A 62,820-nucleotide genomic window follows, 5' to 3' on the forward strand; every position below is an offset into this window, starting at 1 on the left:
ATATAGGAACTCGTCAGGACAGCTTTTTGCTGGTAAACGCCAAACTGGTAAATAACCAATTACCTAGGAAGCATTCTACGTCTAGGTTAATCAGTCATAGTGGTTGACATTATGGACGACAGATATTACCCTCCAACTTATGTCCTCAAAATCAAATTGGAGACAATAGCGGTGACTGAAATGGTGACGATGGTATGATTGCGATGATGAACATGATGACGATGATGACTATTTTAATGGCGCTGCAGACGTTGATGATGATAAATTAGAAGAAGATGAGACATGCAGAAGTAGAGGAGAAGAAGAAAGAAGGGGAAGAAGAAGAATTAAGAAGAAGAAGAAGGAGAAGGAGTAGAAGAAGAAGAAGAAGAAGAAAAAGAAGGAGGAGTAGAAGATGAAGAATAAGAAGGATGAGGAGTAGAAGAAGAAGAAGAAGAAAAAGAAGGAGTAGAAGAAGAAGAATAAGAAGGATGAGGAGTAGAAGAAGAAGAAGTAGATGAAGGAGGAGGTGAAGAAGATGAAGAAGAAGAAGAAGAAGAAGAAAATAAGGACGATGAGAAGGAGGGGAAATATGCCCTGAAACTAAATCTATAGCAATATTCATGTAAAATGCATAAATGAATTAAATGATTTATGATGAATGAAAGAAAGAATGATTGAATGAATGAATGAATGAATGAACGAACGAATAGATGGATATGAAGATCTCTCAATATTCAGTATTTTTTCCCCATTCAAACATGTTTGAATTCTGCTTATTCTGGATCATTAACTTTTCATTTACCCGCTTAAAACATAAACGGGAATGATTTAAAATTAATATAATCCACCTTCATTATTAAGAAATAAACTACACAGCCATGTACATTATGTCCCGAACAACATACTGCACGTTGATTAAACAATCTATTTACCTAGCTTGAATGTTTATCGATTTTGAAATCAGTACAACGCTTTCGATTAAATAAAACTATTACGTAATCCTTAAAATTCATTAGAGTATACAATCACATAATTAATGACTGAACATAATTATGCGCTTACGCAATTTGATTACTTTATAACAATTTCTCTTCCCACGCCCTTGAGCATCACCCCTCCCCTTCTATCTCTCCCCTCCCTCTCCCTCTCACTTATAATACCTCTCCCTCCCTCCCCCTCCCTATTGCTGTCACACCCTCACCCACTTGCGCCCACCCACTCACTTAATAAACTCACCACCCGTCATGCACATTAAATCATGCACTTAACAAACACAGCATTTTAAACTCTTCCACATAATACCCTGCTTCTCTGTCTAATTATAGTCTGTCTAGCTTGGTCTAGTGGTTGGGTCCCTCTTGGATAAGAGGGTTGTGGGTTCGAATCTCAAGCAAATTTGTTAATTACCTCAGTAGTAAAGTCATCTAATTTGTGAAATTGCGGCAATTCAACCCATGCAGGTAGGATGAACTTCTTGATCTGTTGATAGCGCCATGCATGCACATAATACTGTTGTATAGGCATATTAATTAAGAGCAGGGGTTAACTTCTTCTTTCCCTTTTCACCTCCTTCTCATGAACAGGGGTATTTTCACGGAGTGGGGGGACAAAGAAGACCAAAGGTGATATCATGCTTTCTGAATATTGAATAACAGCGATAACAAAGAATTACAAAGCCAAAACCTCTCACTTTATCTTCTTTGTTAATCCTCCTTTAGATTCCCCTCTCCCCCACTACTTGAAAAGTCAGGGGTGGCCGCCTCTATATATTTTCATTAGGGCCTATCATTTTTATCATTATATAATATTTTCTAATGTTCTGATATTACGCAATTTAAGGCAATGTAACCATTGAAGAGGAAAGCCATGCTACATACCCACACTTTCCAACCGTATCCCTTTCATTCTCCCCTTTCTTGACACATTAGTTCCCAAGTCTCTCGAAAGTACGTCTGATTTTGTCGACCTAATATCTACAGTAGATCGTTACATACCGATTGCCGAATATTTTAGCCGAAAGTTAACAGTGCACGATAAATTCTTATCGCGTCCCAGCTGATTGCATGAAAAATAACGACCATTTCAATTTAAAATGAGGATAAATAACGCTTCACAAGTTCGGTTAAAAGGTTAAACTTTACATTCATGTTTAGTGCACAAAATAATGTATTTTCCCTATAGTGAATGTTTTATTACGTTGTCAAGGAGATATCATGTCTGTTGTTGAATATGCGTAGGTTGACATTATTTTAATTCTAAACCTTCCTTCATGTTTTCGAACGCGATTTGCTTTCAAACAACTGCTTTCTGTTTATTCTAAATATGATATATTTTAATCTTCGAAGTATAATATCACGCTGAAACTCTTTTCTTTTCAAAATGTTGTTGTGCCATGTATGCGTTAATGAAATCATTCTCCTCGTAATTTTCCTTTTCGTACTTAACTGAAAAGTAGGTTCACTATAAACTTTAATCGAACATACATATTTCTTTGTAATTGTACTTAATAAAAGTAAATCCATATACATGTTTACATCCTTTTTATACATTGAACAATATAATATAGGGCCGAGGAACAGCGTGGGGGGGGGAGGGAGATTCAGTCCGCGGCACTTTCGGCTCAGCCCCCACTTTCAAAACCTTTTCGAGACCTCTTCTTCAGTATCGTCCCAAAGCGGTAATTTTTTGTCATGCACCCTTTTGAAAATGCAGCTTGTTTGGCAAGTACTGACTGTTATGCCTAATTTCCCAAATCATGTGTAACGCAAGTAGAATGATCGATTGATTAATTTTTAATAGTTGACTGGGATAACATTCATTACTTCAATTATTTTAATGAAATTGGTCTAATTTTATGTGATGCGAATGATGGAATGATTAAAATTTGATGAATATCTCGTCATTTCTGGTAAACAGGGATCAGCTCATTACTTGACATGATTAATTTAACGGCTGAAAGGAGAGAGACGAATATTATTATCGATCAATAATTCATTTGTAATTTGACTGTCGTATTGCAGGTATCTACGATCTCGATAATACGTCACAAAACTAGGTTCTCAGTATATGATGTGAATCTCCATTCAATATATAAAACATGTTAAGTTCGCAGATTATTATACACTGTTATAGCTGAGGTCTCCCTCACCCCCCCTCCGATTGTTTAACACAAACTTTGTGCAAACCTTTAGCACTGCACAGCAAAAACTGTGGTGTTAACCGGTGTACATAGAGGACCACACCAGTTATTTTACACCGATGTTAAATTGGTAGTGTTAGTTTTACACCTATTGGTGTTATTACAACACCTTTTGTTACATTTACACTCTTTGGTGTTATGTTTAATCTCTAGGGTATAGTTTTAACACCTCCGGGTGTGGTCCTCTATTAACAGCAATTGGTGTCAGTTTTAACACAGTTTTTACAGTGTGTGTAAAACATTATCACGTTATTTAAAAGCCTGTCACTCTAACAACTATTGGTTGAAGCATATAACAAATTGTTCAAACTTTTAAACAGTTTGTTTAACAAAGTTTTAACATTTTTTTTAATGAAGCAATCGTTTAAAAGTTTAAGCAAATGTTAGAGTGGCGGGCTTAGAGAACGTGCTTAAATTTTCAAACAACAATTTTACGTGAATTGTGCGACCTTGTTAAATAACTAAATATGATTTTTTTTCACCAGGTTTTGGTTTGCTCAAAATTCTATTCATGTACGACGTCAAATAAAGAAATAGATTTAACCAATCTCTTACAGGGATAAGAGTGCCCATGGCATTGGCTGGAGGAAAGTGATTTTCAAAGAACAAATTACATCAAATTAACGCACTGATTTGAATTTAGATTGCTCATTATGCAAGATGAGATGGCAAAGGAAATGAGTGCTTTGAAGGACAGGGGGGGGGGGGGGGACACCAGAGTTTATTTTTTCAGGTGAAGGTTTGAAGGTGTCACAAATTTCATGCAGTCTGATTAATTTGTTTTACTGAAATTCACGGGTATCATAGTTGATAGAAATGTCTCCTTTCATAAACTTTTTATAGTTTCTTCTTCCTTTTGTCACTATCTTTTGCCCCATTTCTCCTTTTCATTACTTAAAAAATAAACAGGGCGACTTGCCTCCTTGCATGGCGTATTGGGCCATAAATTGACACATCTTTTGGTGTATTGCTCACAATGAATGCATTACAAATATAATTTCCCCTCATTTTTCTTGTCAGTATAAAGAAGAAGCGAATAAAAGAATAGTTAAACAAAACCCAGGATAATGAAAACTTTAAATTATTTGCCGGACGTTACACACCCGACTTTATTTAATACATAATTGCTTTTTGGTTAAAAAAAAGAACAACAACACATCGATCTTCCAATCTGTCAAAGTTCGCCAGTAGAGCTTCCATCTATTTCGTTCTATTAATTGGATAAAGGGAGTCATGGTAAATTTAAATTCTTATTCGATGACTGAAGGGCCTGTTTGACATCAAGATGCAATTCGCTTCTTTACTTGAGCCCATCAGCTTATTATCTGTGTTCCGTATTAAAGCCCTCAGCCACACTGGCGAAACCTCTCCAGACCGATCAAAGCTATCAATGACATACCATCGGTCGGTTTGTAGTCGGTTTCGGTTACAGTCACACCAACGAAACCGAAACCAGAAGGATCGAAGCTACTACGTTATTATCAATGACATCCCATCCGTTGGTTTGGAATCGGTTTCGGTTACAGTCACACCAACGAAACCGACTCCAGACCGATCAAAGCTATTACGTTATTACCAATGACATACCATCGATCAGTTTGGAGTCGGTTTCGGTTACAGTCACACAACCGGAACCGATACCAGACCGATCAAAGCTATTATGTTATTAACAATGACGTACCATCGGTCGGTTTGGAGTCGGTTTTGTTGGTGTGACCACGGTGTGGCTATAGCGTGAGCACTGTCGAAAATTTCTCAATTGATTTGAGGGTCCTATATCGTATAGTTGTGCGTTTGAGAATGTGTAGATTCTGGGCCGACGCCACAGTTTTTAAGGGGGTGGGGTGAGGGGCGAGGGCGACCGCCCTATCACTTCATTATTTTTTGTTGAAAATGGAGGAAGAAAGACGGAGGTGGAGTGAATTAGAAGACTGAAAATGGATCCACTTGGTATTATGATAACTTTATGATACACATATTTGTTTTCTTTGTGAATAAGATAATTGAGTCAGATCTATACCTTAATTTATATCTGAATACGCGGCGGTGTCTTCCACGGCTTTCTATGAGACAATTAATAAAATCAGGGAAAAATATGATGTCTAGTTGTCTACACACTTTTGAAGTTCTTGAAAATGATAACTGTATTTTCAACATTTACTAGTGTGTAAAACAAAGAGTAGGCCTATATACATGTATATACTTAAGTGGAAGGTCGGCTGGGGCAATTTGTCAGTAAATATGTATACAAAAACATGAAAGGCACAAAGACAATTTGCAGTGTAATCAAGTACGCCGACGATACCGTGATAACTGGGTACTTGTTCGGTGATGCTCATGAATATATCTTCCAGATTAACGATTTTGTCAGTTGGTGTGACGACCATTACCTTATATTGAATACCAGTAAAACCAAAGAAATTATCATTGATTTTAGAAGGGTGATACATTTCAACATGAACCACTCCGCACTCACCATGCTCACTGAGATATCATTGAGCAGGTACATGAATACAAATATACTATCATTGATCATGTTCACAGCAAAAAGTGTGGTGTAAACCGGTGTACATAGAGGACCACACCAGTTATTTTACACCGGTGTTAAATGGGTGGTGTTAGTTTTACACCTATAGGTGTTATTACAACACCTAAGGTTGTTACATTTACACTCTTTGGTGTTATGTTCAATCTCTAGGGTGTTATTTTAATACTTCATGGGTGTGGTCCTCTATTAACACCAATTGGTGTCAGTTTCAACACCACAGTTTTTACAGTGTAAGCTCTCTCGGAAGGAGAGCTGTCTGTCAATTCAAAAGAAAACAAATCAGCTGATGTTTTTTCTTTCAAAAATTATATTAAAACTATACCATTTCTTCTACATTTATGGTGTTTGGAATTTAATGACGATTATATTCCTCATAAAATGTAGGATGGAGGGGGTTGTTATAGCAGCAAACAGGCCTTTTATCATCATCCACGTGCATTATGAATTTTTAGGGGTATTAAAGTGATTACATAAAGTTAATAACCTACTTTGTTTTTCAATGTAAAATTTTCAATATTGGTATGATATTTTGTTCTTTTCATCTTTGTGTATATCTATTAACGCCAATGGAAACCAGATTTCTTTGTATGCGTACATTAACCAATAAAAGAATCTTGAATATTTTCATCAAATTCGATACAAGAATGTGATTTCCACAAAACATTGGACATAATTAGAAATCGACCGGTTTGTATAATTACCCTTCAAAAGAAATGAAGTCATTGTCACATTCATGAAATGACCATGTCATTAATCAATAAGTAACATCTAATAGTAATGATTTGAATGTGGTTAAGTTAAAGTGCAATCACCCCCTCCCTGGCTCCCCATCAAAATTATCCGTTCATTCATTCATGATGAAGCCGCCAGGCCTGGCGCCGAAGCATGCTCCAACGGGCGCCGGAGGAATGGGGCAATCTTAGACTTGAAAACCAAATTGACTGCGAATATTAGGGATTATGTAGGGCGTCTCATTTTCAGATTAGTGCTCTGATAAAACTGTCTATAAATTTACGGAGTGCAATGTATGAAATGCAATAAGGGAAGAATGATGTTGGCGTAGAGTTGGGTGGTGATTTTACAAATTTATTGCCTGCCTATTTCAGCATTGATAGCACATGCTTACAATGTATTTGCCACTGAAAGGTATCTCTCTCCCCCTCTTCCCACCTCTCTCTCTCTAAAATCATTGTCACATATATATATATATCTATCTATCTATATATATATATATATTATATATATATATATATATATATATATATATATATATATATAAATGTGTGTGAAGCAATACATGTACAACAGCTTTGGCAACTCTTTTATTTTAAATATTGTGTAAAGAAATGGATGAAGAGAACAATGGTAGGCGTAGCTTAAATCAAGGTTCCCCAGAGCTATCTACCCTTTGGAAAAATTGGTGATGCCGAAAAAATGTCTCTGCCGGGAATCGAACCCGGGCCCCCAGCTTTGAACGCCGGTGCCTTTACCACTAGACCACAGAGACGGGTTAGTGGCTGGCCGACCCTGATCCAATTGACCGTCAGATAGACAGATTTTCGACACCATACCATACCATACCAAAGGGTAGATAGCTCTGGGGAACCTTGATTTAAGCTACGCCTACCATTGTTCTCTTCATCCATTTCTTTACACAATATTAAAAATAAAAGAGTTGCCAAAGCTGTTGTACATGTATAGCTTCACACACATTTGTATACTTACTCCCATACGTGTACTGTATCAAAGCACTAGCTTTGATCCAGCTGAGGCATGGCGGCTTGTCATTGTTCAAAACCCAACTTCACCCGACAAAGGAGATTATAATTGGTATGGTGTCGAAAATCTGTCTATCTGACGGTCAATTGGATCAGGGTCGGCCAGCCACTAACCCGTCTCTGTGGTCTAGTGGTTAAGGCACCGGCGTTCAAAGCTGGGGGCCCGAGTTCGATTCCCGGCAGAGACATTTTTTCGGCATCACCAATTTTTCCAAAGGGTAGATAGCTCTGGGGAACCTTGATTTAAGCTACGCCTACCATTGTTCTCTTCATCCATTTCTTTACACAATATATATATATATATATATATACGTAGAAATGGAGATATAGATGCAAGAGGTAGCTTTCAGATAGTATTAATTTGGCGACCTTTCGGCCGTTCGTCATCAGGCTTTTATCAGGCCTTTATGCATTGAAGCAACAAAACAGAACAAAAACCGTGCAAATAAAGTCATAATGACAAAAAAAAGTAACTGAAAGGTAACAAAAAGTACTGAACAGAAGGGTAACAACAAGAAACAAAAGAAGGGGTAAAGTTGGAAACCATTTGGTAACTTAAACGAAAGAGGGAGACAAGATGTTTACCGGCTATACATTATACAGTGCGTCCCAGAATAAACGAAACCGAGATTTAGTGATCATTTATCATAACTTAATCATAAAAAGAATAAACAAATGACCTACCAATTTAAAGCTTAGAATCTCCTCTTTCATCTGATATTACTTAGGTTATTTCTTATTCACGCATGAGTGAGCAAAAACAATTTGAAGAAAGGATACCAAAAACTCATTTGGCGGGGGGTATCTGGGTTTCAAAAAGAAAACCACATTTCTGAAAAGTTTAATATCTGATCTTTAATTTGGTACCAAAATTACAGAAAATGGTCAAGAAATAAAAAAGTTCTGGTCATTTGAAATAAGGCTTGTATTTCCATAATTTCATGAGATAAACGTGTTTATACCGGTTTCCCACAGAAGCTTTCGCATGGTGAACAAAAGATTTAATGCATGGCTGATCGTCAACAAAACAGAGTGTCGAGAGAGTTTGAAAGCCAGCCTGGAGAACCTCTTCATTTTATGAAATTATTGAAATTCAAGCCTTATTTCAAATGACCAGAACTTTGTTATTTCGTGACCATTTGCTGTAATTTAGGTATCAAATTAAAGAGGAGATATCGAACTTTTCAGAAATGTGGTTTTCTTTTTGAAACCCAGATACCCCCGCCAAATGAGTTTTTGATATCCTTTCTTCAAATTGCATTTGCTCACTCATGCGTGAATGAGAAATAATCTAAGTAATATCAGATGAAAGAGGAGATTCTAAGCTTTAAATTGGTAGGTCATTTGTCTATTTTATTTATGATTAAGTAATGATAATTGATCACTAAATCTCGGTTTCGTTTTTTCTGGGACGCACTGTATAGTTGGCTATTGTCAAAGGTCCGTGTTATATTCCAAAATGATTGAATGAAATTCTGAAGAGATCGGATATAGATGAGATGATAATGTCCCCCACTCAGACTGTTTATGCAAAAGAGGGCCTATGCTTGCTACTACCACTTCTATGCATGCTACTACTACTTATACTAATATTAATAATACTGCGACTACTGCTACTTCTACTACTATTACTACTACTCCTGCTACTACCCACTACCTATGAAAATAATGATGATGATGATAATAATAATACTATTAATGATAATAATAATAGTAATAATAACAATAATGTTGTGTTCCTTTAAATAAATATCGAAATTACGACTATAAACGTGTTCCAAAACTACCATGGGTTTCAAAAATGATATTAAGGTCTATCAATCGGAAAAATTATCTGTATGTTTTTATATATCAAATCCAAATGATGTTTCACGGAATAGATACACGTCTTATAAAAATACCTTAACAACTACTCTCCGAATAGCAAAAAAGAGGTTTTATTCAGAAAAATTACAATCATGTAAAACGACCTTAAAAATACATGGAAAACAATAAATGGGGCTCTAAACAAAATTAACAAATCTAGTGCTGTTAATAAATTATGTGTAGATGGAAATATGGTTGAAGATACTCATTCTATAGCAAATGAATTTAATTCATATTTCTCTCAAATCGGACCAAAGTTAGCTGGAAATATTATCCCTGTAGAAAATTCGTTTAAGGACTTTTTGGACAAACAAAATGATAATTCAATATTTCTTACTCCAGTTCATAGAGAAGAATTACTTGAGATTGTATTTAATTTGAAAGCAGGAAAGACACCCGGATATGATGGCATTACAAATAAAGTATTGAAAAACATTATACATTCTCTTGCTGATCCCTGCTTCATATATTTAATTTATCATTGCAGCTTGGCCAGGTCCCAAAGAAGATGAAAATAGCTAAAGTTATACCCATTTTCAAGAAGGGGGACCAAGTAATTACTAGTAATTATCGCCCAATATCTTTGTTAACTTCGTTCTCAAAAATTCTTGAAAGGATCATTTATAAAAGGACAGTTGCTTTCCTTAAGAAATATAGTATTATATGTGATAATCAATTTGGTTGTAGAGAAAAACATAATACAACTCATGCTATATTGACATTAATAAATAAAATATCTACTTCTTTTGATAATTCTGATCATACTGTAGGATTATTCCTTGACTTCTCAAAAGCGTTTGACACAATAGATCATGAAATACTGTTATGTAAGCTATCAAATTACGGTATCAGAGGGACAGCTTTACAATGGTTTAGGAGTTATCTTACTGATAGAATTCAGTTTGTTACAGTAAATGAATCAGAATCTCCAACAAGGCCAGTTTCCTGTGGAATTCCACAAGGTAGTATTCTTGGCCCCTTGTTATTTATACTTTATGTTAATGATATGAAAAATTCATCTCATGTTCTTTCATTTATTCTCTTTGCTGATGATTCCAATATTTTCTATACACACCATGATCCACATGTACTTGTGAGCACTATGAATACAGAATTTAAAAAAGTAACAAACTGGATTAAAGCCAACAAATTGTCACTGAATCTGCAAAAAACTAATTATATGCTTTTTAGTCATTCATTGAAACATCTACCGTATCAAATACTTTTAGATAATACTGAAATCAAAGAAGTGCAAACAACAAAATTTTTAGGTCTTACTATTGATAACAAGCTTACGTGGAATGCTCATATCAACAATACTTGCAAAACTGTGTCAAGAAATATTGGAGTCATCAATAAGCTTAAATACGTTCTACCAGCACAGGCGCTATCCATGTTGTATTGTGCATTAATTCTACCATATCTTAATTATGGAATTCTGGCATGGGGTAATGCCTCTCAAACGAGACTAAATAAAGTCTTGCTACTTCAGAAAAAAGTACTGAGAATAATATGCAATATGTCCTTTAGAGCTCATACGGATGAATTGTTTCGTCAGAAACGTATCCTTAAAATCAATGACCTGTACCGCTTGCAACTATTCCAATTCATGTATCAGCTAGATAGAAATAGTGTACCTAATGTCCTACAAAAGAAATTTATGAGAAACAATACTTTACATTCATATAATACGAGACAATCAAATGACTATCACTTACCTAAAAGTAAAACAGTATTTTCTAGCAAAACTGTATTTTTCACAGGACCAAAACTCTGGAATTCTCTGGACAGAGAAATGAAAGAGGCAGCTAGTCTTATACGATTTAAATTACTCATCAAAAAATTTCTCCTGAATTCTTATTGATTCAATCTAATATTTGTGAACGTCATACTTATCCACGGTAGTATTGATTATTTTTTAAAGTCAATATAGAATTTTGTATATTTTTTTTTTTTTTTTTTTTTGCAGGAGTTTCTGCATTTATTGTAAAGTCAAAATGAATTTTACAATACATAAAACATAATCGTAATATGACATGAAAGTACATTGTAATGTGACAGATTTATAATAGTATAAACAAAATTTTAGACATGAATACAATAAGGATAAGACAAAGTAATGAAAAAAAAAAGCAAATGCAGTGGCACACTATATAAGCAAAAAAATGCTTGAGCAATAGCAGCCAAAGGGGGAAGAGCGCTACATGGAAACCTAATATTTTATACTGGTCCGGGTCTGGAAGAAAATGTTACGTCACAAATTATTAGAAAAAGAGAAAGAAAGAAGAAAAAAGAAGAAATGAAGAGTGCGTGTGTGTGCAAGTGGGGTGAACGTGCAGGTGTGATACTAAGAATACTTCGATAAAAGATATTTTTTCAATGAAGCTTTAAAAGAAACGATAGATGCAGTGAGTTTTATGTCATTGAGCAAATCATTCCAGATGTCTGGGCCGTGATGTCTGATCGTTTTATGTGCGAATATTGTTATCGGGTTTGTGAGGTGGATGTTGGATGAGTGGCGTGTAGGATATGAATGAATGTTGCTGTTGTAAACAAAAATATCTTGAAAGGGTGTAGGTATAGATTTAGTTGAAAACTTGTACATAAAAATGGCAGTTTGGAAAGTATGAATGTCATGAATTTTTAATGTTTTCAGGTTCCGAAAAATTGGATCAGTATGTGCTAAAAATTGCGAGTGAGAGCAAATGCGGAGTGCTTTCTTTTGGAGGCGTAGAATTGAGTCTATTTTGGTTTTGTTGCAATTGCCCCACAATATGTTGCAATATGATATATGTGACAAAATAAAAGAATTGTAAAGCATAAATAGCGATCTTTGGGAAAGACAATATTTCAGTTTGAATAGTATGCCAATACCTCTGGCAACAAGTGTGCTAATATAACGAATGTGACTATTCCAAGTTAAATTAGAGTCAATGAATACACCTAAGAATTTCGTTTCTTGTTTTTCAGCAAGATGGATGTTATCAATGTTAATGGAGCCACGAAATATATGCTTAGAGTTGATGTGTTTAAAGTACATGAAATTTGTTTTGTTAATGTTTAAGGAGAGTTTATTTGATTTAAACCACTTGGACAATTTATTCAATTCATTATTGAGTACTGTTACAAGCGTTTCTAAGTTACTGTGTGAAAAAAATACATTGGTATCATCTGCGAAAAGAACATAAGTAAGTAGGGGTGAAGCATTGATTATATCATTCATATAAATTAAAAATAACAAAGGGCCTAAGATAGAACCCTGTGGTACTCCACACTTAACATTGCAAACTTCAGAAGATTTAGAGTTAAAATAAACATATTGATATCGATTGTACAGATAATCTTGAAACCATGATAAAATAATCCCTCTGATTCCATATTTTTGTAATTTATTCAACAGTATATGATGATCGATAGTATCGAATGCTTTCGATAGATCCATGAAAACTCCGACAGTATGCTCTTTTTTGAAATGGAATCTGTTATTTTGTTGTATAATTGTAAAATTGCATAGTCAGTTGAATGTTTTGACCTGAATCCGTATTGATTAGGAATTAATAAGTTATTTGTGTCCAAAAAAGAATATAGTCGTTTGTAAATTATTTTTTCAAGTATTTGGAAATGCTTGGTAATAATGAAATAGGGCGGTAGTTGGCGATTTGGCAAGGGTCTTCTTTTTTGTATATGGGAATTATTTTTGCATTTTAAGTTGATCGGGGAAAATTCCATTTGTGAGAGATAAATTGAATATATGTGATAGTGGAGAAGCCACAAAATGAATTATTTGTTTAAGTAAATGTACACTGATACCGTCATGACCACTAGATTTAGTAAGTTTAAATGATCGAACTATTTCTAAAATTTCATAAATATTAGTGGGATTGAAAAATAAGGAATTTTCAGTATGGTTGTCTAAATATTTTGTAAAGTCGTTTGCATTAGTTACTATTTTAGATGAAAGGTTAGGGCCAACATTGGTGACAAAGAATTGAATGCATTAGCAATTTCGGAAGGATCTTGCGTTTTATGCCCGTTTAGAAGGAAATCAACATTATTAAGATCATGCGTTTTTTTACCTAACATTTCATTTACTGTGTTCCACAATGTTTTGTTATTATCTTTGTTGTTTTCTATTTTGTTAGAAAAATACGATTTACGAGCTAGACGGATTATTGATGTTAATCTATTTCGATATTTTTTGTATTTGTGTATATGTTCTAGAGTGGGAGATTTAAGCGATATCTTATATAATCGATTACGAGTGAATATTGATTTAATTATACCTTGGGTGATCCATGGTTGTTTATTCTTCTTTTTACTTGGGTTGATTCTCGTCAGAGGTATATTTTTGTCATAGTATTGAAGAAGTTTATTTAGAAATATATCATACGATCTATTAACATTATCTTCTCCAAAACGTCTTCCCATCCCTCTGCACTCAAATCAGTTTTAAGAGCATCTATGTTATGTCTAGTTTCTTTTCGCCGGGTGACTTTTCCTTTAATGTGTGGCTTATGTAAATGTTTATAATCTCGGCATATCGTAAAGATTGGTAGATGGTCAGAAATGTCGTAGTAAATTATTCCGTTGTTGTTATTATTATTATCTAATAAATTTGCATTGCAAAATATATTATCTATTATTGTGTGTGATGTACTTGTTATCCGCGTTGATTTATTTATCAGAGGTTTTAAAGAAAATGATGAAAACAAATTAATTAACTGTTGGCCAAGAGGAGAGTAAGGCATTGATATGTCTATGTTGAAATCTCCCATGAGATAAATATCCTTGTTTTCGTGTGATATTGTTTCAAGACAGGATTCCAATTTATCGAAAAAAATGTTAGCGATGTTATTTGGTGGTCTATAGACTACACCGACTAATTTGTTTTTATTGTTATCATCAATAATTTCAATGAATAAAGATTCTATACCTTCAAGTTGAATGTCATGTCTTATCTTGAAATGTAAATCATTATGAATGTAAAGAGCGACACCCCCTCCCATTCCACGTTTACGATCACTATGTTTAAATGTATAATTGTCAATATTAAAAATGTTTGGTGAAGTTGAGTGTAACCAGGTTTCTGATATGGCGATTAAGGAAAAGGGAAATGTATTCAATATGGATAAAAACTCACTGAAAGTATCAAAATTTTTTTGCAAGCTTCTAATATTTATGTGCATAATGCTAAAGTCGGTTGGTTTGTCGATTTTGGCTGTGTTGAAAGCTGAATTAAATTCGTTTGCAGTGTAGTGTAGTATTTACACTGGGGTGTAAAGACTTCATTATTCATGAATACGTCGTTTATGTTCATAAAAGGTTTAATAAACTTCGGTTTGAAATAAGGAGTAGTGAATTTGAGGTGAAAGGTGCGTGCAGGTGAGAGTGAAAGTGAAGTATGTACATAATAATAATAATAAGGGTGTGTCGGATGTTTTGAGCGTACATGATTGTGTGACGAACAGACTCCGGGCTGCACAGTATAACAAACAAGAGAGGAAAAAAGAAGGGGGATCCTCCGGAATTTTGTTAACCTGTACAAATGCATGTCTTTGGTTGAAATAAATCTCGAGGTTTCATTAGTCTCAGAATAATAAAAAAGGTGAAATCTAGGTTGGCATAATACAATGAATACTAACAATGTTCTATTTAACTTCATGGATAGGATGTCACCGAAAAAAAATCAATTTACCTATCATTCAAGCGTATTATGGAATGTAAGAGCGAGGAAATCAAATTGTTTACAAAAGTGAAGTATGTTGACAATGAGGATATCCATTTACATATAAGAATCGTATCCAGGTCATTAATCTACAGTTTTAGGTCTATATTGTCGATTATGTAAAGATGCATGCAGCTTACATTTGAAAATCGGAGTGAAAGTGAGATACTATTAAAATGGAACAAGGTGATTGAAATAACATGAATAGACAAACGTTTGCATGGAACATAGAAAGTATGCAAATGATTAATACAAGCAGGGAGATAATACAGCAAAGGCATAGATACTATAGAAATTACTTTCGACAAGGGATCTCATTTACATAATGATTGTGAGAAAATTCCCGTAAGGGTAATATGCACATGCATGTACCACACTATACTATTCAAAGTGGATTAGAGCTTCATTGAATCTTGCATAAAAAGGAAAATGGGTTGCAGAATTACACGCTGTGTGTAGCGAGTTCAAGCGAAGCCAAAAGATTATCAGATATTTTTAGCATAGTAAAAATAAAAAATAGATCCCTAATGTGGAAAAAGAACAGTATAAAAAAATCAGACAATGCAACAGGTAACAAAGTGACCATTTTAGAAAATTGCAATAAAAGAATCATTTAGTGATGAATAAATTCAGGATACCAGGGGTTACATATCGTGACAACAGAAAATTCTTATATGGAGAATGAGAAAAAAAATTGTTCCTGTACTGAGAATATGAAGTGTCATCAACTTTAGATTGTCAGTTATGTTCAAAGACATATTTTTAATGAGTATAATACACAAGGAAGGCTCGCTCCAATTCAATGAATTCCTAATTTTCATTCGGAATTCGTCATTACAGAAAAAAAAACTAGAATTTTTTCCCATTATTTGGTTATGGATTTAGTGTAAATACGTTTGTGTTACAGTGTTTATATCTATATAATTTTATAAAATTTTGCTGATTATTTTACTCTATTTGTATCATATTACCCTTGTATAAAGTTTTGATAGGGGGTCTACATTTTACAAGCTCTGCTTTTTAGTAGGCCCCTCCACTTTTTTAATTTCATTGCTACGTTTCAATCCTGCATATGTTATGCATTTTTTTTCATTGTAAACATGATTACGAAATGTACTTTGATGATTGTGGAATATGAATATATCAATAAATAAATAAATAAATAAATAACAATAGTAAATAATAATAATAATAACGATAACAGTAATAATAATAGTAGTGATAATAATAATGATAATGATAATAATAATAATAATGATAATAATAAGCAACATTCCACTTAAGCGCTGCTACTATTACCTCGTCTTTATTATATGGTCATAAAGTGTGAAGTGTGTGTTGGTCAAGTGTCCAAGCCAGTGTAGCATTTTTTTAAAGTTCGTATAGACATGTTAGATGATACCTTATTGCGCTTTCAATTTTTTTACTGGTACCCAGCATTTATAATTATGGACAGTACTTGGGGCTGGTTACATGAATAGTTGCGATTAAACACAGCCAATTAAATAAAGCGCAAGTCTATAGTACAAACACGTTTTTATTGCTTGAAATTCAAGCTGCCTTTGATTGAAAGTTTTTGTGCAACTGGCCCCAGGTCTTACAAACTAGCAATTGATCCATCAGTCAAAACTACATGTAAAAAAGCGACATCTAAAACGGTTCATTTAAAACAAAATGGGAGCACATGCACTCTGATCAATGTAAAGTATCAATGAATGTTTATAAAAATCTATGTAGAAACATATTGAATAAAAAGCTGCGAGCAAGAGAAGCGAGAGTCAGAGCAATTCATTTTCCCCTTTTTATCCAAAATTCTATCTTTGATGGGTTTTGAAATAATATTCGGAAAAAGTATCTTTTCACAAGTTTTCCTTTCACTTTCTTTCTTTTTTTCTCTCTTTTTAGTCCATGACCCCAACCCCCATCTTTAGATTTAAACTCCAAAGCTTCGTTTCAAACTTTTTTTTTTAATATATAAAACAAATTACAGTGAAGACGTGAAATGTAGTGAATCATATTGCTGACATTTTTTATCGCATTTTTAGAAAGAACACATACACCCAGAGTGAACATGCTAAATATACTTTAAATTAAGCCAGCTTTTTTATGCTGTTACAGCGAAATTTCTATACTTTTTCCAATGATGGTTAATAAATCACTCAATTCGTGTAAGAGATCATGAAGCATATTTGTATATAGTTACAAATGAAAAAGCGAAATTTGAGAGTAGATATACAACTATATATTCATTCTTTCTCACATTATACAGTGTATTATGTTTTCGCCCCACCGCCCTTCAACGTTTTTATTTTTTATTTTTTTGTTTATTACATCAATGATTTGGCGGTTATTATAATTATATGACGTTGGCATTTACGATTGGCCTTGAACGATGTTTGGATCACAGTTTTTTTTTTGTTTATTGATAATATTACCATGAAATTGTAAACAAGTTGAACACCTTTGGCAGTCTCGCCTGCACGCGATTCGATATATAGCAGCAGTGCTGACTTTGAAAAACAGCTATTGAATAATTATTCACAAAAGAAAACACTCATATGACATGACCTTTGACCATGATCATGTGGTTCATTGACCTTAAATGACATTTGATCTTGGACATGTGACCTCAAACGCACACAGAATATCCAGGGATACATGGTTACTCTTATATATCCAAGTTTCATAAACTACATCCATAAACTTTTTTATGACAGTTCCACAAATACCCCAACATTTTCAAAGTTCGTTGACCCTAAATGACAGTTTGACCTTCATAATGTGACCTGAAACTTGAACAGGATGTTCAGGGATACTTAATTGCTCGTGTCTAAGTTTTATGAACTAGATCTATACATTTTCAAAGTTATGACAATTCCCTAAATACCCCAAAGATTGTCAAAGTTCGTTGACACCCAGTGACCTTTGACCTTAATCACGTGACATAAAACTAGGGCAGGATATTTAGTGATACACTATTACCTTTATGTATAAGTTTCATGAACTGGGTCCATATACTTTCGAAGTTATGACAACATTTCAAAAGTTAACCTTGGATTTTGATATTGATTCCCCCCCAACATGGTCTTAGTTTACTAGTATTGACCTTGGTCATGCGACTTGAAGCTCGGGTAGAATGTTCAGTAACACTTGATTATCTTTATGTTCAAGTTTCGTGAACTAAGTTCATATACTTTCTAAGTTATGATGACATTTCAAAAACTTAATCTTGGTTAATATAAGATTTCAATGTTGACGACGCCGACGTCGGAAAATCGGCGCCTATAATTATAGTCTCGCTCTGCTATGCAGGTGAGACAAAAAAGAACTTCAGATACACCATGATACCACCATACAAAATGTATGATAAACTCAATTCCATTTTTGTTTTATTTTAATCCGGATTATTTTTTTAAATTGATGATAAATGTTTTAAGTGCACACGTAAAAGTCTCTGCAGATCTCACAAAAGGAATTCAATTTGAGTTGAGTTATTTCATTTACTACAATCGATTATCTCATTTACTTTCACATTAAAGCAAGTGTTGGTAGATTTCACAAAAGCAAATTAGTAGGCTAAAAACATATCATTTGAATTCTGTGTTGATTTATTTATCATATTTTACAAAATTATTTCCAAAAGTAAGAATATGAACGAATAATTTCAATACCTCTCGGGTGTGAACAATAATGTAAAAACGAATAACCAAACAGAGCAAATTTCAAAGAAAAACACACACTAACATTAGTCATGTTAGTTAGTCTAATTAACGACTTCAATTAAACAAGGGGCTGATTTGACCACATTTTTTTAATTCGATGAAATTGTAGGGAGGATCCGTTTGTCTTTTAATAATTTGTTTGCATGTATTTTTATGTAAAATGACTTCCCCGCCCATTATCCTTGAATATCATATTTTCAATGAAAATGACGGTTATAAAGATGAATAGCATAATTAGAAAGATAAACAATAACGGACCAAAGACTACCATCGCCTGTAAAAGCGTTAAAAGGCATAAATTCAACCTGTAAATGGTAGGCACCTTAAAACCACAGCGGACCTATCGTGGAACGGCTACTTATCACGTGACGCATCGTTACCCATTGTTATATAAACGACTACTACCTGTTTCTTTCAATTAAACCACAGTTTATTAATCTCTTCTAGGAACGTCAAGAATACGAATGCTCCTCCGTTTGTGTCATTAAAGTTTAGTACAACTTAACTTTATGCAAGTTTCATTGTGTAACTTGCATTGATCTTCATAGCTGTTATAATCTGGTTCTTAATTGTTGGTAAGTAATTTTCGATTACTTTTACAGTCTTTATTGCATTGCTTCCTAATACACATTCCCCAGAAGAAGGACACTATTTGTAAGAAACTGAAATACTTTTTGAGTTAAAACGGAAGACCTGAATCAACGATGTATATCCAATTGGTGTATGCCTTTCGTCACATTACCGACTCGTCTACTATCATTTGGTCTATCATCAATTCGTCTACCATCCATATTGCTATTTCGTCCACTCACCATTTCGTGTAATATTCAGTTGGGCCAATATAGTCATTTACTCCATGTACCGGTTGGTCTAATTTGATGAAGTGTTAATTGTGTGAAATGATCGAAAAACATGGGTATTAGACCAACTGGTTGTGAGAAGGAATGGTCACAGATGAACTGGGGATTGGACGAAGTGGTGATTGGACCGAATGGCTGTTAGACGAAATGTTGAGATGGACGGAATGGCATTAGACTAAATGAAAGTAGACCATGTGAGGGATGCCATGGACGAGTTGGCAACAGAGGAATTTACTGCATCAACCAGTTGCACTGAAAGAAACGAGTTTAATCGCAGGTGAAAATCAACTACAAGTCTTAAACATGCTAAACGCGCCTGGATTTCTTAGAATTCAACATGCGAGTGATTTGTCATGTTTGTGAAGTTGTGTTTGATTCCAACTGTTTCCGAAGCGAGCGTCATGTCTAGTTGAATTCCTCTTGATTACAAGAATACAGGAACGTGCACTGTAAAAACTCCGGTGTTGATTTAACACCAACCCGGAATCTATTATGTCCACCCCAGAGAAGTATTGAAACAACATTTCGGAATCATACCGATGCCGTTTTATACTAATTGGTGTTGTATAAACATCTTTTTGGTGTTAGACCAAAACGAAACTGGTGCTAAATAAACACCGAAGTTTTTTTGGAGTGTACTTAGCAATGAATATAGGCCTAAATTCGATTCAAGTCCAGTTCAAGTGAACTTCCGTAAACGTGAATGTTGTACCGAAGATTGATAATTTCGCTTAAAAAAAAAAAAAAAAAGTTGGAGTAGCAATTAGAAACGCTTAAATGACATTGAAACTGGTTTTGGCATCCGGTCATGCCGGTATTTGCTCCAAGGTTTTGATGTGTATACCACGAATGTACGTCACAATGAGATATTTTTTTTGTCCTCAGAGGTATTTATTACATTAAAATCAATAATCAAACACATACAATATATACAATTACTTTCATATTTCACGACCTTTTGATTTCATTATACTGTTTTTTCTGATATTTTTATCTTGTTACTCTTTTACATTGAAATCAATAAACAAAACACAAACAATATATACAATTAGTTTCACATTTCACAGGCTTTTGATTTCTTTGTACTGTTTTTCTGTTAGTTTTATCTTATTACTCTTTTCAAGAAATCTTAAATTAATGACTAATTCTCTCTTGAAATCTGACAACATAGAAAAATAACTGAATTTCTTTTAAGTGAACTGAGCCAACATATAGACTCTATAAATCGTATATTGTGCGAAAACCAAAATTACATTAAGAAAAGCCATGTTTTCATTTTCAACATCGTGGCCAATCAATAATGTTTTCTCATTAATCTGAATATTCACATTCAGTAAACTGGATCTTAATAAAATACCGGTGTATACCACGAATGTACGTCACAATGAGATATATTATTGCAATGATGATTATTGTTCCTCTCTTATTACAAAAGCGATTTCTTTCTATGTCATTGTACTCACACCGTGGTGTAATACAACCATTGTTACATTATCAGCATGAGCAGTAGTCCGAGAAGGCGGTTGAAAAGAAAACGAAATATTTCAGATACCTCTTAAGTTCTGAACCGATCCATTCCAGTAATCTATACTCGTAATAACAAATTAGTGGGAGTTTCGTAAATACTGTAATAGTTCTGAAACATAATCGTGTCAGGTGCTTTAACTTTAGTATTTTTTCAGCGAATGAAAAAAAAACGAAAGCAAATTAGTATATTTCCCACTTAAGTAAAACAAAACTAAGTCTCTTCAGGATGAGAATGATTTTATATCGGACAAAATTCTTTATGATAATGTTTATGTTGCAGAAATTAGTCCGTCACTGAACTCTTTCAAGTCGAACCTTGACAAATTTTGTTCTCAGGACTTGAAGGGCAAGTTTAACCCTGTCATGGTATTGAATTGTCCATGCATTTCCACAACAACACAACGCTTATTCTCAGTGAATATTGCTAATCTGTAAAACCGAAAATAAGTTTGGTTAAACTTTACTCCCACTTACAATGTCTGATGGCAAATGAATGAACATTTCACGGTATACTAGTAAGCCAGTTCATAGTTTCATTCTGCGCATGATCAGAGGAAGGTCATTGGTACTAAAGTGACATGGTGGTTTAAAATCTAATGAGATAAGCACCAACTTTGATGTCTTGATTATTCATATATTCTTTTGAATTGTGTTTTTAATTTACATCCACAAAGAACAAAAATGTGTCCACGACCGACTGGCATTTTACAGTTTGCCAAGTACATTGTACAGCATGCTATAAATGCAACAAATACCTTCATGGAATGTTCATTGGTGTGCTATTCTAGTCACCTGGTCTATCCAGTTTCTTCACACTGCTACATAAGGCATGCATACGTAATATCTTGCTTTGAAATATGTCTTTCATAATGAAAAAAAATGAAAGGTCATTTGACCAAAATTGTCCATGATGTAACTACGAACTGGTCTATTGGGAGTCTGGAGATCATTTCGACTTCAATCATCATGCATGAAACAACCTTCCGAGTCTGTAGAACTAGAAGACCGTTGAAGACTAGAACATCGAAGGATTTTATGTTTTGAAAAAGGTGACCATTGTTTGCGCCTGAACATTTTGTATCATTACGTCAAGTCGTCTTTAGGACTCATCACCCATCAGCCCTTAATGCTATTCAAAATAATAGGATCCTAGGTCGTTTAGGCTAAGGATTTTCAATTCATACTTTGTGTAAAACTTTCTAAAAGAGTGATTTTGATCTGAAGTATTCTGAGTGAATTGGCTTAATGACTTAAAGGGGAAGTTCGCCGTGATAATAAATTTATTGTAAAAAACAGCAGAAAAAATAATAAAAATATTTCCGGTGGCTTGAGACAAATCCATCCTGCAAATTATTTATCCGTTCATTCTTTATTTCATTATTCTTGAAAGAAGCAAATTATTGTGAAAGTTTTTGGACTTGGTGGGAAAGTTTAGAGTCTAAGGACCCCATGGAAGAACAGTGGTATCTTATTGATACCGCTGAAATGGGCCATCCTCCATCTGTATGTTATGTTAAATAGATCATGTATATATTTTATCTTTTTATATGGAAATAAATACAAACAAACAAACAGAGACATGCATGCCCACCCAATTAACGTTCGGCCAGCGGTTTGAATGTGGAGGGGGGGGGGAAGGTGGGGGCAAAACAATCAATTTGAGTTATTAACAGCCTTGTTTCAGTCTATAGAAATCACATGTAAAGAAAATGTCTTTATGAGTAGGAGGTAAGGGAGACTTTCGATTTTCAATTTTATAAAGCACGTTTTTAAACTACAATTTTTCATTATTTAAATGTGGAGCAGAAAAAGAGAGAGAACAAAATAGGAATATGTTTCTGATCGTTCTCTCTGGTGAGTTAAACATCAAATTGTATGTCCACTTCTGATAATCCTTTAAGCTTGTGAAAAACAGGTCACTTTTGATACGAACATAAACTTTTAGATACATATTTTTTTCAAAGTCAAAGAGTACAAGGTCTAGGTCTGCCCGTGGCGTTGTGCATAATAACTGTGCATTCAAAATCCACACGGGAGCACAAATACAACAGAAGTAGTCTGGATACCATTGTATGATGCCCAAATACCTAAATACAATGGTTCTTCATCGACTTTTTTTTGTTAACAATAAGGTGACTCCGCAAAGGGCCTAAAAGGTACTTCAGGTATGTACAGTGCGTATACTTAACTTAGTTTTTATAGGTCCACGGTTTTGATCTATTCATAAGTACTTTCCAACCTCAAAGCTCGCACCAACCGGCATTCTTTTCAGCCGATATTTCATCTTCGTGACGTATGGAGATGACGTATACGACATTCAAGGTCTTAATTTCATTATCATAGATCTGTAACGTGTTACGGCTCGCATTATGTTTTAATTTTCATTCGGCATATGCCTACTTTGGACATTTTCCTCTCCCGTGAGATTGTTTATTCCCAACTTTTCGTCATCGCCATTTGAATGAGTTCAGCCAAGAATAAGTGAGTAACATTTATCAATTTTGTTTATGCTGTAAACACTCCTATTGTATTATGGTATTTGGGTGTACATAAAAGGAAAGTTCTGAAAAAGCCTTCGAACAGGAAAAAATAAGAGACTATTTATAGACTGTAATTAGATTTATCTCTTAATAAAAAATATCATAAAAGAACTTATAAACACCTTCGATCAGAATATGAAAATTACTTTGTGTCGATCAATAAGGATAAAGCATTTTGTTGGACATATATTGGATGGAATAGTGACGCAAAGAATGAAAATCCCACCCATTCTTTGGCAGTGGATAACGACGAGAATCTTTTATTATTTGAACGTACCGCATTTGGAGATCTTGCACAATAGTTTTAACGGAGGAACAATTTCAGAATTGAAATAAAACAATATAATTGCCATTGCATTCTATTAATTGCTATTTGATCCTTATTCATCCTACATGTACTTAAGAAATTTACATAATTATTGGCCGATAAATTTGGTATTTTGTGACGGTATGCCCTTAGAGGTTGATAAAAAAGTGTTTTTTTATCCATCTATATAGAGTAACCTCAATTAGCATATAGGTTTTTTTTTTGTCTTTGTCATTGCCATGCCCATTGCACATGTGTATGCTGAAACAGGCGCGATAATTTAGCTTTGAAAACCAAAACCAAAAAGAAACATTTGAACACTTTTGACTGTCATTAAATCAATATTGCCCCTGTAAACAATTTGCCACGGCAAGTTCCATTGTAAAGGTGGGCTAAATATTAAATTGTCAAACAGTTATATTTGGACAAGAAGTTACAATGATCAATATTATTATCTGAACACATAATATACGTGATGATATTGAGTAAATAGTACGACAATACTCTATACATGCCAGAAGAGGGATGCATGATAATGATAGAAAATTACTTCTAAATGTACAATTTGCTTCTTGATATACAGGGAAATGAAAGGAAGAACTTTCCAATAGAGTTGCAAAGTAATCCGTATAATAGCACAGATTAGGCCTATACTTTCGTCACACCATAACTAACTTCATTTAATAATCACACCAATTCAATATAGACATTCTTAAATTGCGTATTAATAAACAAAGACATCCACTATAACAAATTTCTAATGTTGCATACATGCATTATCATTTTTATAGCCAATTTAAGTTTTTTAATAAAAAATGAAGGTCCTCGTTTCATTGGCACTCGTTGGATTTGTATCAAGTTTCTGTAGTCTATTTTTGTAATATATAATGACAGGATGAGAATTAATGCGAGGCAAATAATTAAAAATGATATTTGGGCAAAATAAGCGGCGGCTTGATGATAAGAAGTGAGATGAACTTTTTTCTTAGAATGAGGGGAGTCTCTTAATTTAATAGGGACACAAAAGCCCGTATAATTATAATTATGCAATATTTGATGGATCCACAAAAGAAGGATAAACACGAGTTTGTGAATTTGCAGGTACTTAAACTGTATCAATTCAGAGGCCGCGGAACCGGGGGGGGGGGGCTCCAGTGTCCCACTTTTTTTACAAAACCGTGTACAAAACGTATTTTTTTGCATGGTCAGCCCCACTTTTCATTCAGCCTCCCTACCTTTCATTCAGCCCCCCCCCCTTCATTTTCAGACCCGTTCTGCGTTCTCAGCAGTTTGCATTTATACGAAAATCTCCACCATACATAGGTTAGTTGGTATTTTTAAACGGATTCAACTTCAGAATATGCTATAGATTATTATCTTTCATAATTGAACTATACCCAAATATGATTAAGATTGAATGAATGAATGAATGGATGGAAAGATGGATTGATGGATGAATGGATTGAACGAATGTATAACTGAGTGAATTAATGAATGAGTGAGCGAGTGAGTGAATGAATGATGAATGGAAGGAACAATAAAACAATGAACGATAAAAATACAAATAGAGAAGTATTTATTAATATACGATATGTATTTTACGCGTGAATAAAAATAATATTTTAGGGCTTTTGATTTTTTTATTTGAGAAGCAGACAAGTGAAAGAAGAAAATATCGAAGATTTGACGAAAATATGTTTAATGATAACAATGTTTTTTTTTATTCTGTCGACAATCCAGTGTACAGTACATGTGCAAAGAACAATGTGCAAATTTTTCATTCAGGAAAATCATAATATTGATGGATTTCTCAAGAGTTGAGATTGATCGGATCAATCACAACTCGTTGTGAAATGAGACCCATGTTTCGATATTCAACAGCCATGATAGCGTCCTTGTCCCTGATGGTTACATTTCGTAATTCCGAAGGTTCTTTATTCCGAAGGTTTGTAATTACGAAACACGTAAATTGCCTATACCTCGATGTTCGTTAATCCGAAAACGAAAAAGGGTTCGTTAATCCGAACATTTGTGGCGTTATTCCGAAGGTTCGATAATCCGAAAACGGAATAAGGTTCGATGTTCCGAAGGTTCGTTAGTCCGAAACGAAATAAGGTTCGTTGTTCCGAAGGTTCGTTAGTCCGAAAACGAAATAAGGTTCGTTAATCATTACGTTTTCGGACTAACAAACCTTCGGAATTACGAACCTCATTTCGTTTTCGGACTAACGAACCTTCTGAATTACGAACCTCATTTCGTTTTCGGATTAACGAACCTTCTGAATTACGAACCTAACTTTGTTTTCGGACTAACGAACCTTCTGAATTACGAACCTCATTTCGTTTTCGGACTTACGAACCTTTGGAATTACGAACCTAACTTTGTTTTCGGACTAACGAACCTAACTTTGTTTTCGGACTAACAAACCTTCTGAATTACGAACCTCATTTCGTTTTCGGACTTACGAACCTCATTTCGTTTTCGGATTTACGAACCTTCGGAATTACGAACCTCATTTCGTTTTCGGACTAACGAAGCTTCTGAATTACGAATGTATGCGGTCCCCGATAGGCCTAAGATTCAGTGACCCCTAACTTATTATAGCGATAGTAATATAGCACTGTGCCGTAAAATTCCCTCATTTTTGCGCTTAATTATCATAATTGTTATAGGCAGCGATGCATGGACTTCAACGAGGGGGTTGATTGCCAATTAGGAAGATACAAACTCCCTTGTGTAATATGAACAGATGAAGACATGACCTGTTTATCAGTACCTGGGTCAATCCATACAGGAGTCATAAATGGGGGTAGAATACACGAAATAGGTGTATATTTCATCCTCCTCTGTGTCGCACTGAGCTAGCCAAATCAACAATTTTTATCATGGTCCTATACTTTTGAACAATCTTTCTATTAAACTTTAGACAGCAAAGACATGTAAACTTGTTAACTTTAATTACAGACGACACTTACTTTACACTGAGCAACCCCTTTCTCTTGACAAATAATCATAGCCTCTTCGTTTCTTTCCTCCTTCTTTCTTGTCCTGTCTTGTGCCATATGGATGTATTTTTTATGAAAATGTATGTATTATGTTTGATTTATTATGTATTACGTACGCTTATGTGTGCTTATGAATGTTATTTTGGGCCATCCAAACAAGCCTGATGAGCTTCCATTTGGTCCACCACTATTTCAAAATGTATTTGTATATTGCTTTGTATATATTTTAATTTTGTGGAAATGAATGAAATGAAAATGAAATGAAAATGGAATGAAAATGAAATGAAAATGAAATGAAAATGAAATGAAAATGGAATGAAAATGGAATGAAAATGAAATGAAAATGAAATGAAAATGAAATGAAAATGAAATGAAAATGAAATGAAAATGAAATGAAAATGAAATGAAAATGAAATGAAAATGAAATGAAAATGAAATGAAAATGAAATGAAAATGAAATGAAAATGAAATGAAAATGAAAATATGAAGATAAGACCTAAATATCCGGGGCCAGTCCATGGTCCCGTCTTACAAAGAGTTACGATTGATCCGATCAATCTCAAGTATGGATATCCATCAATGTCACATAGTTTGGAAATTTGCTCAATGTCCTTTGAAAACAAATAGAAGCATACTGAATTGTCAAGAAAACAGTAAATGTATGAATATGCGTCATATCTAGAAAATATTTTGAACAAACCTGTATTTCAGATGTTGACGTCACTGGCTTTCCATAGTTGCGATTGATCGGATCAATCGCAACTCTTTCAGTTCTTTGTAAGACAGGCCCCAGGAATCATAACGCATACATTCGTAATTCCGAAGCTTCGTAATTCCGAAGGTTCGGTTATTCCGAAGGTTCGTATTTCCGAAGGTTCGTAATTCCGAAGGTTCGTAATTCCGAAGGTTCGTCAATCCGAAAACGAAATAAGGTTCGTAATTCCGAAGGTTCGTTAATCCGAAAACGAAATAAGGTTCGTAATTCCGAAGGTTCGTTAATCCGAAAACAAAATAAGGTTCGTAATTCCGAAGGTTCGTTAATCCGAAAACGAAATAAGGTTCGTAATTCCGAAGGTTCGTTAATCCGAAAACAAAATAAGGTTCGTTAATCCGAAAACGAAATAAGGTTCGTTAATCCGAAAACGAAATAAGGTTCGTTAATCCGAAAACGAAATAAGGTTCGTTAATCCGAAAATTAAATAAGGTTCGTATTTCCGAAAATGAAAATAATTCATTTTGGTAACAAAAACGATGTTGTCATTACAAGATTACACGATATTATGCAATGATAGTAATAACGATCGATGATACATGCGTGTGTTGGGGCCAAAGCATGTATTTCATTAAGAATATAGGCGCCCTGATCAAGCATAGGCTAATTTCGATTTTATCTGAGCAATTGCTGCCTATAAGCAAATGGTTTAATTAAAGATGCAGGGGATCAAGTGTGTTGGAAGCGTGCGAGCAACCTCTAGATAATAGGATTTGTATTGGAGGGGATGTCATTTTTAATAACAGCTTCTGCTGGTAATAAAAATAAAAATAATACTAATAATGATCGTTGTGAGATGTTGAAAGCGCGAATCGCAAGCTCAAACTAGTAGACATTTCATGTAACAAGACGTAAAGTGAGCATTCGGAGCATTTTTGTAATCGTGAGAAAGATGTGTATCTTTCTAAAGAATTAATGCGAGGGCGAGCTGTAATTTGTTTGTATACTGACCTGCAAGGGCGCCGGAAGCGGGGGGGCAGGGGGGCACTTGCCCCCCCCAAAGAAAATTTTGGGGGGGCAAAACGAGATTTTGCCCCCCCAATTTTCCCCCTAAAAGTAGAAAAATGATATTATTTAAGGACAAAAGTAAACGATGAAGGCACTTTTCTGCCTAAGAATTGTCATTTCTTTTGTCAAAAATGAAAAAAAATTCGCCCCTGACGGGGCAATTACACATCATAGTAAGCCTTGCGTCTTTTGACGAACATGTCCCTCTGTGAAACATACCTTTGATAAGCCCCTTTTCCATCTTATTACAGCTGAAAGACCTTTGAAAGACCATGAATTTTGGTTGATCTTTCAGAGGTCTCTCAATGAACCTACAATGGTCTTTGAGGTCTTACGCGAGTCCTGACCAATCTTTCAGTGGTCTTCATGGGCTCCAAAACTTCTTGAAACGGTTCAAAACAGTCTTACAACGGTCTTACAGGAAAATTGTCTTTCAGTGGTCTTTCAGCAGTCTCTCAAGATTTTTGCGGAGATCACTGTAAGACTCATGATAGATCATTGAAAGATCATTGAAAGACCATTGAAAGACCAGGCAAAGTCCATGGAAAGAATTCTGAAAGATCACTTATTGCATAAAAAATCTCTGAAAGACCATTGAAAGATCTCGAGAGGACTAGTCTAAGACCAGTACGACAAGAAATATCTAACTAGTCTTTCAGAGTTCTTTGAGGGGTCTTTCTGAGCCATTCCACAGAGTCGACAAATTTAATTGATCTTGAAGACCGCTGTAAGACCTCACCAATCTTTCAATGGTCTCCGTTCTGTGGAATGGGGGCCTATTATAGTATTAATGAATACATTTCAGACTAAAACCGAATGGCAAATTTGCATGCTGTGTCGGCTAACAAACGCGCGGTCGCCCAGAAACGCTCAGACCGGGGTAGTGTTTCATAAATATTTTCGTCCGACAAGTTGTAAGATCTGACAACTTTCCTGTATTCTGATTGGTTGAGAAGCATTGTTACCATAGTAACTGTCGGATAAAACGTCCTACAGGTCCTTTCATGAAACGCCCCCGGACCTGGGGAGTGTTTCATCCGACAAGTTGTCAGATCTGACATCTTTCTCTGATGTTGATTGGCTGAGAGGTACTGTTACTATGGTAACTGTCGGATGAAATGGGACTTTTCGGATAAAACGTCCGACAAGTCCTTTCATGAAACGCCCCCCCCCCCCCGATATCATCAACGCGCGTGAACGCTAGTTACTCGAGCAACACATGGAATCTGAAAATAGCTGTATAACCGAAAAGTTTAAAGAGTTATAGAGGATTGAGTAGTTGCTTATTGGATAAATCAGAAGATGCTATGATTCGGCGAATGGAGTGCAGAGCAGGAGTACTCATCTATCAACTAATCAAGCCTCTTCTTCAACCTTTTCTGGTTTACTGTCTTTATCAGGACTACGCTCATTTGAACAAAACATTACTCGACTTTCACTGTCTACTTCCTCCTATCAATTTCAATTCTTCCTCTATCCACTTTTTCTCTTTTTTTTCGAAAACTCCACATGGTGTACCGTCAACCACATCCGCTGTTGGAATGTAATTGTTTTCTTCTATAATGTACATTACGAACTGCCGTAGTTTGTTAGTTCATGATTATTTACCAATGAATATTTCCAGGAATTCGATATTCATCATTTCCTAGTTATGGTCACATTTTCCCCAGAAAATATGTAAAGAAAAAAGAAGATTTTGAAGGGGTCATCCAAAAGTGCTTCCCAGCCATACAAAACATGCCAAAGGAAACACATAAATCGAGTAATGTTTTAAATTTTCAGAAAAGTTTTAAATTGTTAGACAATAATTAAGCAGGTCATATTTCTTTTTCCTCCAGTTACAAAATATGAAACGTTTTGCCTATGTATGTATAATCAGGGACTCTCTCCAATGCTGAGGTCAGAAATGATTTAAATAGAATGGGTATTTAAGCGCTTATCGTCGTCTGCCACGTCAGAACACCCGCCATTTTGAATTTAAAAAGACATTCATTGGAATGTATTTTGTTTCTGTTACGCTTCTTCTTCTTCTCGCGTCGTCCGTGTATGTAAATGTACATAAATAAATATTTCTGAAAGGATATTGCATGAAAAATGTAATTTCTGGTATTTTGAGTCAATATAAGCGTATTGCGTAATTTAATTGATCAGACACGAAAACCACATTCCGAATTAAGCGATCGTTTTGCGCGTAGATTTGATAGGTTCTCATAAACTCTGAGTAGGCCTATAGTCTTTCGTAGTGAATTCTATGTTTAATTCTCAAGAAATTTATTTTTGAATTCTCTTAGAAACGTAACTTTTAAACTCCATTTTTACACAAAGTCCTTACCGTGGGGGGGGGGGGGGTCCCACGCCCTCTACCGCTCGATCGCTTCGGTATCACACGCTGTCAAAAATATTGTGCCCCCTTCGGGATTTTGCCCCCCCAAAACTGAAAGTGTTCCGGCGCGCCTGCTGACCTGGGGCCCGTTGCATAAAACTTTTTACAAGAGTTTTGCCCTGTGCTAAAGTCAATGGCGGAAATCAGACTAACCTTAGTTTTCAGTTTTTACCAGAGTTTTCTCAGGTAAAAAAGTTTTATGCAACAGGCTTCAGAAAGTAATCTTTTAAAGACTGCATTTAGTGACTCATGAATAGAATATATATCTCACGAACTAAATAATGAGAGCGCGAACCGCAAGCTTAAAATTTGTGATATTCCAACCTGAAAACTGGACATTTCATACTTCTTTTTTGTAACCAGGAATAGAATGAGTTCCTCAATAAACAATACTTGATGCGAGCGAGAAACGTGAGCCATATTTTTCCGATTTTCCAACATGAAAACTGGACATTCTAAGCATTCTTGTTAAAAAAAAATAATAGCTGGGAGAATAGTTTTCAGAACTGAAGTGGCTTCCCTGTGTAAATAATATCTATATCAATATTATCATTCTAGGCCCACATGAAATTTCGAAAAGTTTGAGCACGTGATTCGCTCGCAACATCTCACAAGGATGCCCTTTTAATAGTAATTGACCAAAAAGGTGAATTTTACATCTTCAGATTTGACTTTTTCCCCAAACCGCTTGCTCTCTACGCTCGCAGAAATGAAACGTTAATATATAACTTTAGTGATCACTTAAAAAATTGTGCTCAATTTAGTTACTACAAAACACACAACCTCTTTACACAGATGATAATCTAATGGTGAAAATATCCGTTTCCACCAAATTGCCCCTATTGGCCCTTTTTTTTGCTTTGCCCCCCCCCCCCAAAAAAAAAGTTCCGCCGCCATTGGTTAAAACACGCATCGTCTTTATGGCTAACTGCAAAAAAGTTCTTAAAATGTCCCCTTTAGATCAAGTCAGAGCATATATATTTAAGAATTCTGTTCGCGCTTCTTGCTAGCAGTTATTATCTAAATTTAGTTACATAGGCATCTCGCTTTGAAGATCACAAACATATTGCCCATCATATTAACAAAAATATATAGCTCGCGCTCGCATTATTTAAAAAGGGTTTATCATGTTATTACATATTTACTTTATTTTATAATGATAAATCTAATTATTGACTGTTAGGACTACCCTTTCAAAGAAACAAACAAAAATCAACTTTAAACTGCCGATCAAGGAATATATGGCTAAAAAAAATTGCCCCCCCCCCCCCTCTATTTGACGAAAGTTGGATCCGCCGGGAGGGAGGCAGGGAGCATCAAAATGAAATAAAAAACAGGGGAATTAATATTTTCCAAAATGGGAAAGTTCCTTTTTCAAAAATAAATATGCCGTCTTTCATGCTTTTTTTTCGAAATATAATACTCTTTTTAAAGTATACAAGTTAAGTTTTCAGGCTGGAATATTGAAAATTTTCAGCTTGCGCTTCGCAGTCTCATTCGATTGGTGAAATATGCATCCTAAAAAGGTCACTAAATGCTTTCTTTAACAGGTTCCTTTTCTGGTCAGTATGTTTAAGCTCGCGTTTTGCGCTCGTGTTAATTCTTTAGTTAGATGCAAATCTTTTTAATGACAGCAGAAATCTGCTCGGATTTTTAAAAACTAATTTTCATTTTTTATTGAAATAACTTAAAGTTTTAGCTTGTGATTCACGCTCGCAACACCTCGCAATAATGCCATTTTAAGAATAATTGACCACAAAAAAAAAACGTTATACAACTTCACCTTTGAATTTGTTTTACCAAGCCGCTCGCTCATATACTCTCTCCCGAAAAATAAAGCCTAAATATACATTTTGCCATAATAAGAAGTCACTTCAAAAAAGTTTTTCTCTACTTAATCACTATCAAACACACAATGACTTCAAGCAGATGATAATCTTAAGGTGAAAATATCACCAAAGTGCCCATTTTGACGTATGAGTTTCAATTTGGCTTTACCCCCAACGAAAATTCGTTCGGCCGCCCTTGCCTTCCCATCCTCATAATAATTGAACGGCAAAAGTGTCCCCCGCCCCCCTCCCCTTGCCTCTGCCTCTGCTTTCCCGGTTTTCATTTTTCGGATTAACGAACCTTATTTTGTTTTCGGATTAACGAACCTTATTTTGTTTTCGGATTAACGAACCTTATTTCGTTTTCGGATTAACGAACCTTCGGAAAAACGAACCTTATTTCGTTTTCGGATTAACGAACCTTCGGAAAAACGAACCTTATTTCGTTTTCGGATCAACGAACCTTCGGAACAACGAACCTTTTTTCGTTTTCGGATTAACGAACCTTCGGAACAACGAACCTTATTTCGTTTTCGGATTAACGAACCTTCGGAACAACGAACCTTATTTCGTTTTCGGATTATCGAACCTTTGGAATAACGAATCGTCGGAATTACGCCACAAATGTTCGGATTAACGAACCCTTTTTCGTTTTCGGATTAACGAACATCGAGGTATAGGCAATTTACGTGTTTCGGAATTACGAACCTTCGGAATAAAGAACCTTCGGAATTACGAAGCTTCGGAATTACGAAGTGTAACCGAATCATAAATGGGGTACAGAAAAAAAAAATCCGTTTTTGTTTTGCAGACTTTTTCGAAAGCAACAACTTCACTTCCCCAAAAAACAATTTTTTCAAGTTGGCAAAAAATGACTCAATCGACGCAAAAAAGTTCTCATTACAAAAAGATCATGAAAATGAGGAAAATGTTATACTCTTCTTCCTCCATTTCGTCTCCCAGTATCGCCCCCCCCCTTTTTGGGGAGGGGGAATCTACTGGTATACCCAAACCACTTACTTTTGTCAGTCTCTATAATACTCTCTGGGAGTGAAAGTTTTTACTCTTTAAAATGTGAATTAACACAACGAGTGAACAATTCAGAGTGAATATAAAGTAAAATTTTTGTTGTCATTCAAAGATAGACAACAGTAAAATGAACAGTTTAGAACGACGCGACGTAGGGAGTACACAGTGACACGTGCCCTATATAAAGAACATTCTAATTTCAGTATTACTAGTATCGGCATAATCAGAGGATCATTACAGAGACTCTCCGTGGACCTATTAGAGATGGACCCTCATCGAATAGTTAATGAATTCACTAATGTGACCGTCACTGTGTTCTGAATAACATTCTTTTCATATTTTTCTACTTTGATCCTACCGTGTTCCGCCGTCAATAAATTCGGCCATGAGTTGAAAGAACCAGTTCGTGATTAGACCATAGAGCTATTAACAGATTAGACATTGATATTGCATTATTGTATGCGCAGAAGATGATAAATCATCTAGTTTACATTTGGCAATCTTAGTTCCATGTATTTTATTTGGGAAATTGTAGTATATGGGATTTAAGATAGGGTTAGGCAATATTGTGATTGATTGTCTATTATTTATAATCCTATTTTTCCAATATTCCTCCTAATATTCCGGAGATACGTTGCTCATAGTATGTCGAGAGCGTTTCTTAATGTTACTGAGGTAATCATGTGCGTGCGGAAGTGTGCGGATCAAAATAATGACATATTAAATGTCACAAAATCGTCCGCTTCATAATTTCGCTGCTTCAGATCTAAAGCATGTTGGTTGCAAAGCATTTTCTAACACAGCGCATCAGCCAGCAAAACCAAAAACCAAGAAAACTATGACTCTGTAAATAATTAGCAATGGCTTTGTATCCGCTATTGTCAAAACACTTGTATGTCCTCATTAACATGATTAAGATGCACAAAATCACTCGGCGGCGCCGGATCTCGTTCGATCAAAGAAACGATAACGTTAAATGTCCATCTCTAATAGGTCCATGGACTTTCTATCAAAATGTCATTAAAAATAAATGTATTCTATCCGGTTAAGTGCCGTCCGATCTATTGATCTATTCAAATTTGGGTAGATTTTAGAGTGCATAATTATGATTGGTATTGATGCTCGAGTACATGGAGGGGTGCACCTTTGCATTTTATTTTGTTCTGAGGCATATTTTATTCCTAAAATGATCCCGACATGAAATTAATGACAGTAATTAAGGCACCCATAAAGATGGCCTTCCTTATAAGTCAACTGGTAATGTTATTTCACTAACAATATCACAACTCTTTGTTTGGAATGCTTCAGCTTTCTAGTGAGCCTGCGTGACGCAATTTTTCTAGGTATAGTTGTGACTTGACAATTCACGCGGGAAATCGCTTGTATGATTTACGTTGTAAAATGCACCAATCCATTTTTAGAAGATATTTTTATACATATATTTGACGTGTCCATTCAATAAAGGGGAGCGTTTCATGAAGTGTTTGTCAGTGATTTTTGCACTGAAAAGGTAGCTCTCAGCAAATCACGTGTAACAATTTCATTATAGCTTTAAACAGTCGTAAGTCATGTAAGTGGACCGAAAATGGCAATTGACGTCTCTCCCAAGTGTTCTATTGATTACTTTGAATTAAATTGAATTACCAAATCTCATTGTCAAGTAGGCTTACATATACTATGTATACATGGAACGGTTTATCACATATGATAAACAGTTGGGAATTAAAGCTAATAAACATTTTGATATCATTTTCGTTGAATAAAATTTTCATGTAGACTTCCCCGTTGTTCTTCGCAGGTAACATTGTGATCACGTGACACCATACCATCTCCCCAAGCAAGGACATCGAGATATATCATGTGCACCATCTCCTATCCGATGTGATATGGCATGGGCTAGAGAAACACGGCACCTGGGATGTTTTCCAAGAGGCGGCGACTGGATAAAACCGTTTCCATGACAAACGAAGAGTCTTCCACGCACCGCATCCAAGGTTTCATTCGTCCCCTTTGAGAGTTATCGAGGCAATTGGAAAATTGAGAAGTGGAATATACGAACGCTGAATCTGGAATAAACCCTGATCAGATGACTATAGGATAATGCAGTAATGATCAGGTGCTACCGTTTTGCAAGAAAAGGACCATAAACAAGGTTTTTTTTTCAAAAGAGGAAGGAAAAAAGGTTTACATATATATTAAGAGCGTCCAAATCTACAGCGGGTTAATGGGACATTCAATGCCGCGTTGGACAAAAGTATACCAGAATCTCTTTTCAAGATATCTCTGACCACCAAGCCAACAGTTTTCTTGAAACTGGAGACACATTGTCCGTCACAAGCGTGAGGAGTGGAGTTCATGTTTTCATATAGTCTGTTTTTCATAACGTCTGTTTTTACGCCAAATATTAAGTAACCTACCAGTGTGACCAAACTGACCATTCCGAATTAGCGCATCCACCGCCCTTTTTTGTTTTCAAAAGTGAAGTTTTTCTACCCCCCCCCCCCCGAAGCGGATCGGGTAAGCAATCTATTTTCTTTCTCGATGTTGGCAATACTAGCGTGTTTATGAAGGACGTGAGCCTGTTGGCGAGGACCGCGTGAAGACTCTTCAGTGAAACAATATCCGTGTTTTGTGGCTTTGGTATAATTTTGCTGGTATTTAGCCATCTTGCAAGCTCTAAAACCAAACACTTGTTGGATAAGTCAGAAATTGATTATCGACTTCCAGTAATATATAATCTAAAATCAGTCTGTCAGAAGCGGTATTTTTTTCTCCGAGATTTAGATTGATTGCGCTCTATTTTAAAGTTACCGACAAGTATTTCAGTCAGTCAGAGATTTAAGTGCAAGAGGACATTGACCTTTAAAGGCTGGAAAGACCAATGATGGCATAGTCGTGCCCATTTTGAGTGTAAATCAATCGATTGCTACAAGGTGGATCCATAATCAACCCAGTCTGTTCCTTTACGCGAGTAAACCATAATCACAACTGATCGAGGCATAGAGCAGGATGGCAACAACAACCCAAGCGATATCGTTTTCAACCGATATTCCCGTCGTCACAACGTCGAATTCAACCCCAATGGGCGACGAAGGCTACAGTGTATTTCCCCACTCACTGACGTGGATCATCGTAGTCGGCATCGTCTACTCTCTCATCATCCTCATCACCCTGGTCGGCAACGCTTTCGTCATCGCTGCGTACAAGGTGGACGAACACATCCGTGCTCGACCATCGAGTATTCTCATCCTTAATCTCGCCATCTCCGACTTCTTCATCGGGATCACGCTCATCTTCAATTACGTTTTCCTCCTCTACGACGTATGGCCACTTGGTGAGATACCCTGTAAGCTGTGGACGGTCTTGGATTACACCTGTTCCTACATGTCTGTCGTCACCATCACCCTCATAAGCTTAGATAGATACTGGATGGTGAAGAAGAAGCTCGGCTACCGGAAGTACCAGACCAAGAAGCGTATTCTCATCACCCTTGCGATCTGCTGGAGCGTCGTTCTCGCATTCTACACCATAACCGCCTTTGGTTACGGCGCGATGACGAACACCAACCATGTCGATTTCTCCGACGATTGCGAGATGGAATATCTGTACAGCACTCCGTTTTCCGCGGTGATGATCGTTGTCGAATTCGTGATACCTTTCTTCGTCATTCTTTACCTGAACATCGTGGTGTATATGAATATTCAAATGAGGACGGGGCAGCTTGTGAGGTCAAAACCTGACAAAGGGCATGACATGTATTCGAAGACTTCGTTGGATACTGATAAGACGATAGGGACTGATTCTGCGAGTGGGTTGGCCTATTCCTCCAATCCTCTGTACGCCAAGAAACCTGTTCCTATAGTGACTATATCATATACGACAAAGGACAAAGTGGATACGCCTATTGACACTACTGAGCCAACGGACGAAAAGCCTTCAAATGCATACGAGGTTGACGAGACCTTTGAGGAGTCAAAAGCTTCTGACGAAGGTATTGTATCAGGAAGTACCGACATTGCACCAAATGTCAACGGCTTTGCGAACCCGAGTGTAGATTTAAACGACGTCGATATTAAAGCCGAGACACCAGTAGAGTCGAATAGCCACAACACGAACAACAATGCTAACCATAGCACAACTAAATCGGATGATGGTATGTTAAAAGTTGAGGAAAAGACACGCCCACTGTCAGCAGCGTCCTTGAATTCTGTTGTTAGCTCCGATGGACACACGACTCTGGCACGAGCTAACAAAGAAAAATCTAAGAAAGCTCGTGAGTTTCGACGACAACGACGAGCCGCCATCGTTCTCTTCACGCTCGTCATCACTTTCGGCATTTGTTGGCTTCCCTACCAGGTAACCACAATCCTTGTAACCATAATGGGTGATGAGTCGATTAATTTCATAATAGAAGAAATCATGACGAACCTCCTTTGGTGTAACTCGACCATAAATCCATTTCTCTATGCCTTCGTGACTGTGTCTTTCCGAAGAAACTTCATTCGGTTCCTCGGCCTTGATCGGATCACGTGGTGTCAGAAGAAACAAACTTCGAATGATGCGCAGGACCGGATTCACACGAGCGACCCAACTGAATGTGATAGCTAATACCGAATGGATATAGATTACAGATTTACTTATAGACCTCATGTGTTGACGTCATCGAGCCGTAATTCTTAATCTTAGAGGCTGAAGCCATTGCCTTGCATGAGTTCATTGCGTTGATGATCTGCATCTGTCACATCCCTGACGACTCCTTTTGCGCGTATTCCTGTATCCTCTGAGGGAGAGCGCTGTGAGAATATAACGTCATATGTATAATTGTTCATTGTCTGAAGAAAAACTCTTTAGCGGCGTAGCAAGGATATTTTGTTTGAGGAGGACCTATTTTGGGCGACAACATATTCGTTATAACTTAAATATCAAGTTTTTTTGCCCTTAATTTGCTTACATGAAAATTCAGTTTTATGTCTGCGAACCCGTGAAGCAATAGATCCCAACGACATGAGAATTTTTTTTTTCGAAATTAGTACTACTTTTAAAATAGAATCGATGTGACGAATGATCACTACTTTATAACCTTCATCTATCTACCGAACTTGACCTGTCTTTGGCGCCTGTTTTATACTTTCGCTTGATAAAATCATAAATATTATTATTATTATACATGATTATTCTGTATACAAGGGAGCGCAGCGAGCTAGGATGTATAAAATATTGGACTAATCATTATTCTTAGAAACATTTAGTGACACCCGGCTTTCTCGTTAGGGGGTTTTGTATCAGAAAGAATATATACTCGGGTAAAATAAGGCTTACTTAAAATATTGTAATTTCATTAATCTTAATCTTTAGATGCTGTATCAGCAAAAGTCAAAATATTTTATATTTATGTTGTCATGGTATTAACATGAATAATTGGTCAAGATGTGATAATAAGAAACATTTTGGTACTTTTCTTTTTTAATTTTACTTTATAATAGTTGGAAATATATTCAAAACAGAGAGATGAAGGGTAAACATGCCCAAAGGAGTTTACAAGAAACATGTAATCATTTGCAATGTCTCCAATCAACTATATAAGTCCTATGCTTAATTCACGCCAACAAAACCGCCTCCGGTGGAGCGTTTCATTTTCATCCGCAAGTTGTCAGATCTGGCATCGTTTCTTGATTGGCTAAGACACAATGTTCCCATGGAAACTGTCGGATAAAATCTGGAGTTGTCAGATAAAACGTCTGACAAGTCCTTACATGAATCGCTCCCCTGGGTCCCGTAACACAAAGGTTAGCGATCGAACGTATATTCGCTTGATTTTCACGATTGATAGTAAATTGTAGTCAATGGAATCAATCGTAGAAAAGTATTTTACGACCATTGCCAAGTTTTGTGTTGCGGGCCCCAGATCAACAATATTACATTTCGAATAGAATACAGTCAGTCAGTCTAGGCTTTTTTTTCGTTTGTGTGACATTCTCTGGGGTGTGTCGCATGAAAATAATTTGCAATTGATTTCAAATTTTCAATGGCAAATTTGCAGATGATATCATAACTAGAGTATAGAAAATCAATTTTGATCGGTTTGGAGAACAAAAACCGAATTGTAATATTTATTCTGTGCGAATATATCGTGAATAACTATTAGAAAAAACAGGGTATGCTGCTTTGTCTCGTGAACTTGCGCTTTGTATCCTCTGTAAAAAAACCCCGCTATATAAATACAATTATTATCATTATTAAATTTTTGTCAGACACTAACTTTAACCATTTTACACTGTGGACTAAAAGCTTCGCTTAAGACATAAGTTGTTTATCGGTATTTATGGAGGTTGTCATTTATCCCATCACCCAAATAAAGACGTATTTTTGGCATATTCTTTACAATTTACAGAAAGTGGTTATTCGATATGTGGTAGGACTACTTCAAACGCAGTATGGAAACGATTGCTTTAACAGGCAATAATAATAGTTACCCGTGATACTGACGTTGAGGGGGTATGACAATTTTTTATCACTGGTTATCAATCTGCGTTGACCACGAGGAGTTATAAGTTAAAATTTTCTTTAGCTACTTTTTTTCAGATCGTTCTTTGGGCCTGATGCTGCCATCATAAAATTATGAAAAGTGGCCCGTGACTGCCACGTAATAAACCATAATTGAATTAATAGTACAAGGTTTTACATGGAGCTTATTAGATATGAATTAGCACTATCTGTCCACGTTGGGAGCTAAAGAGGATGTGTTGGTGGGAGTGAATTCCACGGCCATTCATACCTGAGATGACTTTTTTTTCAACTTAGTGTAATGAAAAATTGGCCTGCACTTTTGAATGAATGAATCTTAACTGTGATAATGTGAGTAGTGCATCCTCGGAATGAGGTATATATTTTAGAATGGGGATGTCATTAGCATGAATAGTGGTTGATTTGACGGATACTGATGTTGTCGCGTACATTCGTAATTCCGAAGCTTCGTTATTCCGAAGGTTCTGATATTCCGAAAGTTCGTTATTCCGAAGGTTCGTATTTCCGAAGGTTCGTAATCCCGAAGTAAAGTCCGAAAACGAAATGAGGTTCGTAATTCCGAAGGTTCCTTAGTCCGAAAACAAACTGAGGTTCGTACTTCCGAAGGTTCGTTAATCCGAAAACGAAATGAGGTTCGTAATTCCGAAGGTTCGTTAATCCGAAAACGTAATGATTAACAAACTTTATTTCGTTTTCGGACTAACGAACCTTCGGGACAACGAACCTTATTTCGTTTTCGGACTAATGAACCTTCGGAACATCGAACCTTATTTCGTTTTCGGATTATCGAACCTTCGGAATAACGCCACAAATGTTCGGTCTAACTGACCCTTTTACATTTTCGGATTAACGAACATCGAGGTAATGTGCAATTTACGTGTTTTGGAATTACGAACCTTCGGAATAAAGAACCTTCGGAATTACGAAGTGTAACCGATGATGTGGAAGATTCCAATATTAATGTAATTATTTAAGTTATTTACATGCACTCCCATCAATTCATTAATGTCCATCCATTAAGTAATGCAAATGAAATCATTTTTTCTTCAGGTAAATGATGTGTTAATCGCGAATACGGAAGAATAATTTTGTGAACCTATGTAACGGGAAACAGAAGACTCTGTGGTAACGTTTTATCGTCATGATATTGTAAGATTATTGCACTTTTGTAATCATATACTATCAATAACCTATCTGGAACGAGATCCTTTATTCCGAAATTAACATAAGAATTTAAGACAACAAGTTTTGGTAGTAATTGGGGGTAATTGTGACAATGGAGATGGTGGTTGTGATAGTGATGGTAATAGTAGTTGTGGTGATGATGATGACGGTAATGATTAAAATGTGGTATGATGTTGATGATGATGATGTTCATGATGATGACGATGATGACGATGATAATGATACAAATAGGATGTTATGATAGTGGAGCGGGGTGGTGTTGATGGTGATAATCTGAAGATGACAACAACGATGATGATATTATGATGATGGAAATGATGATGGTGGTGGTGATGATTTTGATCAGGATGGTGGTGATGAGGAAGTTTGACGATCAGATGATGACAACAATGATGATGGTGATGATGATAGTGATGGTGGTGATGGTATGATGATGATGATGGTATGATGATGTTGATGGTGGTGGTGATGATGGTGATGATGATGATAAGGAGAAAGAAGATGATGGTGACGATTATGACGATAATGAGGAAAATGTGGTATGATGTTGTTGATAAAAAAAAATTATGGGGTTATGATGGTGGTAATGGTGGTTGGTGGTTATGATGATGATCAAGGTGATAATAGATGATGAGGATACGATGATATTAAGGATGATGATGGTGCTGATAGTGACGATGATGATGATGATGGAAATGATACTATGATGATGTTGATGATGGTGGTGGTGATGATGATGATGATAATGGTGGTGGTGGTGATGATGATGATAATGGTATGATAAAGATGACGATGATGATGATGATGGAGGAAATGATGGTATGATGATGTTGATGGTGGTCGTGATGATGATGATGATAATGATAAAGAAGTTGATCGTGACAATGATGACGATAATGAGGAAAATGTGGTACACTGTTAAAAAAAACCTGATTTTTACAGAAAAATAAAAGAAGATTTTGCAGAAAGCAATACCAGAATCATTCTTTAAATTCATGAAACAGGAATTTTTCTGCAATTTAACAGAACAGGTCTGTTAGAAAAAGGGGAAAAGAGTGTTTTATTTAAGGAAATTTGTAAGATTACACACACCAAATACCAATTTCCTGTAAGATTACGCAATCTGGTAAGATTACAGGTGTTCTCGAGACTCTGCTGCAGGAACTTCTTTTAGTTTAAGGATAAATTTTCTAACAGTGTATGATGTTGATGATAAAAATCATGGGGTTATGGTGGTAGTTACGATGATGATCAAGGTGATAATAGATGATGAGGATTCGATGATAATGATGATGGTGATGATGCTGATCGATAGGGACGATGATGATGATGATGATGGTGATGATGTTTATGATAATGATGATTATGCTGAAGATTGTAGTGATGATGATTTTTGTCTCTGTTATCACGAACCAGCCACAGAGATAAATAAAATAGAATATGAGTGATGCGCTTCGAAAGTTATGTTTTTGTTTCGCATCATTCTATTAAGGGCCAGAATATGCATTTTAAACTTTGCAAACTGTTGTTTATGGGCAGATCTCCTGAGGAAACTGATAGTGGGGGGGGGGGGGGGGGGTGGCGAACAACTCAAAGAAAAACCCCAAACAAATCAGATGGTTGTTTTACGTCTTTGTACACCTTTATGGGCTCTAAATGCATAAAGCGGACCCCGAGAAGCGCGAGATGAATCCACATTGACTTCAAAAAGTTTATTTTAAGCATAGTTACGATAAATTTCTGCAGGTGTGGAGTGCAAGCTGAAATTTCATAAGTTTTCATAGTTTTAGGGGGTAAAATATCTTCTGCACTAGATAAACATCTTCACACGATTGGAATATACTTGGATTATTCCAAAGCTTTTGATACAGTGAACCATGATATTATGTTGCACAAACTCTCCTATTATGGGGTAAGAGGGACTGCACTGGAATGGTTTAGAAGCTATCTTAATAACAGGCAACAATTTGTGCAGCTTAATGAAACATCTTCATCTATGCGACCCGTCACATGCGGAGTACCTCAAGGCTCCCTTCTGGGTCCCTTGCTTTTTATTTTATATGTAAATGATTTTCCTAAATCTTCAGAGATGTTTTCTTTTTTGTTGTTTGCAGATGACACAAGTGTTTTCTGTTCTCACAGAAACTTAGAAACTCTTTTAGGTGTTGTTAATAGAGAGCTTGGTGTGCTGACGAAATGGATTCACGCAAATAAACTGTCCCTTAATTTATTGAAAACGAAATATATGTTATTCAGTAACAGTAAAACAGTTATGCCCGCTAATGTAGTCTTTGATCAGGTAAATATTGAAAAGGTATCATCTATTAAATTTCTAGGTCTTTACATTGATGATAAGTTGTCTTGGAAGGCGCATGCATCCCATTTATGTAAAGTACTCTCCAGAAATGTTGGTGTAATTAACAAGCTGAAGTTTATATTCCCTAGGAGTGTACTTCGCACATTGTACTCTTCCTTAATTTTGCCCTACCTAAATTACGGTGTGCTTGCCTGGGGAACCACAGCCAAATCTTACTTAGAAAAAATCCTGCTCATTCAGAAGAGAGCAGTGAGAATTATCTCGGCGGCTGATATGCGCGCTCACACTGATAAGCTTTTTTACGAAAACAAAATGCTGAAGGTCCAAGATATATATCGTCTATATCTCGGATGCCTCATGTATCAGTTGGAGAAAGGTGGTGTACCCATGGCTACAGCATCTATTTTTGTTAAGAATAACCAAATACACAAATACTCTACGAGGCAAGCTGCTTTATACCATGTATCATCAGTAAGAACTCAGCTCAGAATTAATTCACTTGCATATGCTGGACCAAAATATTGGAACTCTCTAGACAATTCTATCAGGCAGTGTGTCAGCTTATCTGTTTTTAAACATAAACTAAAATTTTGTATATTGTACACCTACATTGAAACGTGACATTTCGTGCTACATGTCATGCTGCATTATTGATATTATTTTCCTTTTCTTCTGTTTCTATATCCTACTACAAGTACATGGATTATTTATAGACTGTTTTTTTCTTTTCTTGGATTTATATATGTAATGTAAATAATGTATAATTTTAGACTTATATATATATAACCTCTGTAGGCCTAAACTCCTCTTCAACTCTTGATTCTGAGTGTCTAACTAAAAAAATCCTCATAGCGATATTTAAGTATTAATGCTAGATCTGTTATTTATTCATTTATACTTACTACAGACAACTGGATTAGTACCCCCCCCGCCCCTGTTTTGTCGTGTGTACTTACCTTCCTCTACCCTACTCTAGTTAGTTGTTCTTTTTTATGTTATTACTGTATATATATGTATATATACTTTTTTTTCTTGCTTCTTATCTGCTTTTTTTTTCAATGCAGACGTTTAATTATATTGTATCATACATATTTTGTTGTTGTATCAAAGGTGATCTGTGCTTAACAAGCGTTGCTTCTATACAGACCACCTCTTTCCCATATTTTCGATATCTTTTTAGCTCATTGTCCATAAGCTTTTATTCCTGTTGTGTTTTTTTCTTTTAACCTTATTGATATCGTACATGTATGCATTGTATTTTGGTTGTGGAAAGAAATAAATGAACTTGAACTTGAACTTGAATGCAGCAGCATAGGGAGGCCATTATGGACCGGACTCGCTTGTTTTGTTAAAATCCCCTTCATATTTCTTTCTTAGGGTTAGGAGCGAGGTCCTTTAGTATTTGCCTCTTTCTCCCCCCCCCCCTAACCATGGACATTGATTATTCCCAATTTTCTATCTATAAACCCTTTTCATTCTTTTTGTTTTGCCGTGGGGGGTCACAATCCAGACAGAGGAAAAAGCTGCGGGATAAGCCCCAATGTCTGACTAATGCAGTTCAATCAAATTGGTCCTTATTGTCAAATCTGTAAAAATTGAAATATTGTACAATTAAACAATAAAAAGCAAAAGAGGTGGTGAGTGGGGGACATCATCCTCTCTCTCAATTGCATGTCACTGACTTGTGCATAATATTCTATTTAGTCACACAATAAGCGAAACATAAAATGTCATAACTTTCTTATTTTACATCCGATTTTTACGAAATTTTCAGCATTACACTCATTAGATTTTTCTCTATTGATGTTAATCAACATTTTTTTTCTGGGGTGGACTTGACCTTTAAGTAAGCCATACCGGGAATTGAACCCCGGACTTCCACGGTGACCACTCGGTCACGGCATCTCAACGCAATTTGGTGCAGCGCCCTCTAACGTTAAAGAATATTCAGGCCGCCGATGTGAATTTGAAATCGAAGTGCATTGATTTTTGCCTTGGAATTGCGAGCGCAGATCCAGTGAAGAGTCGGAAATTTAATAAACTTTTATAAGTAAGTGAAATAGAGGTATGTTGTCAGTTATGTGTATTTTTTATGGTCATATTACGCGGAGATCGAGGTAAGATATTTTGACAGTGCGCTGGACAGGGGGGATTTGCAAATTTTACAAGCATTACTCGTTAGTTCCATTCGACAGTTTCATCGACATGACAACCGTTACGTTCCCCGGGACTTCCCCCAGGCCCAGCTTGTCGGAGCCGGCTGACGTGACTGGCTTGAGACGAGTGAGTGTGTACGTGGCGATTTGTGTCTATTATTTGTGATACGAATTGCACCGCTGGCGCAGCGCTGGCTTGTCACGGCAGTAGGCCTACTAGTATGGCCTATCAGTAGAGGCGCTGGTCAGAAAATTGGGATCGTCCCAGTTTACAGGGACTGTCTCAGTTTATAAGGATTTCTTCACACAAGAAATCTAGGAAAGTTCATTCACCTGTCAAGTGCCGACACAAATCAAGTGTGCTAGTCAATGTAAACATATAGGTTTCATAACAAGATTATTGGAAGACAGTAAGTCATGAAAAATAGACGGTGAACTGGGGGGAATTGAGGTCACTGAATCTATTTTTAGCATTCTCAATTTCCGTAATTGCCGTCTTTGTCCCGTAGGGGGAAGTGGAAAAAAAGTCCCCATAAAATGATAAACAAGGACAGTCTCAATTTATCAAGACATGATTTGTCTTGGTTTATGAGGATATCCTTGTTTTCTGGGACAATCCCAATTTTTGGACCAGCGCCTCTACTGCCTATGGGCCTCTGATGACGTGCAGTGGGACAAAAGTTTGGGTGGAAAAAATCATGCTTTTGTTGTTGTTTCTTTTGCAGTTAGTCTCTAATATGGGAGATTGTCTCTCTTATTGGAAAGAGTCGAATCTCCCATTATTATTGGCTGTGCTCCTCTATTGATTGGGTAGAACCCCGGGGGGGCCACTTCCATTCACGAGTGGATACCATGCGCGACCATGGGGTCTCGAAAAGCACCCTAAACACGTAATTTCCATATTCTGAAAATGCACCCCTTAACAAGTATTGGCGTGTGAAACCCTACCCTTAACAAGTACTGGAAATAAAACGATACTCTTGGCAAATATTCCCTGAAATGAACCCCTAAACAAGTACAGCAATGTTTCATTGTTACTGGTCCTTTGGTTGTCGGCTTTAACTTATTTAATTTAGTACGATCCCACCTTCTACACCTCGCGCAAATAGGACTCTAAACAAGTAGTGTTGGGGCAAAAAGGACATCCTTTATAAAACATTTTAATTTTGTTTTATCATCCCCGCAAATTCGACCCTAAACACGTAATTTCACTAGCGAAATAGATACCCTTTTTCCATTATTTTTGTGTTTTTGACACCCTTATCACGTTACGTACGTAACGTGCCCTATCGTGAAAAGGACATCCTTTTTACGTGTTTTTTTGGTCGCGCATGGTATCCACTCGGCAATGTAAGTGGCCCCCCCGGGGGTAGAACAAAGTGCGGATCCATCCAACCAAGCAAGACCAACAACAAAGTCACTAAGACTAAGTGACCTAAGTAATCTAGTCAGGAATAACCGTAGTTCTGGGGATTTATTTAACAATTTCTGACATTTTACTTTCATCCTAATTATTTCATTTATCTATGAACCTTCATATGCCTACTGCGCTGTGCTGTGTAGGCGTATGAAGGTGTAAAAAGTTTAAGAAATGAAAAAGAGAGGTTTCTTACTGTCAGACCGATCGATCTCTCTGTAAATCTCTCAATACAGAGAGCCCATTCTTGTTTGAAAATACTAACTTTAGTGTCTTGTCTGTTTGATTTTTCCCCATCTTCTGCCGTGATATAGTACCTGTTTTAAGAGAAAGAGAGATCAAAAATCATGTCAGCGGAGAAGAAATCAAGAACAGGCAAGGTCATCATGGTGACCGGAGGCTCTGGTTTGGTCGGGAAAGCCATTGAGAGAGTCTCCAAGGAAGACCAGAGACCTGATGAAACCTGGGTCTTTCTCAGCTCCAAGGATGGTGATCTACGGTAAGTATTTTACGTCCATCAATAATCAGGCTTTTCTCACGATAAGATATGAAAGAAAGAATTGGAAGAGGAGGAGGAAGAAGGAAAGAAGTGGAAGGAGAGGACAAGAAATGAGAAAGAAGAATAAGAGGAGGAAGAGGGAGCAGAAGATGGAGAAGAATTGGAAGGGGAGGAGGAAGAAGGAAAGAAGTGGAAGGAGAGGACAAGGAAATGAGAAAGAAGAATAAGAGGAGGAGGAAGAGGGAGCAGAAGATGGAGAAGAATTGGAAGGGGAGGAGGAAGAAGGAAAGAAGTGGAAGGAGAGGACAAGGAAATGAGAAAGAAGAAGAGGAGGAAGAGGGAGCAGAAGATGGAGAAGAATTGGAAGAGGACTGGAGGAGAATGAGAAAGAGAAGAAGAAGAAAAGAGTGTGTTTGTTTGGAAAGCCATAAGAGAGAGTGAAACCAGGGTTGGTATTCTGGAACACTGTCATAACTTTTGTCATAAATTTTGTCATTTCTCTCTGAGATTTGACACCGCTATGATTGTCACAAATCTGTATTCTGAACATTGTCTTTTATCTCTCAAAGTTCCCGCCCATCTTTTCGGAAGCAATCCAATCAAAATCATCTTTAGTTCCCAGTGGGAGCCCTGCTGGCCAATAGGAAGGCCCTGTGTCAGATAGGGCGTATCTTTTATTTGCTTGTTGGATCTTTCTCCCTTTTTTCAAATCAACTTTTTGTTGGGGTGGACTTGTCCTTTAAATAAAAAATATGTGCCAATTGGCTCTTGATAAAAATGTGTTATTGCTGAGAAATGTGCAAAATAAGCACAGAATTGAGAATTATATAAAATGTAAGGTATTTTTTCAAGCAATATTAATTGTCCCAAATATGCCTTTTTGTGTTAGTTATCATCAGAATTATCGGTTTTCAGCTGAGATTTCATGATTTAACAACTTGATGAGTTGATTTTGCCATAAAAAAACACTGGCAATTTTTTTGCAAGAATTTTTTATTTTAATGTGTAATTTTCAATGGCATTATTTTGTTTTTTGGCATAGTTCTTGTTTATTTGCCAGAGTTTTTCTATAGCAAAGGTTTTATACAATGGGCTGATTGGGCTCCAGATCTTAGAGATCTATTATAATATGGAAGTAAATTTAATTAACCTTGACTTTAAAAGTTTTCTCATTAAATAATTATTTGCTGCAATCACTTTCTTTTACCATTAACCTTCAACATTATGCAGAAATGCAGTTCTGCACAGACTTAAATTGTCAATAGCAAGTTTCACAAGCAATTTGAATCTGTTTACCTTTAGTCTTTGATACTGTTTGACATGCAAATAAGTGTGGATTATGGGGATTGAGGAAAAAGTGAATGAATGTATTCCTGCTCGGGACACTACACTTGTTGAAGTTGGTTTTAAAGGGAAGCTGGAATTAATAATGACAACGTGCCTTGGAATAGAATATTCCTAGATAGATGGCGCTATATGAATGTCTATTATTAATGTTCACGAAAAATGAACAAAACTTACACATAATAATAAATACATGTTGTAAATTATGAATCTGCTATAAACCTTAAAACAGTTTTTCAGGAAAGTGTATTATTACAGAATAATAATAATAATAGGCATTTATATAGCGCCATCTATCGAGAAATATTCTATTCCGAGGCGCTTTGTTATTATTATTATTACCCCGGCTTTAGCTCAAGCTGCCTCTCAGCGCTCATGCATTCAAGGAATTAATCCTGCCGGGTACCCATTCACCTCACCTGGGTCGAGTGCAGCACAATGTGGATAAATTTCTTGCTGAAGGAAACTATGCCATGGCTGGGATTCGAACCCACGACCCTCTGTTTCAAAGTCAGAAGACTTATCCACTGGGCCACAACGCTCCAGCCCTTGAGTAGTGAACGCATGAGCCATGAAGATCAGAAAAATTACAGAAAACTCCTGTTCATTTGTTCTTGTGCTCCCCCTTGTTTTTCATACCAAGAAAATAATGTGCTGCTGCCCGTACTGTAATTATAAAATAAATATTATACAAATCAATCCTGAATTATTTTGTAAATTTGACTTTGTTGTATTAAATATAAAGCATAATGTGTTGCTTCCAACCAATTACCATTTTCTATTGAAATTAGATTTCTATACCAGGGCCCCATCTGTAGTACAAAGAGTTGCGAATGATTCAATCAATCACAACTATGGAAAGCCAGCAACGTCAACATCTAAAATGCTCATTTCTTCAAAATATTTTTCTAGATATGATGTATATACAAACATTCACTGTTTTCTTGACAATTCCGTCTGCTTATCTTTGTTTTCAAAGAACATTGTGATTTGTGAAGCCTACATTTCCTGTAGAAAAAAATATGGAATAGATGAATTTCCATTGAGTTGAGATTGATCGAATCAATCGTAACTCTTTATAAGACGGGGGGCCCGGAACTCAAACTTGGCTTTAACTCAAGTATGCTCTGAAAAGAGAGAGAGGGGGGGGGGGTAGGGGGCTAGTTTGGAATACATACATGTACTGTGCATGAAAGAAAGGATATTAGGGTGGGGGTTCACAGATTTGTTTGTTGTAAACTCAAACTCATTCAGACTCAATATTTGTATGTTTTCTCCACCAGTGCTCTCTTATTTATGAACCCTCTTAATAATAGCCCTTGAGTGGGAGCCAAAGAGGGGGGTTTTCATTCATGGATTCTTGGCTCCTGTATCCTATTGTTCACTGTGTGTATGTCATGTATACTGAAGGGATTATTAGGAAAGTATTCTGATGAAAACTTGGCTCTATGCTTGCAGACATCCATGGTAGTGAGGTGACAAAATGTCTGGGTGTTTTAAGAGAAATGCCAGTAGTTGCAGTAAACACTGATTTCATGAGAAAGTCTGTAAAACCAGGCTTAACTCAGTATATCATCAAGGATCTACATGTAGATCTGGTACAGTCACATAAACTGAACTTTGTGAAATCTTGAAACCTACGCTGAAAAATATTCACACTGAAGATCACCAACACAGATAAGCGCACGTGGGACAGTGTATTATTATTGCTTTGAATGTCGTGCCCGACGCTTGACCCGAATCCTGTGCTTATTTGCTAATTTCTCAGCAATTACACAATTTCTTCCAGAATCCTTTGGCACATATTCTTTATTTATATATACAAACAGACACTTTGGTGGTCATTTCATTGGATTCTGTACAAACTCATTTTGATATCGTTACCAAAACTAGCATTTACCTTTAAGGACAAAGACCACCCCAACAAATAGTTGATTTGAATGAAAGGAGAAAAATCCACCAAGCATGGCACTGAAAATTTCATCAAAATTGGACATTAAATAAGAAAGAAAGAACAATGAAATTTTAAAGTTTCACAAATCAGTACATCATGGTGGGTAATATCACTCACTCACTGTTTCTGTTGTGTTCCATTATATGAAATAGGAAACATTTTAATTTTCTCATTTGTCATGTGAAACAAAGTTTTTTTCCTCCCTGCTATTGGAAGACATGCACGCATCCTAGTGAGTTGAGAATACACTTGTTGAAACATCGAGAAGGAGTGGTCCTTTTCAGGACCAACGTATGCCCATGAAAGAAACCATACATGATGGGCTGTGAAATTAGCACACTCTATTTACTGGTTCTTGAAAAAAAACTACCTTTTTTCTTGGCCTTCAAGTAAACACCAACAATAGGAAGACTTATAATATAGCAACAAAGGCTTGCAAAGAAAACTAATAAATGCTGTGATGAGACTGAGTAGTCTGATAATACAGAACCAGTGACTGTTAGTCTGCAAACATAGACTCTTATTTGACACTTTGACCAATTTTGACGGGTCGTGTGGTCCAGTGGTTAGAGCATTGGACTCATAATCGCAAGGTTATGAGTTCGAATCCCGACTCTGCCATTGTCTCCACTTTGATAAAAAGGCCCAAGAGTGATATCTGTCGTCTATTACGTCAGCCACTATGACTGATTAATCTAGACGTAAAATGTTTCCAAGGTAATTGTTTACACATGTATATACCAGCTTGGCGTTTACGAGCAAAAAATGCTGTCCTGCAGAGTTCCTTCCTACGGGAGTTACCACAAACAGAAACAGAAACAGAATTATACCATATCTAGAGTAAAGACTAGACACCAAAGGCTCTGTCTTTCTCTTGGTAGAGCCAGCCACAGTTCATATTGCAGAGACTCTCTACTGCAGACTCTGCATTATTCACTATAATGCAAATTGCAAAAACCAAGGGTCTGCATCTGCAGACTAGTTTACAGTGTCCATGGATAATGGGAAAGGAAGGGAAGGGGGAGGGGGTGGTGACATAGTCTTCTCTTGCAAATGGTAAAAGCTTTTTATATTGCCAAGACTTAACAGCTTTACCTTTTGTAGACCTTGATCTAGTTTTTTTTTAAACTTGTTATGGACAACAAGTCAACTATCAACCAATCAAATTATTTTGCTTTTAAATGTTATTGCTGATTTGTATGGGCCTTTACGAAGATGATTTTTGTCAAACACCGTTGTTTCCATAGGCACTACATGTATTTTATGTAGGTCTGCTCAAAGTCATGTCCTTTTTTTTTTTTGCCAGTGACCACCTGGGATTTTTTGTTGGAGCATGGTGAACCGCTGAAATAAAGAACTACTTAAGAAATTCAGTGTGGCTATAAAAGGCTATGAATTATCAACCAAGTTTAGACCCCTTTTTCCTCTATACATGTATGTGTAATTGATTTTTTTTAATATGAAACTGTTATTTCCAAACCTTGATCAATCAAGTAATGACAAAATGAATCAGGATTTCTCAATTTTCTTGTCCTCTTTAGCCCGAACTGATCATGTAGTCCTAGTCCATGTGTGCAGCCGTTCTGTTGTTTGGTCGCATTTAGGCTGCAAAGCATTGACGCCCTCTTTGTCCATTGGTCGTACATGTAAACAACACCAACACCAGTGCCTTACTTGATATCACTCATTATAGCCTAAAGTTGTACCTTTTGCCCCTGGGGCCATTTCATAAACTGCTTGTAGGTTAAGAGTGACTTTAAAACAACTGTTGATCCTTTCTCACGGTAAATGATATTCAACATTTTATGCTCATCGGTGGTTATGTAGCACGGAAGAAAGGATCACCAGTCCCTTAACTAATGAACACCTTTATTAAACACCCACCTGGCGGGTGTTTCAAAGCTGTTTGTAAAGTTACGCAAGACTTTACGCACGAATGGTGACCTTTCTTGTGGCACTATCCCTATGTGTAGCTCTCTACCTAAGATCATGTTTCAGTCACGCGTAAAGTTGTGCATAACTTTACGAACAGCTTTGTGAAACAGCCACCTGATATCTTAAAGGTAGACCTCTAAAGTTACTCCACTGTAATTATCATATTTTGTTGTTGTTGTATTATCTTCACAGGTCAAAAGAGGAGACTGCTGCCCTCTTTGAAAAATATCAGCCAACGCATGTCATTCATTTAGCAGCCATGGTTGGCGGACTCTTTGCCAATCTATCACACAACCTTGACTTTTGGGTGAGTCATGTATTTATAAAAAAAATCAGATCCCCCAAATTACCAGAGTAGTTTTAAAGGGAGGGATACTCCAGGCTGGAAAGTAAAATCAGACAATTAAAACACTGAAAATTTAGCATTTTTTTCACAGTACTGTACAAAGTGGTGGCATTTCAACATTTTGCATTATGTTGGTGAAACAGAACTTTCTATGTGTCTTCATGAATGAGCTGATAACATCATGGCCCCACCTTTCTTTTTTATTTTTATTTTAATGCATGAATTATTTTATAGTAAATTTCTAAATCTGTTTTTAAAATATAAATTTGTCTCATCTGCATAGCAGAGTGAGACTAGAGGTGCTGCTTTTCTGACTGTGCGGCGTTGTCAACATTCAAATCTTAACCAAGGTTAATAAGTTTTTGAAATGTCATCATAACTATATAAGTGTATTGACCTACATGTAGTTCATGATTAAATGAATTTTTAATCTTTGTTTCAATCAACATTCAAATCTTAACCAAGGTTAATAAGTTTTTGAAATGTCATCATAACTATATAAGTGTATTGACCTACATGTATAGTTCATGATTAAATTAATTTTTAATCTTTGTTTCAATCACTCTAGAGAACCAACATAAAAATCAACGACAACGTTTTACAAACCGCTTACGAAACCGGTGTGAAAAAGGTTGTATCCTGTCTTTCAACGTGCATCTTCCCAGACAAGACCACCTATCCCATCGATGAAACCATGATCCACAATGGCCCGCCGCATGATTCCAACTTTGGCTATTCCTACGCAAAACGGAGCATCGATATACAGAACAGGTGAGAACTTCCAGCTCTACAGTCTGCAAATACCTATTTGACAAAGGCCGTGTTTATGCTTCCACTTTTCAGGCCAGAATCAGCGTTTCCAAACGTGATTAGTCCAAAACACAGTTGCGTCCATGCTTACTTTCATTTAAACGCTGTTTCAAAACGCCGATCGTAAACTTGCAAAAAGGTGCGTTTGTAAACGTCGTTTGACCAGAATCAGGCTTTCTGGGGAAGTATAAACAGAACCACGATCGTAAACGTGTTTAAATGACGTCATTTCGTACATGCTTCCGGTGAGATGAAAATCCGCGGGCAAATACAGTCGCATTGCTCCATGTTATCTCCACGTAATAACAACACTCAGAAAAAAACTTCCTAAAAAAGGCGCGCCCAATTTGACCTCGCTTTCCTGCGAAGCCAGCTGGAGATCGTGATTTCGCCTCTGAAAAGTAAGCATAAACAGCACTCCCAGAACCACGTTTACGATTGGTGTTTTGAATCGACGTTTGAAAACGCTGATTCTGTCCTCGCAATGGAAGCATAAACACACCCAAAGTTAAGAGTTGCTGTGGCCTGAATTCACAGTCATGGAATGAATCTTTGATTTGAATTTAGCTTCTATAGGCAGATTTCATGTCAATTGAATTAAAAGTGTATTTCAGTCAATCAATCATCAAATACAAATTTTGATAAAAACATGTGATTGATTTTTTAAAGAAAAAATTTGGAGGTGGGGCACCACCATGATACAATTGAATACAAAACAGTATAAAACGTACGGAAAAGGTAACCAACAATTAACATTGAATGAGAGATGTCTTGACTATTCAATTCAGTTTTATTTTTCCTTTTAAAAATGACAATACAAATCAATATGATACAATGTTCAATTCGTATCAGTACTGTTAGTAGGTGATCATCAAAATCACAAGTAATGGCTTGTTAAAAAGCGACCCATATTGGTAAGTTAACATACAGAGATAAATTGTTACAATGTAAATACAAAATAAAGAAGGGCAGGACCAAAAAAAAAAAAAAAGAAAACATTCGGTTTGTGAATTAAATCTGAACATTCTAGAGTGAAAATGTAGGTATTGATTTTCGAAAAACAATTATAAGATAGATTATACATGAAAATTTGTCTCTGTTTTCACACAGGCCAGCCTTTTCAAGAAGTTTCTTTCTCATTATAGGTCAAGTCCACCCCAGAAAAATGTTGATCAAACTAGCAAAAATGCTGAAAATTTCATCGAAATCGGATGTAAAATAAGAAAGTTATGACATTTTAAAGTTTTACTTATTTTTCACAAAACAGTGTTATGCAGTTATGCACAACTCAAATGAGACAGTCGATAATGTCCCTCACTCACTATTTCTTTTGTTTTTATTGTTTGAATTCAATAATATATTTCATTTTTTATAGATTTGCCAATAAGGACCAACTTGGCTGAATCATATAAACAATGCTCATTCCACATGTTCAGGGAGGAATTAATTATTATTGTTTCACTTGATAATGAGGAGAAAAATAAAATATTCCCTATTTCGTATAAAATAATAAAGTACAAAAGAAATAGTGAGTGGATTATGTCATTAGTATTCTCATTTGCATACCCGCCTGGATGTGTATATAATTGTTTAGTGAAATTACCAATACTTTAAAATGGCATAACTTTCTTATTCTAAGTCCGATTTTGATGAACTTTTGAGTGTTATGCATGTTGGATCAACTTTTTGTTGGGGTGGACTTGTGATAATTCCTTGCATGTAATGTACAATCATTTATTAATGAATGAAGAATCATTATCACTACGGGAAATCAAATTATTTATTTTTGTTCCATTGTAGAGGATACCATGCCCAGTACGGTTGCCAATTCACTGCCGTCATTCCAACCAACGTCTTCGGTCAATGGGATAACTTCAATTTACAAGATGGTCACGTGATACCGGGTCTTATGCACAAGGTCTACCAGGCAAAACGTAAGGCAACCACTATGTAATTATGATTATGATAATAATATAGGGTATTTATATTGTGCACATATCCACCTTGTTAGGTGCTCAAGGCGCTCCTATATTACCCGGCTAAGTTAGGCGTTCATAGTGCACACAGCTTTTTAAGGAATTACTTCCTACCAGTACCCATTTACCTCACCTGGGTTGAGTGCAGCACATTGTAGATCAGTTTCTTGCTGAAGGAAATTACGCCATGGCTGGGATTCGAACCCACAACCCTCTGTTTCAAAGTCCGAAGACTAATCCACTGGGCCACAACGCTCCATGTAGCACAACACTCCATGTAGAAAACAGAGGGTGACCAGTTGCTGCCAGCCTAGCAATGCAGAGCTGTCAATTTTTTAAGGATTTTATCCTATTTAGTAGGATTTTTAAGGGGAAAGTGACAATAAATAGGATTTTTCCCTTAGAAATAGGTCTTAAAATCTTGTAATGATGATTTGTGGTATGTTTTTTCAAAATTATAAAGAAAAATTGGATGAAGATTTTGGGTTGGATATTGGATATGATTTTTCACTTAAAGGTTGGCAGCTCTGGCAATTTTGTATGGGGAGGGGTGGGGGCTAGTCTGCTGTGCAAATCCTCCACTCGAGTTAAGGGGTCTGAATACAAAGCCTATAATTACTTGTGTACTGAAGACTCTTGAAACGTCAAGTTTTGTATGTGCTAGTCTTTGTGCGAAGACCGAGTTGTTGATCAAAGTTTCAATCGGGTCTGTACCTGTAGACTAGCCTGAGACACTGTCATTTATATGTTGCACACTGGACATCATGATTGTTCCAGGGCGGATCTAGGATTTTTCAAGGGGGGTGGGCAGCACATTTTCCTGAGGAAAAATTGGACAAGTAAAAAAAGATTTCCAACAAAAAATAAGGACATTTAGTCCACAAAAGCATTTGACAAGCAAAAAAAAATAGGTCTTCTCTTTCAAAGGGGAGGGGGCACACTTCTGTTTTAACAGCATTTTTACATCAAAAGGGGGGGGGCACGGGCTGGTTTTAAAATGACAACCCAAGTGATTGTATGTATATAAAAAAATTATGTGCCAATTGGCTCTGGAAAAAAATGTATAATTTTTGATAAATGAGCAAAAAGAAGCCCGGAATTCCATAAAATGTTGGGTCTTTTTCCAAACAATATTAATATACTGTCCCACATATGCCTTTTTGTGTCAGTGACCATCTGATTTACTGGTTTTCAGCTAAGATTTCATGATTTCACAAAGATGAGTTTATTTCAATGATCTGTGTTAATATGGTGGCATTTAACCTTGATTTTAAAGACTTACTCAGAAAATAATCATTTGTTGCAACTGCTGTCTTGTACCTTCAATAGTTTCATTTTTTTTCTCTACTACTCTTTTACCCCTAGGTGATGGCACACCTTTGACAATCTGGGGCACAGGGAAACCGCTTCGCCAGTTCATCTACTCTTACGACCTTGCCCGCCTTTTCGTATGGGTTCTACGAGAGTACGAGGAGATCGCACCGATCATCCTCTCCGTCGGTGAGGAAGACGAGGTTTCTATCAAGGAGTGTGCAGAGCACGTCGTCGAGGCCTTCGACTTCAAGGGAGAGGTGGTCGTATCCTTTAAAACAATCAGCATCAGAAATCTACCAAGGGGGGGGGAGTTTCTTAAAGAATTTCAACAAGTACCTTAAGCAGCATGACTTTGGTGAGTATTTTATTTGTTGAGAATGAGGTTTTTCCTTAATTCTTTGTTTTTGTGAAACTAGTATGATACAACTAAATCAGACGGTCAATATAAGAAGACAGCTAGCAACGCAAAGCTCCGATCGTACCTTCCGGATTTCAAGTTCACTCCTATAAAGCAAGGTGAGTTATATGAGAGATAACCTGGGCTCTGTAACACATAGGTTAGAGATTGAAACCTACATGTTTATAATATATTTTGGCCAATGTTAATTTACTTAGTTGTTTGGTGCAGCTTTTCATCCATTTAGGCGTTATCTGTTGAATCATAAATAGTGTTACGATACTGCAACAAATAACAATGAAATTTTAGTTTTAAATTTGATTTCCTTTTCTTTATTACAGGAAATGATTAACCATACACTAAACAAATAAAAAATAATGATGATCTTACATCTCTTGAAGTGTCAGATGTGCAAATCCAAAGATACATTAGTCCAGTATTTAATCCAGATAAAATCCAAGGTGGTTGGCGAAGTTTCCTTAAATTAAAGTTCACAATGACGGCGATGATGAAATTGATGTTGGAGCACGATGAATAACAAGAGTCACAGTACAAAGAACATTGGGTGATTTCAAGTACGGTGTTCGGTGTTGGTGTTGAGAGCGTAAAAAGTCCGCTGAACCGAGCTCCAACACCGAGCTGAGTTCAGAGGAACGATACCGGTTGCATTTATCGATAGCACATGACGTCACGCCACTGCGCTGCTAAATCATCTCAACTTCACGCGAGAAGTCTCGATGACGAAAATGAAATCGGAGAGAAATGCATTAAATTCTCATCGTACAGAATAGAAATGCTTTAATTAATTCAAGAATTCGAAAGAGTGAACATTATCCTTCATCAAAATATATAAAGCTCAAATAATTTGAACTCATTGTAACAGTAAAAGCAAATTTTACGGGGATGTTTCATCGTGTTCGCCGCCTGTTCACCAGCTTGAGATTGCCAACACCAACACCGAACTTGAAATCATGATTTTCCCAATCCCTAGGGGTTGGTGTTGGTGAATGGGGAAATTGCTCGTAGATCGTCAACACCAGCCGCAGTGCTGGGTTTAGCAGACGATATTCAACACCATTCTTCAACACGAACTGCCGGAAATACGTCATATTTTTCAAGGTCAATCCTCACACCAGCCTGATTTCAAGTATGGTGTTGTGGCTGGTGTTGGTGTTGTCACAACACCAACACCAGCTTTCAACACCGTACTTGAAATCACCCATTATCCTTCTTTCTAGATTAGTCCACTTCTGGAAGACTCTTGAATGACCTCAGTGAAATTAACAATGTAAACAACATAGCTAATCATTTTGTCCTTTTCACTGCAGGCAGCATCTATTGCCTACATGTAACAAAGCTTTAATAACTGAGACATTCTAGAATATTCTTAATCATTATACGCTATGAATATCCTTAAAGAGGAAACAACTAAATAAATGAATGTAATTGCTCTTACAATTCTACTCGTATATAACAATAGATCTAGAGTTGTAGGTTCCATCCATTTAGCCACAAAAATGCCAATAATAGTTTCTGTACAAATAAACAGTTGAATTTGTCATCTGGAAGATAAGGAAATAATCAAACTTTTTGCTCACTCTGATTTTTTATGTCATCTCTTTTTATCTCTCTTCCCTCCCTTTTTTCCCTCCCTTTCTCACAGCTCTGAAAGAGACAGTAGCATGGTTTGAAGCAAACTACGATATCGCCCGCAAGTAAGCGACAAAAAGACTTAATTCACTCCAAGGAATAAGGACTTAAGGGACTTTTCATCGATGGTAGTCAAGCAAATTGTTTTTACTTATTTTTTCCTTAATTACATCTTGTTTTAATCATATCATATGGCCAAAAGGTCAACGGATTCGAGGGACTTTTTGCTCACGGTACGGAAACCAAAGTGTCTCTGTTCGGTTTATAGATCTCTTTAATTTTAATTTGGATTTAGTATATTGGTAAATGTAGGATATAAAACGTGTGCTTTAGTTGTTGGTGCAATTTCATAGTATAGTGCCTACTTTAAAAAAATGCTCTCTGCCCAGCATAGTATTCTTCATTTTCTTTTTAGTATGCATTGCACAATCTGTCATTAATATTCATATTTTTTTGTTTGAATACGTTTTGTTTTTTCTTCTGCAATTTTTACTTAACCTAGTCTTTTAACTTGTATTATTTTCAATGTTTTATTTCAATAGCTGCAATTTTTGTTTTTTAACTAAAGCATACAAAATATAATAATTATTTCTGGGATAGTATAAATGCTATAGTATGTACACTTAATTATAGATATTTACACTATAGAGTAGACAACGTTTGTATAACAGTAAAGCCTAATGTGTGGGCAAATGTGCCATATACCATCATTTGTTAAAGTTTAAGACGTCCTGAATATTTTGTGTGTATAATAATTCATCTAATACTAGAAATTGTAATAAACTAACAGTAACAGGCTTATTAGTATTTGTTGGTGTTCATTCTGTGTTTGATTTGAATGGTTAAAGGGAAATTAGTTTAAAGAAATTGCCCATTATCCTAGCCAATCCTTTTGTTTTCAAAAGTATTTTTTTTAGTTCAAAATGTTTTTAAACAACAAGAGTTCAGCTATTGGCCTATTTCCTTAAAGTAATTTACCTTTAATCAATCCAATCAAACAGAAAATCAACATTAATAAATGATATATAGGCCAGTTTTTTTTATGAAACTATCATAGCATTTTGATGATAATAATAGCCATTTATATAGCGCCATCTATCTAGAAATATTCTATTCCGAGGTGCGATATTATTATTGCCCCGGCTTTAGCTCGAGCTGCCTTTCAGCGCTCATGCATTCAAGGAATTAATCCTGCCGGGTACCCATTCACCTCACCTGGGTTGAATGCAGCACAATGTGGATGAATTTCATGCTGAAGGAAATTACGCCATGGCTGGGATTCTAACCCACGACCCTCTGTTTCAAAGTCAGAAGACTAATCCACTGGGTCACAACGCTCCACATTTTACAATTACAAACGCTCCATTTCACAATTATACACACGTGCTACAGATACAAATTTTCATGTCGTCTTAAACTTTGGCAAGTGATGGTACTATATTCAGTTGATTTCTTGTGGCAATGCTAATACTCAAACCACCATACAATCTGCAGGTGCTTGACTCATTGAAGTGTATATCTTGTTACAGAACAAGGTCAACAAGAATGCAATTTGATAGGCCACTCTTATCAGTGCATTATAATGTCTTTCTTAATATTTTTTTTTTTTACCGGTCATCAGTGCATTATAATGTCTTTTTTTTTTTACCGGTCATGTATCTATAACCCTAATTGCTTCTGTGCAAGGTACATGTAACGGTTGGTTACTGTGTGGTTTAAAGGGGAAGTTTCTCTTATGTCATATGGTGTAAACCAGAAAAAGGAGAGAAAATTAGTTTGGCAAAAATACATCAAAGACTAGAAAACTATGGATCATAAAGTTTTATGATTTTACAGGCAGTCATTATCATATGAATACTAATTAATCTGGTTTATCTATATTGTGCTTTAATATGACATTGTATGTGTCTAAGCGCTTACAGATTTATTTTACTGTATAATACCTAGACAACTAGTAACTTCTCATGTCATTTTCAGGGAATAATTTTCTTGGAATCGCATTGCAATTTGCTCTACATTTATAAAAGACTGCTATGCATAAGGCCATAGCATATTTGTACATAGGACTGTACATTACTTAGTTGAGGGCTTTTCTCTTATGACCAAAAATGCTATTCAAATTTGTAAAGCAAAATTATTCCCTGCTTTTCCCAATGGACATGTCCAGAAGCTTTAAAGGGCTATCTTTTTGACAAGATGGCAAAATATGTATTCTTTCCAAGCGAACTTATTGAAAGTTAGATGTTGACATGGCTAGATAGGTCACTATGATCTTGCATAACGACATATAACTTTTTATAAGTTGACTTTGCAAGATAACATGTCATCATGTTGAAATATTAAGGTTATTAGAATGTTGACTTTGCAAGATAAAGTATCTCGCCAATTTAACTCCTATAAAGTGACATGTCGACAGGGAGAGAGCTGTTTTCTTTCCACGTTAACATCACGAGTTAACATATCTTGGCAAGATGACATAAAAAAGTAACAAGCGAGATATGTCTTCTCGCCAAATCGTCTCGTAAAAAGTAACATGTCGGCATAGCGAGATATGTTATCTTTCCAAGTCGACTTGAAGAAAAGTTCTATGTAGACATGGGAGATGACATTTAAAATCTTTTGTGACATGATATCATATGAGAGGCCTTAATTGTGTATTCAGACTGGATTTGAACATGAGACATCATTCAGCATATCTACATGTATGTTATCAATTATGTAGCAAACTAGGATTTTTTTTGTATGGATGTTAAGTATATAAATGGCTGAATTATGAGTGTATAAAATTCAAAATGCATTGATTTTACTTATCTGTATATAATTTATTTTGTTATATTCTGTTGTGTCATTTCTATTTATATTAATAGTTATGCTGTGTAGTATATAGAACTAACATTAATTTTTTTATTTGATGA

The 62,820-nt window shown here is 36.1% G+C and overlaps 2 protein-coding genes across 4 annotated transcripts; both read left to right on the forward strand.

The window, feature by feature from the left end:
• The first annotated feature begins 19,251 nt into the window (after positions 1 to 19,251).
• On the forward strand, positions 19,252 to 38,851 carry LOC121405739 (histamine H3 receptor-like). 3 transcript variants are annotated; one of them, XM_041596690.1, is made up of 2 exons: positions 19,252 to 19,395; positions 35,879 to 38,851. In XM_041596690.1, exon 2 carries the CDS (start codon positions 37,090 to 37,092, stop codon positions 38,686 to 38,688), a length of 1,599 nt encoding a protein of 532 aa, XP_041452624.1. In that variant the 5' UTR covers positions 19,252 to 19,395; positions 35,879 to 37,089; the 3' UTR covers positions 38,689 to 38,851. The 3 variants fall into 3 exon arrangements, with proteins under 3 accessions (XP_041452624.1, XP_041452625.1, XP_041452623.1); XM_041596691.1 differs by lacking the exon at positions 19,252 to 19,395 and adding an exon at positions 22,238 to 22,256; XM_041596689.1 differs by lacking the exon at positions 19,252 to 19,395 and adding an exon at positions 23,421 to 23,688.
• Positions 38,852 to 46,064: 7,213 nt separating this feature from the next.
• On the forward strand, positions 46,065 to 60,265 carry LOC121405666 (GDP-L-fucose synthase-like). Its single transcript, XM_041596561.1, has 8 exons — positions 46,065 to 46,157; positions 47,995 to 48,179; positions 53,605 to 53,719; positions 54,327 to 54,529; positions 56,369 to 56,502; positions 57,910 to 58,121; positions 58,275 to 58,374; positions 59,919 to 60,265. The coding sequence occupies exons 2-8, from the start codon at positions 48,028 to 48,030 to the stop codon at positions 59,972 to 59,974; spliced, it is 972 nt and encodes a 323-aa protein (XP_041452495.1). The 5' UTR covers positions 46,065 to 46,157; positions 47,995 to 48,027; the 3' UTR covers positions 59,975 to 60,265.
• Positions 60,266 to 62,820: the final 2,555 nt, after the last annotated feature.

This window comes from Lytechinus variegatus, chromosome 19, assembly GCF_018143015.1.
Source record: "Lytechinus variegatus isolate NC3 chromosome 19, Lvar_3.0, whole genome shotgun sequence".
Lineage (NCBI taxonomy): Eukaryota > Metazoa > Echinodermata > Echinoidea > Temnopleuroida > Toxopneustidae > Lytechinus > Lytechinus variegatus.

Excerpts from the sequence above, each read along its gene's own strand:
- LOC121405739 (XM_041596690.1), top strand. The coding sequence starts at position 37,090 with ATGGCAACAACAACCCAAGCGATATCGTTTTCAACCGATATTCCCGTC.
- LOC121405666 (XM_041596561.1), top strand. The coding sequence starts at position 48,028 with ATGTCAGCGGAGAAGAAATCAAGAACAGGCAAGGTCATCATGGTGACC. Across the intron at positions 53,720-54,326 it reads CACACAACCTTGACTTTTGG|AGAACCAACATAAAAATCAA; the intron begins GTGAGTCATGTA and ends CAATCACTCTAG. Across the intron at positions 54,530-56,368 it reads AGCATCGATATACAGAACAG|AGGATACCATGCCCAGTACG; the intron begins GTGAGAACTTCC and ends GTTCCATTGTAG.